Here is a 71,304-nt window from a genome sequence, read left to right as displayed (position 1 = left end):
GTCGAAGAGAGGAATCTTCCATTCTTCCTCCCAGAGGATGTAAGCTGATCTACCATCATTCTGGCTGCTGGGCAGGGAAAGTGGGTGAGGCGTTCGCCACCCGCCTCCAGCCGGGTAGATGAAAGGCTCTTGGTGCTACAGCCAGGAGTCAGTGCTGTGCCTCTGAAGTGGGAGAGCCAACTTCAGGACACGGGTCCACAAGAGACCTCCCAGCTCCACATAATATCAAGCAGTGAAAATCTCCCAGAGAGCTCCATCTCAACACCAGCACCCAGCTTCAGTCAACGACCAGCAAACTACAGTGCTGGACACCCTATGCCAAGCAACTAGCAAGGCAGGAACACAACCCCACCCATTAGCAGAGAGGCTGCCTAAAAACATAATAAGGCCACAGGCACCCCAAAACACACCACCAGACGTGGACCTGTCCACCAGAAAGACAAGATCGAGCCTCGACCACCAGAACACAGGCACTAGTCCCCCCCACCAGGAAGCCTACACAACCTACTGAAACAACCTTAGCCACTGGGGACAGACACCAAAAACAACGGGAACTACGAATCTGCAGCGTGCAAAAAGGAGACCCCAAACACAGTAACATAAGCAAAATGAGAAGACAGAAAAACACACAGCAGGAGAAGGAGCAAGATAAAAACCTACCAGACCTAACAAATGAAGAGGTAATAGGCAGTCTACCTGAAAAAGAATTCAGAATGATAGTAAAGATGATCCAAGATTCTATTTCCAAGATCCAAAATCTTGGAAATACACAAAATGCAAGAAACAGTTAACAAGGACCTAGAAGAACTAAAGATGAATCAAGCATCGATTAAAAACACAATAAATGAAATGAAAAATACTCTAGATGGGATCAATAGCAGAATAACTGAGGCAGAAGAACGGATAAGTGAGGTGGAAGATAAAATAGTGGAAATAACTGCTGCAGAGCAAAATAAAGAAAAAAGAATGAAAAGAACAGAGGACAGTCTCAGAGACCTCTGGGACAACATTAAACACACCAACATTCGAATTATAGGGGTACCAGAAGAAGAAGAGAAAAAGAAAGGGACTGAGAAAATATTTGAAGAGATTATAGTTGAAAACTTCCCTAATATGGGAAAGGAAATAGTTAATCAAGTCCAGGAGGCACAGAGAGTCCCATACAGAATTAATCCAAGGAGAAATACGCCAAGACACATATTAATCAAACTGTCAAAAATTAAACACAAAGAAATCATATTAAAAGCAGCAAGGGAGAAACAACAAATAACACACAAGGGAATCCCCATCAGGATAACAGCTAATCTCTCAGCAGAAACTCTACAAGCCAGAAGGGAGTGGCAGGACATAATTAAAGTGATGAAGGAGAGAAACCTGCAACCAAGATTACTCTACCCAGCAAGGATCTCATTCAGATTTGATGGAGAAATTAAAACGTTTACAGACAAGCAAAAGCTGAGAGAGTTCAGCACCACCAAACCAGCTTTACAACAAATGCTAAAGGAACTTCTCTAGGCAAGAAACACAACAGAAGGAATATAACTACAATAACGAACCCAAAGCAATTAAGGAAATGGGAATAGGAACATACATATCGATAATTACCTTAAATGTAAATGGACTAAATGCTCCCACTAAAAGACACAGATTGGCTGAATGGATACAAAAACAAGACCCATATATATGCTGTCTACAAGAGACCCACTTCAGACCTAGAGACACATACAGATTGAAAGTAAGGGGATGGAAAAAGATATTCCATGCAAATGGAAATCAAAAGAAAGCTGGAGTAGCAATTCTTATATCAGACAAAATAGACTTTAAAATAAAGACTATTAGAAGAGACAAAGAAGGACACTATATAATGATAAAGGGATCGATCCAAGAAGAAGACATAACAATTGTAAATATTTATGCACCCAACATAGGAGCACCTCAATACATAAGGCAAATACTAACAGCCATAAAAGGGGAAATCGACAGTAACACACTCATAGTAGGGGACTTTAACACCCCACTTTCACCAATGGACAGATCATCCAAAATGAAAATAAATAAGGAAACACAAGCTTTAAATGATACATTAAACAAGATGGACTTAATTGATATTTATAGGACATTCCATCCAAAAACAACAGAATACACATTTTTCTCAAGTGCTCATGGAACATTCTCCAGGATAGATCATATCTTGGGTCACAAATCAAGCCTTGGTAAATTTAAGAAAATTGAAATTGTATCAAGTATCTTTTCCGACCACAATGCTATGAGACTAGACATCAATTACAGGAAAAGATCTGTAAAAAATACAAACACATGGAGGCTAAACAATACACTACTCAATAACGAAGTGATCACTGAAGAAATCAAAGAGGAAATAAAAAAGTACCTAGAAACAAATGACAATGGAGACACTACGACCCAAAACCTATGGGACGCAGCAAAAGCAGTTCTAAGGGGGATGTTTATAGCAATACAATCCCACCTTAAGAAACAGGAAGCATTTCGAGTAAACAACCTGACCCTGCACCTAAAGCAATTAGAGAAAGAAGAACAAAAAACCCCCAAAGCTAGCAGAAGGAAAGAAATCATAAAGATCAGATCAGAAATAAATGAAAAAGAAATGAAGGAAAGGATAGCAAAGATCAATAAAACTAAAAGCTGGTTCTTTGAGAAGATAAACAAAATTGACAAACCATTAGCCAGACTCATCAAGAAAAAAAGGGAGAAGACTCAAATCAATAGAATTAGAAATGAAAAAGGAGAAGTAACAACTGACACTGCAGAAATACAAAAGATCATGAGAGATTACTACAAGCAACTCTATGCCAATAAAATGGACAACCTGGAAGAAATGGACAAATTCTTAGAAATGCACAACCTGCCAAGACTGAATCAGGAAGAAATAGAAAATATGAATAGACCAATCACAAGCACTGAAATTGAAACTGTGATTAAAAATCTTCCAACAAACAAAAGCCCAGGACCAGATGGCTTCACAGGCGAATTCTATCAAACATTTAGAGAAGAGCTAACACCCATCCTTCTCAAACTCTTCCAAACAATTTCAGAGGAAGGAACACTCCCAAATTCATTCTACGAGGCCACCATCACCTTGATACCAAAACCAGGCAAGGATGTCACAAAGAAAGAAAACTACAGGCCAATATCACTGATGAACATAGATGCAAAAATCCTCAACAAAATACTAGCAAACAGAATCCAACAGCACATTAAAAGGATCATACACCATGATCAAGTGGGGTTTATTCCAGGAATGCAAGGATTCTTCAATATACGCAAATCAATCAATGTGATACACCATATTAACAAGTTGAAGGAGAAAAACCATATGATCATCTCAATAGATGCAGAAAAAGCTTTCGACAAAATTCAACACCCATTTATGATAAAAACCCTCCAGAAAGTAGGCATAGAGGGAACTTTCCTCAACATAATAAAGGCCATATATGACAAACCCACAGCCAACATTGTCCTCAATGGTGAAAAACTGAAACCATTTCCACTAAGATCAGGAACAAGAGAAGGCTGCCCACTCTCACCACTCTTATTCAACCTAGTTTTGGAAGTTTTAGCCACAGCAATCAGAGAAGAAAAGGAAATAAAAGGAATCCAAATTGGAAAAGAAGAAGTAAAGCTGTCACTGTTTGCAGATGACATGATACTATACATAGAGAATCCTAAAGATGCTACCAGAAAACTACTAGAGCTAATCAATGAATGGTAAAGTAGCAGGATACAAAATTAATGCACAGAAATCTCTGGCATTCCTGTACACTAATGATGAAAAATCTGAAAATGAAATCAAGAAAACACTCCCATTTACCACTGCAACAAAAAGAATAAAATATCTAGGAATAAACCTACCTAAGGAGACAAAAGACCTGTATGCAGAAAATTATAAGACACTGATGAAAGAAATTAAAGATGATACAAATAGATGGAGAGATATACCATGCTCCTGGATCGGAAGAATCAATATTGTGAAAATGACTCTACTACCCAAAGCAATCTACAGATTCAATGCAATCCCTATCAAACTACCACTGGCATTTTTCACAGAACTAGAACAAAAAATTTCAAAATTTGTTTGGAAAAACAAAAGACCCCGAATAGCCAAAGCAATCTTGAGAACGAAAGACGGAGCTGGAGGAATCAGGCTCCCTGACTTCAGACTATACTACAAAGCCACAGTAATCAAGACAGTGTGGTACTGGCACAAAAACAGAAAGATAGATCAGTGGAACGGGATAGAAAGCCCAGAGATAAACCCACACACATATGGTCAACTTATCTTTGATAAAGGAGGCAGGAATGTACAGTGGAGAAAGGACAGCCTCTTCAATAAGTGGTGCTGGGAAAACTGGACAGGGACATGTAAAAGTATGAGATTAGATCATTCCCTAACACCATACACAAAAATAAGCTCAAAATGGATTAAGACCTAAATGTAAGGCCAGAAACTATCAAACTCTTAGAGGAAAACATAGGCAGAACACTCTATGACATAAATCACAGCAAGATCCTTTTGGACCCACCTCCTAGAGAAATGGAAATAAAAACAAAGATAAACAAATGGGACCTAATGAAACTTCAAAGCTTTTGCACAGCAAAGGAAACCATAAACAAGACCAAAAGACAACCCTCAGAATGGGAGAAAATATTTGCAAATGAAGCAACTGACAAAGGATTAATCTCCAAAATTTATAAACAGCTCATGCAGCTCAATAGCAAAAAAACAAACAACCCAATCCAAAAATGGGCAGAAGACTTAAATAGGCATTTCTCCAAAGAAGATATACAGACTGCCAACAAACACATGAAAGAATGCTCAACATCATTAATCATTAGAGAAATGCAAATCAAAACTACAATGAGATATCATCTCACACCAGTCAGAATGGCCATCATCAAGAAATCTAGAAACAATAAATGCTGGAGAGGGTGTGGAGAAAAGGGAACACTCTTGCACTTCTGGTAGGAATGTGAATTGGTACAGCCACTATGGAGAACAGTATGGAGGTTCTTTAAAAAACTAAAAATAGAACTACCATATGACCCAGCAGTCCCACTACTAGGCATATACCCTGAGAAAACCATAATTCAAAAAGAGACATGTACCAAAATGTTCATTGAGCTCTATTCACAATAGCCCAGAACTGGAAACAACCTAAGTGTCCATCATCGGATGAATGGATAAAGAAGATGTGGCACGTATATACAATGGAATATTACTCAGCCATAAAAAGAAACGAAATTGAGCTATTTGTAATGAGGTGGATAGACCTAGAGTCTGTCATACAGAGTGAAGTAAGTCAGAAAGAGAAAGACAAATACCGTATGCTAACACGTATATATGGAATTTTTAAAAAATGTCATGAAGAACCTAGGGGTAAAACGGGAATAAAGACACAGACCTACTTGAGAATGGACTTGAGGATATGGGGGGGGAAGGGTAAGCTGTGACAAAGCGAAAGAGAGGCATGGACATATATACACTACCAAACGTAAGGTAGATAGATAGTGGGAAGCAGCCGCATAGCACAGGGAGATCAGCTCGGTGCTTTGTGACCACCTGGAGGGGTGGGATGGGGAGGGTGGGCGGGAGGGAGATTCATGAGGGAAGGGATGTGGGAACAGATGTATATGTATGACTGATTCACTTTGTTATAAAGCAGAAACTAATAAAAAAAAAAATAGAACATGAGCACTGTGGCCACCAGGTAGCACCAGCACACACTCTTGCTGCCAATCAAAGGCTGAGGGAAGCCCAGAGGACTAGGGATCTTTGTTCTCTGGACCCGTCTCAGAGCCTATCTGAACCCTCAACACCTCCCTGACCAGGGGAGTGAAAAGCGGTTCTTGTTTGGATGAAAAGACCCATTGTGTTTAGTATTGTTATATCTTGGGTGGCATTATTCACTCTTTCATTCACTGATCAAAATCATACCCAGCCATTCCAGGAAGGAAATAGAGAATACAAAGAAGCAATAACCCTGTCCTCGGGAACTCTCAGTCTAATGGAGAAAACAGACGGTGTGCTAATAAGGAAACAGTTATTGAGCACCTATTGCATGCTTTCTTAAAGTCCTCTAGTGGCTCCCATTGCCTTCAAGGTAAATCCAAACTCCCCCTCCTCAGCCCACCCTACCTCTCTGCTCCAGTCATCCTGTACTACCTGCAGGTGTGTCCCCAAGCACACCCAGCCCCTTGGGCCTCATACCTGTGCATTTCTCTGAAACTAATTCCTATTTGTCCCTCAAGGTGTCACCTCTAAAAAAAGCCTTTCTGAACCTATCCTTGTCACTGCATTTACCACAATTTGTCAAACTGATCTTTCAGGGGACCAACAACTTTGGGGCCAGGAGGTCACAACCACTTACTTTTATTTGTATATCCAGTGCCTAGACAAGTATCTGGAACATGGTTGGCCCTCAGTGGGTGGTTGGGTTTACAGATGAATGAGACAAGGCCATTTCATGACCTGGCAGTGAAATCACGCACAGAATCCCACCTAGGGAGACAGGGCTCCCCATTACCGATGGCACTTGAGCTGAGTCATGAGGGAAATTCCAGGTCGTGAGAGTCACAAAAGTGACAGCACAGAAGTATGAAGCAGTACAAGGAATACAAGGATTTGCAGATTTGAAGGGTCTAAGTGAAAGGGCTGCAGAGGGACATAAAATCCAGAAGACAGGGGCCCTCCTATTCTGGATAAGGAGATGGAACTTTTTCCAGAGGGTGGTGGGGAGTCACTGAAAAGCTCTAGATTGGTGGAATAATGTGATCAGACTTGGGTGTTATATAGTGTATCAGTGAGCAATTGCTGTGTAACAAACCACCCCCAAACTGAAAACAACAACCATATATTTGGCTCCCGAGTCTGTGGGCTACCTAGGAAGTACTGCTGATTTGGACCAGCCTCTGCTGATCTTGACTGGGCTCACCCATGTGTCTGCATCTGTGGGTCAGCCAGAGGCTGGCTGGTCTTTGTTGCCTCCAGGTGCTGTCTCATTCTCCAGCAGGCTCAGCTGGGCTTGTTCACATGGCGGTCACAGGGGCGCAAGAGAGTAAGTGTTTGCATGCAAGGCCTCATATCCAGAGCTGAGAGCTGGCACACCATCATGTCTGCTGTGTTTTATTATCAAAGCGAGTCAAGCAGCTGGCCCAGACTCTTCATGAGTGCAGCTGCAAAATCACATGGCAAAGGACACGTACAGAGAGATGTGAAAACGACTGTGGCCATTGAGATGAATCTCTCTGGGTCTGCAGGGTGGAGAACAGCAGCAGGGAGAACTAGTTAGATTAACCCAGGTAAGAGGCAAAAGATAGATATTCTTCTGAGAAATGCTCTGTGAGTGAAGTCTCCTTAGCACTTCCAAGGTGCCAGGTACTGGATTAGTTCCATCTTGGAGGCTGGGGAGTCCACCTGACCAGAAGGCATTAAATCTCAGTTTGAAGAGGAGGAATAAGATTTGGGAAGCTCCCACCCAAGCAGTCGCTGCATGGTTGGGGCTCTAGAGGCTGCAAGAGCCAAGGGATCAGTCCGAATGGTATCCCTGGAAGTGTCAGCTCAGGCATAGTCACCATTATTAGGGAAAACTGCTGGGAGTCTGGCCCTGGGGTTGTCGTCCAGCTCCATCCCTGAAGGAGGTGTGGCTATATGGACAAGAGGACAGCAGAGAATCACCAGTCAAATGGGTGCCTTTCTCCAGAATCAGGCAATGATGTTAAAGATGAGAAGCCCAGGTAAAGACTTTTAAACCATGTTCTGTGTAGGAAGGAAGGATTACTTTGCACCTAAGGACTCAGGTTCTAGAGCCAAACTGGCAAGGGTCATATCCCGGCTCTGTCACCGGCTCTGTCATGGGTGTGACACCTGTGCTGTCACACAGTACCCACTCAGAAGCCTCCAGGCTCCGTGGTACTCGGCTGTTGCCATCTTGAAATTCTTAATAATTTTTAAATTATTGCATGTGCAGTCCAGTTCCTTTAATCTTCACAAAAGCCTTACTAAGTAGACATTAATATGCCCATTTTACAGATGAGGTAACTGATGAAATGGAGGCACCCAGTATGGGCTTTCTAAAGGTGGAACTGGCGTGGCCCTGCCAGGGGGTAAACAGCAGTAAGGGAATAATCTGCCCCTAATTTGGTTCTTACTCTGCTCTTACCCTCAGTTCCAGGCCTCTCACAGTGTCATAGGCCCAGGAGGAAGATAAAACCCAGTGGAGCCTGGGCTGTCAGTGCACTGACAGCCAGAGCACTGGCTCTGGACTCAGGAGATAGAGAATTCAGAGCGTGATTTTCCGGTTGACCTTGGGCATGTACATTTCCCTCTCTGAGTCTCAGTTTCTCCATCTATAAAATGGCACAGATGCATTCTGAGGTCCCTTGCCGCACCCTTGTATTAACCAGATCTTTTATGTTCTGTATTCTGATGCCTTGACATCTGGGGCCTTGCTGATTCTGGAGGGACTGCCCCTCCCAGAGCTCGCCCATCCCTAATGATAGGAATGAACTTCCCCTTCAAGCGTGCCAGAGCCTGTACCCCAACTACCTTCTTTACCAGGCCCTCCACATCTGGTCACTGTCATCCTGCCCTAATCACTCCAGGCCAAGTACCTGACAACTGTGGGAACTCCCTAAGCCCCGGAGCCCATTGCAATCGGCTGCCAATCCCAAACCTGCTTATTCTGCTTCACCTCTACCTTCCCCCCAGTAACCAAGATAAAGGTTCTTGCGCCCAATTCCTCCTTCCTTCCTCTGCCTCCTGATGCACCGGGTGCCTCACCTTGTGGCCCACCATGGTGGTGTCACGCCCCCTCCTCTGGGGAGCTGTGGGTAACAAACTATCTTTTCAGTGGCAGTTGGCTCCTGATCCGTGGCCTTACCACACCTCAGATTGTCTATTAATACACTATATCTTAAAACAACCCTTTTATTTATGAATTCCTTTTTTGCACTGTCTCCATTCCAGACACATTTTAGAAACAGCAACCCATTTCAACCTCACAGTAGCCCAATGAGGTAGATAACAGCTGTCACCCCCATTTTAGAAATACAAAACCAAGGCACAGAAAAGGGAAGGTTCTTGCCTCAGGACACACAGCTAGTAAGTGCTGAGCTGGGATGCAAGCACATGCACTATGGCTCCAGAGTCGGTATTAATATTCTGGTATGCCACTCTCCATGTTTTGGCCTCATCCATACTAATAATCAAGAGGAAAATAGTAGGCACTCTCCAAAGTTCTCAACAGCAAGGCGGGAGGTCAGCTGATTTCCCTCCTGCACGTGGCCCGTGCAGCTGTGTCTCTTGGTGTTTACCCTCCCCTGTGTCTCCTGCCACCAGATTGGCTGGGCTCAAAGCTCCAAGTCCAGAGGGTGAGCCATTGCTAGGGAACTTTGGCCCTGTATGCATCTCTGGCACCTCGTCCCAGACAGATTCCAAAATGTCACCCCGCTATTTGCATTTCAGGAGGATTCATGCCAAGCTGTGGAAGTGGAGAGGGAGGTCAGGACCAGAGCAAAGAGCCACAGTACAGAAGAGCAGCTCCCATGCCTACAGGTCTCTAGGAGTTTGGAGAGGCAGTACAGTCCCACCCCTCAGCTCTGTCCCCCTCCAGTCCTGCCCTCTCCAGCTCTGGCTGCAAGCTCTTACCCACCGAACCACCCCCCCCGGCCACCTCTAAGACACACCCTCCCCTCCCCAGAGTCTGCCCTCTTTTATACTGACAGCCAGGACTAAACCCTCCAATTACAGGTAGCCAGAGATTCTTCAAACAATTTGTTTCATAAGTGTTTCTGCCTTCCTGGACTCTAACCTTAGTGTGCTGTGGGCTACCCAAGGTAGACACCAGCACACAGAGGCCTTTGGACAAGGGGAGGCTGTGGTCTGGGGTCCTCAGAACAACTCGAAAACTTTCAGAGTGACTCCCAGCCCCACAGCTGCCCAGCTGGGGAATTAAGGGCAAATCTTTTCATTTCCCTGGGCTTCTATTTCAGAGTTCCATGCTCTTATTTTGGAAACATCTTAAATCTCATTCGGTCTCCCTTCTGATGCCTAAATTAACTTCACAGTATTCCTGCTAAGTGACTCAGCCTCCTGTTGCACACCTGCAGGGTCAGGGAACTCATTACCTCTCCAGGCAGGGATCTTTGGACAGAATGTTCTTACAATAAAGGGACTCCCTCTCTCCATAGTCTTTGGCTCTATTCATTCATCCATCCCTCCATCTTTCCTTCCATTTATTCATTATTTCATTTATTCATTCATTCTCCAAACATTTACCAAATACCTGGCACTATGCTAAGTGTAATGGATACAAAGATAAATCCAAGACATGTTGCTGTAAACTGGACTGGATCCTGAATTTTTCTAGTTTCCTCAAGTATCTGGCTATGACTCTCCAAACTAAAGTTTCAAGTTTTTTCCCACCCTTCTGATTTGGAATTACTAAGCACAAAGACTGTCCTTGAATCTCCTTGGAAGGGAACCCATTATAACAGGTCCTCCTGACTACCCAGATGACAGCCAAGTATCGGGGACTTATACCTTGGGTCCTCATTTCCTTTTTTTTTTAATTAATTAATTAATTTATTTAGTTTTGGCTGCGTTGGGTCTTTGTTGTTGTACACGGGCTTTCTCTAGTTGCCGCGAGCGGGGACTACCCTCCGTTGCAGTGCACAGGCTTCTCATTGCAGTGGCTTCTCTTGTTGTGGAGCACGGGGTCTACGCACACGGGATTCAGTAGTTGTGGCACGTAGGCTCAGTAGTTGTGGTACATGGGCTTAGTTGCTCCACGGCCTGTGGGATCTTCTCAGACCAGGGCTCAAACCCATGTCCCCTGCTTTGGCAGGCAGGTTCTTTTTTTAATATATAAATTTATTTGTTTTATTTATTTATTTTTGTCTGCGTTGGGTCTTCGTTGCTACGCGCGGGCTTTTCTCTAGTTGCAGAGAGCAGGGGCACCTCTTCGTTGCAGTGTGCAGCCTTCTCATTGCAGGAGCTTCTCTTGTTGTGGAGCACGGGCTCTAGGCACGCGAGCTTCAGTAGTTGTGGCACACAGGCTCGGTAGTTGTGGTGCATAGGCTTATTTGCTCCACGGCATGTGGGATCTTCCTGGACCAGGGCTCGAACCCATGTGCCCTGCATTAGCAGGCGGATTCTTAAGCACTGCGCCACCAGGGAAGTCTGGCAGGCGGATTCTTAACCACTGTGCCACCAGGATAGTCCTTTGGGTCCTCATTTCTCAACTTAAAAGGATTCCTCTAGACGCTAGGAACTGCACACCTGCTGGAGACCTCAAAATCAAATTGACTAGGAAAAGAAGTAGCCAACATTGAGGTAGACTACTTCCTACCAAGACATTGGATCCAGAAAGTTTCATTCCATTTCTCCTTTGCTATTTGACCATTCTTTTCCTAATTCTTACACCATGAAAATATTTTATGATTCTTTTGTCCACCTTTTGCCTTGCTCTGGCCTGGAAAGATAATGCCATTGCTCAAATACCATTGCAAATAATGGTAATCCAACCACCAAATGGCCATTAGATTTGCCACGATGGTGGTGATTCTGTAGTTTTTCCTGTCACAAACTTACCCTGATTTCCAGTGCCTCAGTTTCCCTGGAACAAACTCAGTCCCCTCTGTACTGTGTCAGACAGCGTGACCCTGGGGGTCCATTTCCCTGTCTCTGATTCCCTGCCTGTGATCCCAAACTGTGTACAAAAAGATGGACACAAGGCAAGGATAACTGGAATAAATACGCCTGTGTGGTCTATCAACCCTCAAATTTTATTGACCTCCATGGCTGATGCCTTTCCAGCCCTGAGACACAGACTCAAGTGGGAATTATCAGAAGGCATTCATTATTCAGAATTAGCTTCCTGGGCTTCTCTGGTGGTGCAGTGGTTGAGAGTCCGCGTGCCGATTCAGGGGACACGGGTTCGTGCCCCGGTCCGGGAAGATCCCACATGCAGCAGAGCGGCTGGGCCCGTGAGCCATGGCCGCTGAGCCTGCGCGTCCGGAGCCTGTGCTCCAAAATGGGAGAGGCCGCAACAGTGAGAGGCCCGCGTACCGCAAAAAAAAAAAAAAAAAATTAGCTTCCTTTGGCAGATTACTACTCTCCCGGGTAGGAGTAAGTGCAAATGAGGCTGTGATCTGAAACCTCTCCTCAACTGTTAAAAGTATTGCAGGATCTTCTGCTAACATAATGGTTGCCCAACAAAAATCCTTAGACTCTCTAGACAGGTTGTTTTTTGTTTGTTTGTTTTGTTTTTTTAACATCTTTATTGGAGTATAATTGCTTTACAATATTGTGTTAGTTTAACAAAGTGAATATATAACTGTATAACAAAGTGAATCAGCTATACGTATACATATATCCCCATATCTCTTCCCTCTTGCGTCTCCCTCCCTCCCACCCTCCCTATCCCGCCCCTCTAGGTGATCACAAAGCACCAAGCTGATCTCCCTGTGCTATGCGGCTGCTTCCCACTAGCTAACTGTTTTACATTTGGTAGTGTGTATATTGGACAGGTTGTTTTTGATAATAAAACTGCCATTGATTATCTTTTAGATGAGCAAGTAGGTGTCTTTGCTGTGGACCACGACACTTGAGGCACCTGGATTAACACTTCTGGGGAAGCTGAACATCAGTTGAGCATGAGATCACTGAGCAAGCCACATGCCTTAAGAAAGTGACTCTTTCAATGGGGTCTTTCCTTAACTTATTTGATTTTGATTGATTTTAGGTCTTGGGGACCACGGCTTTAAAGTACACTCTAGACATTGGGAATTATCCTGCTTCTAATAATCATAGTAATCTCCCTGGTGTGTTGTAGCCTCTCAAAATCTTAAATACATATTCGTAGCTAATCTCCCTAAGACTGGAACATCAGAAAAGGAACAAAGAGAATAACCAACAAAAAAAATGTGAATCGAAAATCATGACCTCTGAATACAACAGAGATTCAGCAAAGAACATCATGACCTGTGAAGACAACACAGAAGATCAGCAAAAACTTCAGAGTGGTAGCTGGGAGTGGCACTGATGCCTTAAATTTTTATCACGTCTCTCAGTTAAGCTGAGACTCTGACCAAAAGCAGAAAATTGTCAAGAGACAACAGCCCCAAAATGGAATCACTTGCACTAAGCACACATCACCAAACAGGTTTAATATCTAACTTAATTATAGTTCAACTTCTCCAAGGAATAAAATGTTAAACCAGTCAATCTGGAACTGCCTAGTCAGCACCAGTGAGGGCATTGGCCTGATAGACCCCTGCCATCCCCTCCTTTAAAAATTTTTTTTATTGTGGTAAAAGTCACATAATATAAAACATACTGTTTTAACCATATTTAACTATACAGTTCAGTGGCATATTGCTGTGCAACTCTCACCGTCATCCATCTACTGCATTTTTCACCTTCCTAAACTGAAACTGTCCCCGTCAAACACTAACTCCCCATTCCCCCTCCCCATCCCCCCAACCCCCTAGCACCTGGCATCTACAAATGTACTTTCGTACTCCATGAATTTGACTATTCAAGGTACCTTGTATAAGTGGAACCAAACAGTATTTGCCTGCACCTACTGTATATTGGAATGCATTTTTAAGGTTAACTTAATATATGTCCTACAAACAGATTGTACCTTCTTTTTTTTTCCTCTGTGCTAAACAATAGGTTCTCATTAGTTATCTATTTTATACATAGTAGGATATATATGCCAATCCCAATTTCCCAATTTATCCCACCCCCTTTTCACCCTTGGTGTCCTTTGTTCTCTATGTCTGTGTCTCTATTTCTGCTTTGCAAATAGGTTCATCTGTATTATTTTTCTAGATTGCACATATATGTGTTAATGTATGATATTTGTTTTTCTCTTTCTGACTTACTTCACTCTGTATGACAGTCTCTAGGTCCATCCACATCTCTGCAAATAGCACAATTTCATTCCTTTTTATGGCTGAGTAATGTTCCATTGTATATATGTACCTCATCTTCTTTATCCATTCATCTATTGACAGGCATTCCATGAACTGGCTATTGTAAATAGTGCTGCAGTGAACCTTGGGGTGCATGTATCTTTTCAAATTATGGTTTTCTCTGAGTATATGCCCAGGAGTGGGATTGATGGGTCATATGGTAATTCTATTTTAGTTTTTTAAGGAACCTCCATAGTGTTCTCCATAGTGGCTGTATTAATTTACATTCCCACCAACAGTGTAAGAGGGTTCCTTTTTCTCCACACCCTCTCCATCATTTATTGTTTGTAGATGTTTTGATGATGCCCATTCTGACGGGTGTGAGGTGGTACCTCACTGTAGTTTTGATTTGCATTTCTCTAATAATTAGTGATGTTGAGCATCTTTTCATGTGCCTCTTGGCCATCTGTATGTCTTCTTTGGAGAAATGTCTATTTAGGTCTTCCGCCCTTTTTCTGATTGGGTCGTTTGTTTTTTTGGTATTGAGCTTCATGAGCTGTTGTTATATTTTGGAGATTAATCCCTTGTCAGTTGCTTCATTTGCAAATATTTTCTCCTATTCTGAGAGTTGTCTTTTCGTCTTGTTTATGGTTTCCTTTGCTGTGCAAAAGCTTTTAAGTTTAATTAGGTCCCATTTGTTTATTTTTGTTTTTATTTCATTACTCTAGGAGATGGGTCAAAAAAGATCTTGCTGCAATTTATGTCAGTCCGGAATTGCCTGGTCAGAACCAGTGAGGTCATTGGCCTGATAGACCCCTGCCACCCCTTAATGTAAGGTGACCATGCCACAAAAAATCCACTCTTATTTAGTAACTTCCTTGTCCCACCTCCTTCTGCCTATAAGAGTCTTTCATTTTGTATAGCTCTCTGAGCATCTTTCTTTCTGCTATATGGGATACTGCCCGATTCATGAATTATTGAATAGAGCCAATAAGATCTTTAAATTTTACTCAGTTGAATTTTTACCTTTTTAACACCTTTAATTGATGACAATTTATAAACTTCCATTTATGGAAATGGGTAAAATTTTCTTTTTGAACAATTGCATTAAAACAAAAAGAATTAATTCATTTAAGAAAACTGCTCATAGGAACTTCCCTGGTGGCTCAGTGGTTAAGAATTCGCCTGCCAATGCAGGGGACATGGCTTCGAGCCCTGGTCCGGGAAGATCCCATATGCTGCGGAGCAACTGAGCCCATGCGCCACAACTACTGAACCTGCACTCTAGAGCTCATGAGCCACAACTACTGAGCCCATGGGCCACAACTACTGAGCCCATGAGCCACAACTACTGAACCCGTGTGCCACAATTACTGAAGCCCGCATGCCTAGAGCCCGTGCTCCGCAACAAGAGAAGCCACTGCAATGAGGAGCCCGCACACCGCAATGAAGAGTAGCCCCCGCTCATCACAACTAGAGAAAGCCTGCGTGCAGCAACAAAGACCCAACACAGCCAAAAATAAATAAATTAAAAAAAAAAAAGAAAACTGCTCATAATAGTACAGACAGTATGCTGATATGGCTAAAAATGTGATGTTAGCATGAGAGTAACAGATTCCAGAAACACTGTATATGTCTAGGCTGCATTGAAAAATTTCATAGAATGCCGGGTTCATAGAATGTTGATCCAAGGTGGATGGCGCATGAGGGATCCCCTCAGCCATCACCACCCCTGCCTCTCACCACTCCCTTTCCAAAAAGGACGTCCGAAGTCACCCTGTGGGTTTCCAGACCTCTGGTCCCCCAGTGCAGTGTTCTCCACCACAAAGACTCTGCCTGATTAATCCCATGATTAATGGACAGAGTCCAGCTGAATGGTCCTGGGCTCAGACTTGTCCAGTGCTTGTTCTAGTATGTGCTCGCCATGTATCTGCTGAGTGAATTGATGGAGACGGCAGGGGTCTGATTTGGAGCTTAGAGGTGTCTTCTTTCCCAAGACCTGCCCAGCTCCTTAGGCATTAAGGCCAGTATAGGATTTTCCTCTTCATACTAGTTCCATATGGCAGTTTCCCAAGTTAAAAGCTGTAATCTCTATCAAATGCCACTGAAACCAGAGCTGTATCACTTACAGCTGGTGCGACCCAGGGATGGGGCACAGGTTAAGCAAATTGAGGTCTGGCTTGATGCCTCACCCATTTCTGCAGAGTCATCATGAGCCAGGAGTGGGCATGCAGGCTGCAGACACTTCAAGGTCTGGGCGTAGCTGCGCGTGTTTGCGGAACTGTGGGTGTCACAAGAGGGCATGTGATGGAACAGTGGGCCTGGGAGAATAATTCATCCTTAGCTTTTATATTTTGCTAAGACAGCATCCTGCAGTCTTCATAGTCTAAGAGCCAGGTGTGTCTCAAGTTGCAAAGGCCAGCTGGCCAGGGCAAAAGGCAGGATGTTTTTGCCTTAACAGCTGTGTGTGTGTGTGTGGGTGGGTGGGTGCACACACATGTGTGTGAGTGTATGAGTGCAAAGTGATTAGAAACAGCTTTGTTTTCTGCTTGGGAAGACAGCCTGGGTTGTTCATTGTGGACAGAGATAGGGGTGTTCTTTATTAGGGTGTTCTTTAGGACCCATGTTTCTTTCCTGGTAAAAGGGAGGAGCCCAGCCCAGGTCAGTCTTTGTAGAAGCAGTCACCTCTGGGGCCTGACTCTACTGCTGTCCCAAACTCAGCCCTCACCAGCCTGCCACAGTGGCTAGAATGGGTGCAAATGAGCATCACTCTTAGAATGTGGGTCTCCAAAAGCTCCATTTCAGCTACAACCTATGACGTTGGCCAAGAACCCGTGAGCTTTTCTAAGATTGTCATGTGCTTTATGGTTGCCCAATTCTTCCTAATGTTAATATTGGTCTGGCCTGGACAAGGTCAGTTTTGACAGATGACAGTTGGAAAACAGTGCAAGCATGGAGAAGGCACAGCTGCCTCTTCAGTCTGCTGCCCTAGAGACAACCCCTTCACATCTGCTCCCTCTCCATGGACAAGAACAAATTTCACATCTCACAACTCCGGTTAACACAATGTTTAGAGTAAGGTCTATAACACTGTGCAGCTTTTGTTCAAGTCTCAGCTCTTCCTCTTACTTGCTTTGTGACTGTGGGCCATTTCCTTGTCCTCACTGGGCACTGGGAGATCACAGTATCAATTCACAGGTTTATTTTGAGAACTAAGTGAGATCCTACATACAAAGCCCTCAGCACGGTCATTCCCACACTGTGAGTGCTCCGTAAATATTTGTCAAATGAATGTCTGAGTGAATACAAGTGGAAAATACTAATAAAAACACTCGCAGTATTATAGCCAGGAAATGGCTGTTGCAACACAAATTAGAGGTATAACCTTCCAAAATTTTTCCTCCCCAAAGAAAGATATTTTTTATATTATAATGGGATATTGTACATGACTAGATTTTTTATTTTAATTTATTTTTAAAATTTTTTAAATAAATTTATTGATTTATTTATTTTTGGCTGCGTTGGGTCTTTGTTGCTGCACGTGGGCTTTCTCTAGTTGAGGTGAGTGGGGGCTACTCTTCGTTGAGGTGCGTGGGCTTCTCATTGCGGTGGCATCTCTTGTTGCGGAGCATGGGCTCTAGGCTCGCAGGCTTCAGTAGTTGTGGCGTGCAGGCTCAGTAGTTGTGGCACACAGGCCCAGTTGCTCTGCGGCATGTGGGATCTTCCCAGACCAGGGCTCGAACCCATGTCCCCTGCATTGGCAGGCGGACTCCCAACCACTGCGCCACCAGGGAAGCCCTAGATTTTTAAAAATATTTATTTATTGAAAGATTATCCACACACCATAAAATTTCACCTTTCTAAGGCATACACTTCAGTGGTTTTCGGTATATTCACAGAGTTGTGCAACCATCACCACTATGTAATCCCAGAACATTTTCATCACCTCAAAGAGAAGCCTCTATGCATTAGCAGCCACACATCATTCCCCTACCCCAGGCCTGCAGCAGCGACTAAACTACTTTCTGCCTCTATGGATTTGCTTAATCTGGACATTTCATACAAATAGAATCATACAATATATGTCCTTTCATGTCTGGCTTCTTTCATTAGCATAATATTTTCAAGGTTCATCCATGTTTAGCGTGTACCAGTACGTCATTTCTTTTTATGGCTGAATAATATTCCGTTGTATAGATAGATATTATTTTATTTGTCCATTCATCAGTTCCTGGATATTTGGGTTCTTTCCACTTCAGGCCATTGTGACTAATGCAGCTATTTGTGTACAAGTTTTTGTATAGATATATTTTCAGCTGTTGTGGGTATATACCTAGGAGTGGAACTGCTGGGAAAACTGGTAACTTTGTGTTTGATTTTTTTTAATTTTTAAATTTTTTTAGCCTCATCACATGGCATGCAGGATCCTCAGGGATCGAACCCGCGCCCCCTGCAGCGGAAGCATGGTGTCTTAATCGCTGGACTGCCAGGGAAGTCCCTGTGTTTGATTTTTGAGGAATTGCCAAACTGTTTCCTAAAGCAGTCATAACTATATTATAATCTGTTTTTTTCCCCTTCACAATAGATCATGACTGCCTTTCCTTGTCAATAAATAGAGGTGTGTATGACTTCCCTGGTGGCTCAGTGGTTAAGAATCCACCTGCCAATGCAGGGGACACGGATTCGAGCCCTGGTCAGAGAAGATCCCACATGCCACAGAGCAACTAAGCACATGTGCTACAACTACTGAGCCCGCGTGCCACAACTACTGAAGCCCCCACACCTAGAGCCCGTGCTCTGCAACAAGAGAAGCCACCCCCGTGAGAAGCTCGCGCACTGCAACAAAGAGCAGCCCCTGCTTGCCTCAACTAGAGAAAGCCCGCACGCAACAACAAAGACCTAATGCAGCCATAAATAAATAAATAAATAAATAAATAAATAAATAGAGGTGTGCATCACTAGTTTGAGTGAAAGCATAGTATTTCCTTAGCCAGCTGTACCAGAATGTATTTAGAGAATGTCCTATTGTTCAACATTTAATAATTCTGTAAAACAGGCTTTGAGCATTTTCCTTGTGTCCCTGGTGAGTAAGTGGCACTTTCACAGGTGTACTCAGAGCACTTTGTATCCCTCTACTTTGGTGCTTTCAGACTGCACTGCAATCTACCTATCACCTCTCCCTGCATCTGTCTTATTTATTACATGGTGAGTTCCTCCAGGAGATGGAACATGTCTTGAATTTATCTTTGTATCCATTGCACTTAGCATAGTGCCAAGTATTTGGTAAATGTTTGGAGAATGAATGAATGCGTAAAATAATGAATAAATGGAAGGAAATATGGAGGGATGGATGAATGAATAGAGCCAAAGACTATGGAGAGAGGGAGTCCCTTTATTGTAAGAACATTCTGTCCAAAGATCCCTGCCTGGAGAGGTAATGAGTTCCCTGACCCTGCAGGTGTGCAACAGGAGGCTGAGTCACTTAGCAGGAATACTGTGAAGTTAATTTAGGCATCAGAAGGGAGACTGAATGAGATTTAAGATGTTTCCAAAATAAGGGCATGGAACTCTATGAAATAGAAGCCCAGGGAAATGAAAAGATTTGCCCTTAATTCCCCAGCTGGGCAGCTGTGGGGCTGGGAGTTGCTCTGAAAGTTTTCGAGTTGTTCTGAGGACCCCAGACCACAGCCTCCCCTTGTCCAAAGGCCTCTGTGTGCTGGTGTCTACCTTGGGTAGCCCACAGCACACTAAGGTTAGAGTCCAGGAAGGGAAAAACACTTATGAAACAAATCGTTGAACCTGTAGGTGACTACCTGTAACTGGAGAGTAAAGTCTGGGCTCTTGATTTAAAAGAAGGTAAATTCTGGGTGGGCATGGCTTACAGCCCTAAACAGCAGCCCACAGGGAAGGGTGGGAGAGCTTTTCTGTTATTTCCAGATTAGGCTACTGAGCAACTGGGGCGGGAGCCTGTGCAGAGAGCTGGGGGCGGGGACTGGGGGCGGGGACTGGAACAGCCCCTCTGAGCAGGGCCGAGACCTGCGGGCACAGGAGCTGCTGTCCTTCCACGATGTGGCTCTTCGCTCTGGTCTTGTCCTCCCTCACCACTTTCACGGCTTGGGGTGAGTCCCCCTAAATTCAAATAGTGGGGGACCTTTGGAAATCCTTGTGTGGGACAAGGGGAAGGAGTGACAGGCGTGGTTCTGCAGCAGTGTGCGCTCTGTGGACTTGGACCCTCTAGCCCAGCCGGTTTCGCGCAGCAGGAGACACAGTGGACTATAAACACCCTAGACTCGGCTGCACGCCGCCACACCAGAGGAGGACAACCAGCTAACCTCCTGGTTGGACAACCAGCTAACCTCACCCTCCAGTTGAGGACTTCGGAGAGTTCCGTATCTTTTCCTCTTGATTAGTAATATGGACGTGGCCAAATCCTGGAGGTTAGCTTTACCAGAATATTAATACCGCCTCTGGAGGCAGAGTGTGTGGGTTTGCATCCCAGCTCAGCACCTACTAGCACTGTGAGCTTAGGCAAAGGACTTCCTTTTTCTGTGCCTCAGTTTCCCCCTCTGTAAAATGGGGATGAAAGCTGTATCTACATCATTAGGCTGTTGTCAGGTTGAAATGGGCTGTTGTTTCTGAGAGAGTGCCTGGAATGGAGAGAGTGCAAAAAAGGGATAAAGAAGTTGTTTTAAAAGACAGTGTTGGGCTTCCCTGGTGGCGCAGTGGTTGAGAGTCCGCCTGCTGATGCAGGGGACACGGGTTCGTGCCCCGGTCCGGGAAGATCCCACATGCCGCGGAGCAGCTGGGCCCGTGAGCTGAGGCCACTGAGCCTGCGCATCCGGAGCCTGTGCTCCGCAACGGGAGAGGCCACAACAGTGAGAGGCCCGCATACAGCAAAAAAATTAATTAATTAATTAATTAAATAAAGACAGTGTACTGGAACTTCCCTGGCGGTCCAGTGGTTAAAGACTCTGCACTTCTACTGCAGGGGGCGCAGGTTTGATTCCTGGTCGGGGAACTAAGATCCCGCATGCCTCGCAGGGCAGCCAGAAAAAAATGACAATTTGGGGTATTCTAAGGCCCACAGATCAGGAACCAACTGTCATTGAAAAGGTGGTTTATGAGTCAACTTCCCCACAGGAAGGAGTACAGAACTACCATGGTGGGCCTGGAGGTGAAGCCCTGGGTGGGTCATAAGACACAGGGAAGAAGGAGGAACTGGGGGTGAGGGGCTTTATCTTGGTTGCTGGGGGGAAGGTAGAGGTGAGGCAGGATAAGCAGGTTTGGGATTGGCAAAGTAGCCAATTTCAACAGGTTCTGGGGCTTAGGGACTGCACAGTTGTCAGGTACTTGGCGTGGAGTGATTAGGGCAGGATGATAGTGGCCAGATGTGGAGGGCCTGGTAAAGAAGGTAGTTGGGGTACAGGCTCTGGCACGCTTGAAGGGGAAGTTCATTCCTATCATTAGAGATGGGCGAACTCTGAGAGGGGCAATCCCTCCAGAATCAGCAAGGCCCCAGATGTCAAGGCATCAGAATACAGAACATAAAAGACCTGGTTAATACAAAGGTGCGGCAAGGGACCTCAGAATGCATCTGTGCCATTTTATAGATGGAGAAACTGAGACTCACAGAGGGAAATGTACATGCCCAAGGTCAACCGGAAAATCACGCTCTGAATTCTATCTCTAACTCCTGAGTCCAGAGCCAGTTCTCTGGCTGTCAGTGCACTGACAGCCCAGGCTCCACTGGGCTTTATCTTCTTCCTGGTGCTATGATACTGTGAGAGGCCTGGAACAAGAGCAGAGTAAGAACCAAATTAGGGGCAGATTATTCCCTTACTGCTGTTTACCCCCTGGCAGGGCCACGCCAGTTCCACCTTTAGAAAGTCCATACTGGGAACTTCCGTGGTGGCCCACTGGTTAATAATACACCTGCCAATGCAGGGGACACGGGTTCGAGCCCTGGTCCGGGAAGATCCCACATGCTGTGGAAACTAAGCCCGTGCGCCCCAACTGCTGAGCCTGCGCTCTAGAGCCCGCATGCCACAACTACTGAGCCCACACACTGCAACTACTGAAGCCACATGCCTTGAGCCCATGCTCTGCAACAAGAGAAGTCACCCAATGAGAAGCCCACGCACCGCAATGAAGAGTAGCCCCCACTTGCCACAACTAGAGAAAGCCCGCGCACAGAAACCAAGACCCAACACAGCCAAAAATAAATAAAATTAGAAAAAAAAAGAAAGTCCATACTGGCTGCCTCCATCTTCTCAGTTACTTATTCTGAAAAATGGGCATATTGATGTCTACCTAGCAAGGCTTTTGTGAAGATTAGTTTAAAGGAAATGGAATGCCCATGTAGCACATAGTAAGTGCTCAATATACAAACATTACATATAACACAAGTGGTAACTGCTGCCGTTACCAGGATTGCCTATACCTCTCAGCCAATCGCCCACTTTTTCACCCTTGCCATTTGGACATCTGTCCACTTCATCTCTCTTGAAGGTGATCATCGGATTTGTCTGTAAGACCAAATCTGGGTTATTCTCTTCTGTTCTGGCCACATACTTTGAGAGAGAGGTTGACCTTGTGTCTATATCTAAAAGGGAACAATTGGGAGGATGAGAGGCTGGAAATCGTTTCCTGTTAGGATGCTTAAACAAACTGAAGCTGTTGAGGACAGACAAGAGAAGACTTGAGGGATGGGTATGAACATGGGTCACTAAGGCTGCCTGTCACATGAAGGTGCAGGATGTCCCAGAGCAGGTAGGACCAGGACTGATGTGGCAGCTGCAGGGAGATGCATTTCAGCTCAGTGAGGAAGAACTGTCTGCTCCACGAGAAGGGACAGATGGAATCTGAGCCCCAGTGTCGCTCCCTCTGGATGACCGTGCTCAGAGCCAGCAGAAGGAGCCTCTTCAAGCTGATTGTGTCACTCTCTTTTACTCCAGGACGGTTCACTGCTGCTCATTTACCCACTAGATAAAGCCCGAATCACTGGCCTGGCGTTTGAGACCCTCCCAGACATGAACCTGTCTCATCCGGGATTATGTTCCTCCCCCATTACTCTTCCTGACCCAAATGGGCCAATCGCTCTTCCTCAAGCAGGTCTTGCACTTTGCTGTCACAGAGCCTCACCTCTGCACAGTCTCATCTCTGTTTATACCTTTAAGCACCCTCTTCCACCTCCCCTTGTCACTCCTTCCACTACTGCAAGTCCCAGCTCCAAGGTCACTGCCTCCATGAAGCCACCAGGCAGAAGGCCTCGCTCCCTCTTCTGTCTCCTATGGCACCTTACTTGGTACCTCTCTCAGGACATGGACCACTTTCTTCCCAGCAGTAGGGTCAGCTATGTATGTGGCTCATCCTCCACATAAGGCCAGATTTCTGAGAAGAGCAGCCTGCTCTTGTTCATCCTCTCATCCAGCGTACAGCTCGGCACCAGCGTCCAGTGATTGTTTCTACATGCTGCTAAGTGTGGAAACTGAATGCCTTCTTCATTCCCAGTGGCTCTTCGTTTTGCATTTATGTCTTATTGGATGCTGTTATACCTCCAATTCCAATTCGCTCCTTCAGAGAGCGCTGTGAGTTAAGAAGGACAGTTAGCTTCACTCTCTCTTACATAAGAAGAAACTGAGGCTTAGAGAGTTGAGGGGACATTCAAGATCACGTGGCAAAAGTAACAAAATTCACCCAGAATCCAGTTCACACCTTCACCACTGACATGTCCTCATTTCCTCTCAATGTCCAGCAGGGCAACCACCCTCACCGCCTGTTGTGGACACCGCGCAGGGCAGAGTCCTGGGGAAATATGTCAGCTTAGAAGGTTTTGCACAGCCTGTGGCCGTTTTCCTGGGAGTCCCTTTTGCCAAGCCCCCTCTTGGATCCTTGAGGTTTGCTCCGCCACAGCCTGCAGAACCATGGATCTTCGTGAAGAATACCACCTCTTACCCTCCCATGTAAGTCAAGGTGTGACTCTGGAATCTTCCAGTGGGGATGTTAGCCTCAAAGGGACGCAGGAAGGAGCCAAGGCAGTCCTCTGAGTGGCTCATACTTCATCCTGGAATCCTCAAGATACTGTAGATCGTTAAAAACATCCCAGGGGCTTCCCTGGTGGCGCAGTGGTTGGGAGTCTGCCTGCCGATGCAGGGGACGCGGGTTCGTGCCCTGGTCCGGGAGGATCCCACATGCTGCAAAGCGGCTGGGCCCGTGAGCCATGGCCGCTGGGCCTGCGCATCCGGAGCCTGTGCCCCGTGGCGGGAGGGGCCACAGCGGTGAGGGGCCCGCGTACCGAAAAAAAAAAAAATTCCAGAACTCTCATAGCATTCTAGAGCCCTTTATTCAACTACTATTTATTGAGCAACTTTGCCAGGTATTTTCTAGTTTCCTGTAATCTATTAGTGAACAGAACAAAGATCCCACCTTCATGGAGCTTGCATTCTAGCAGGGGCAGATAGATAGTAAACAATATGCAAATTAATAAATAGACTATACAGTATGTTAGAATATGATAAGTGCTGTGGAAAAAAATGGAAAGTTGAGCAGGTGAGGGGTTTCGAAAGTAATGATTCTGTTAACCTAAAACAGTAAAACAACCAGATATTTTACCAGCAAAACCAGAGATTTATTTGGGAGCAGCAAAGAATTGCAGTTGGGGACATACAACTATGGCAAACCACATGCAATTCTGGTAAAAGGAAAGGAAACTCTTTTATAGAGGCAAAGAGGAAATTAGGAGGCACTGTTATAAACAAAAAGTCCATTGGAGGAAACTGGGAGTTTGTTATGTAGTGGCTTTTAATTGGCTGAGTAATGGTAGTCTCTGATTGGCTGAGCTGTTGCCAGGCGAGAAGGAAATCTTTCCTGTAGTAAAGTCGTGTCACTTCTGGTCAGAGGTACACAGTATGTCTCTTCCTAGGGGGATCTGTATTGAGGTGGAGTGATATCTTCCTGAGATCTCCCCCTCCTGACCTCCAGATTCCATTTTAGTGAGGGTTCTTTTTATTAATTTTCACAGTTCTATTCATTTTCCTTCTTGAACTTTACCATAGTGGGAAGTGAGGTGGGCCAGGAGATGTGTGGATGGGTAGTGCTTTGGGGTGTTGACTGGGCAAGTTCTCAACTCCCAAATGTGTCTAGGTACCTAATCACAAGCAGAACAATGGTTGAGGTGTTCTAGTTAGCTGGTCAAGTTGGGCAAGAAGACTCACAACTCTCCCCCAAGGCACCTTAGCTGTCTACAAGCATTGATTCAGACCTTATTTATCTCAGCAAGAGATTTCTAATAATTTCCAGGGTCCTGCCTCTTGCTGAATTTTCTTTTCTTCTCTTCTCTCCTTACTCCCTTCCTTCCTTACTTCTTCCGTTCTTTTAAAATAATATTCATTCTTTTTATTTCCTGATTGCAATTAATGTTTTATTTATTTTTATTGCAAGTATACATTTTATTTCCTGATTGCAAGTAATAAGTAATACATACTTATTACATAAAAGTGAGAAAATATAGGTAAGTAAAGGTAAGAAAATGAAAATCATACACCACCTAGCAAGAACTGTTGTTCATATTTTAGATTCTATTTTTCCAGTCCTTTATCTGTTGCATAATTTCTCCCTTAAAATGTAATCACATAATTTTCTGTACCCAATTCTAATGTGTGTGTTTTTTCCCCCGCACCAAAAAGCAATTCTCACACACCATATGTGTGTACAACAATTTAGCTAATTCTGACGCTCTCTTCCTAGAGATAGCATCAGATTCCACAGATTAAGGGCTCAGCTCCACAATAACTCCCTCTGCTTCAGATGCCAGTTCCATGTCCAAGTTGTCACCTATGCTTCTGACCAACTGGCTATAAATTAGAGGTTCCTGTGACCCCCTCCTTAGGTTCTATTAATTTGCTGTAGCAGCTCACAGAACTCAGGAAATTAGTTTTTTCACTAGATTACCAGTTTATTATGAAGGATATTAAAGGATACAAGCCACTAGCCAGATGAAGATATCCATAAGGTGAGGTCCCTAACAAAGGAGCATCCATCCATCCTTCTGGAGTTTGGGACCCAGCACGGTGGCAATTAGAAGAGTTCTGGTTCACCTACCAGGATGCCCTCTGAACCCTGTCCTTTGGATTTCATGGAGCCTTCATTACATGGGCAGGATGATTGAAAGCATTAGTCACTGGTGATTGATTCCTCTCCAGCCCATCTCCCCTTTCCAGAGGTCAGGCCTGTGGCGCAAAGTTCCAACCCTCTAATCACATGATTGTTCCTCTGGCAACCAGTTCCTGCTCTTAGATGAGGTCCAAAAGTGACCTCATTAACCCAACAGTATACACCACTCAGGAGATTTCAAGGGTTTTAAGAGCTCTTCAGCAGAAACTGGACAAAGATCATATACATATTTCTTCTTATATCACAATATCATATTACACGATACAGATACTTTATTTTTTTAATTTATTTATTTTAATTTATTTATTTTTGGTTGCACTGGGTCTTCGTTGCTGCATGCAGGCTTTCTCTAATTGCGGCCAGCGGGGGCTACTCTTCGTTGTGGTGTGTGGGCTTCTCATTGTGGTGGCTTCTCCTGTTGTGGAGCACAGGCTCTAGGCACGCGGTCTTCAGTAGTTGTGGTTCACAGGCTCTAGAGCGCCGGCTCAGTAGTTGTGGCGCACAGGATTAGGTGCTCCATGGCATGTGGGATCTTCCCGGACCAGGGCTGGAGCCCATGTCCCCTGCATTGGCAGGCAGATTCTTAACCACTGCACCACCAGGGAAACCCCAAGACAGATACTTTAGATGCCTGTTTTGCTCATGAAAGTATATCATGAACATCATTCTATGTCATTAAATATCACACCCCGACATTTAATAGCTGCATTACATTGCATATTGAATCATAATTATCGCACCTCTTATTTGGGATTATTAACTGTTCTTGATGATTTTGATAATATAAGTAGCACTATGATGAATATCCTGTAGCTAAATCTTCATGCATGTTCATAAATATTTTTGGATAAGTTCTAAGAAATAACATTTCCGAGTAAGAGTATTTTTAAAATTTCCCTTCAGAAATATTCCAACTGCACCCCTTTAATTAATATATGAAAACCTCCATTAACTGAATTTTTAACAATGTTTTGGGTTATTAAAAATGATTTTGGGCTATTGAATAGGCAAAATAACAGTAATTTTTATTATCATTGTCATTATATATATATTATTCTCTTCTACATTTATCTGAATACTAGTGACATTGACTTATTTTTCTCTTTTTAAACTTTTGATTGTCTTCTTTTATGAATATTATGCCCCTTGCCTTGGTGATCTGGGGAAAGCACAGTGGGGAGTGGTGGTGGTGGTGGGATGAATTGGGAGATTGGGATTGACATATATGTACTAATATGTATAAAATAGATAACTAATTAGAACCTGCTGTATAAAAAAATAAATAAAATTAAATTAGGGCTTCCCTGGTGGCGCAGTGGTTGAGAGTCTGCCTGCCGATGCAGGAGACACGGGTTCGTGCCCCGGTCTGGGAAGATCCCACATGCCGCGGAGCAGCTGGGCCCGTGAGCCATGGCCGCTGAGCCTGCGCGTCCTGAGCCTGTGCTCCGCAACGGGAGAAGCCAACAGTGGGAGGCCACGTACCGCAAAAAAAACCCCCCAAAAAAAAAAAAAAAAAATTAAATTAAAATGATAAAAAGAAAATCTCCAATAGGGCAACCAGTAGTTCTTGCCTGTGATGGGTTGATGATAGAATTTTAGCATGTCAGTGCTGCAGGACCGTTATGGAAATTACTCCCCTCATTTACACAGAGGAGCAGACTGGGGCCCAGAGCAGGCAAAGAATTCACCCAAGGAAACCCAGCAAATTAGGCTGAGGCAGGACTAGAACGTAGTTCTCCTAAAGCTGCCCCACAAATATTTCACCCCTGACCTGTTGTAGGCCGTAAATAACTGCCATTTGAGTGATTTCTCCTGGTTTATGGAAGTGTCCCATGGACTAGAACATGTTTCCCTGTTGGCAGAATATGGTCACCCTATAGCGGGCATCATACAGCGCCCCGCGGAAAGCTGGTCTGGACCCAGGGCATGCAGGAAATGGTCCTTTCCCCGGCCCATCAGCATATAAGCAGCCTCCTTCCTTGACTCAGGGCATCCCAAAGGCCCCAGGAAGGGAAGAGGGTCAGGCCTCACCATACCTGGTCCGGGGAGACCTTGGTGAGCCTGAGAAGCCCCCATCAGATGCCCCTGGTAGCCTCCTACCTAACCCAGTGTCTTGAGTCTGGTGAGAACAACTCTATTTACTGCCCTAAACCTGCCAGTCCAAGACCTGGCCTGACCTCAGGAGACATCTCCTTGGTCAGCTCTGATTGAACTTCAAGAATTCTTCTCTCTCCTTGCCCCTCCCAGGTGCTCCCAAGACCCAGCGGCGGGGCAGAGGATCTCAGAGCTCTTTACCAACAGAAAGGAGAATATTAACCTCACGTTTTCCGAAGACTGTCTTTACCTAAATATTTACACTCCTGCTGACTTGAGGAAGAGAAGCAGGCTGCCGGTAAGCAGTGGGAACAAATGGTCAAGGCTGGTGTAGACCGGAAGGGGATGAAGGCAGTGTTGGGTTGGGGCGTCTTGGACCAAGGCTGTTCCAGCGTCCCCAGGCTGTTCCCCAGGGGCCCCAGGGCTTTCTTTACCACCACAGCCAAACCTGACATCAGGGAACACAGGTTTTCCGCACCTCGGTTTCCCATAGTGACGGACATAGGGCCTCTGGGGGAGTTTGCTGTACATCTGTAATGAACATTTTAATTTGTCTAAGGTCTCTCATGCTAATAGATGGACAAGAGGATTACTCTTAATTGTTAGATTAGGAATCTGATACCCTGGGTGGCTAAGACACAATTTCCAATAAAGTCAGAGGTGGAAGGAATCTTGGAGATAAGCCAACAACCCAACCCTTGTGTTACAGATAGAGAAACTGAAGCCCAGTGAGGGGAAGGCGAGGTCATAGAGTAGGGTTGGCAGGACTAGAGCACCAGTCTCCTGATCTTCAAGTCACGCTCTTTGACACACACACACTAGCAAGTGGAGCCTGTGTGTGGCCTTTCCTCAGCACACAAAGACCTTCTCTGACAAACTTTCAGTGTCTCAGTGTCACAGGTGGAGGGTGCTGAGCCTGGAGCAACAGAGAAGCACTTTCCTTTGCCTTTGCCAACTATCAAGATTTTATTGTAGATAATTTCACTTCCTAATTTACTTTGACACAAGCTGATGACCCAGTGAGTCAGCATTTCCAGAATAAATGGAAGCCCAGAGATGGGGCAGCCTTCCAGACTCAGGCTGGAGGGTGGGGCTGGTCTGCTGGGAAAGGAGGGGTCAGTGGGGTAGAGACAGGAGGGGTGTGAGCACCCAGCCATCTCCCAGGAACACTCCTGGCATGGTGCCCAGATGTGGAGGAGGGCATCTGCGAACTTGTGACTAGAAGGTGGCCCTGCACATGCTGGGCTCAAAGAGGTGGGGACAATTGTTAATTCATTCATTCATGCATTCATTCATTCCCCTAGTACATACTCAGCGCCCCCATATGCATAGCTAGAATTGGGGGTTAAGAGAAAGGAAGAACATAAAACCATGACCACACAGCCCCTGCCTTCGAGGATCTTAGCATCTGGGTTGCACAGAGCTGGACTAGCTGCTTCAGCAAATCACTGCTGGCCAGCCACTGGCTCAGCCTGGACTCAGAGGTGACTGCACACTCAGTCCCTCTGCCCGGAGGTGGGCAGGGATCAGAGATGTAGGACGAGCAGGGGCTCCAGGAACCTGAAGCTGGAGAACCTCTACTGTGGACACAGGCTCTGGAACCGCAGGGTCTGGGTGTAAGTCCTGGTTCCGCCTTTTACTAGCTGAGAGACCTGGCTCTGTTTCCTCAAATCAGGGATAATCACACACAAGTGTTCAATGATGAATATCAAGATTTATGTCAGTATGTGACACAGCACACAAGGCAAGTCTTGCTGATGCATTAGTTAGAGTTGAAGGGAAGAAACTCCTCCTGCCCCAACAGCCAGCCTACTGCACTGTGGCCATTGGCTGCCGTGTGCTGGGCAGCTCAACATGTGGACTCTGGAGCCAGACTGCCTGGGTTCAAGTCCTGCCTCCACCGCCTATTAGCTGCATGACCTCAGGGTGGTTAAGTGCCTCAACTTTCCTGTCTGTGAAATGGGACAATAGTAGTCCCTATCTCGTGGATGGTTTATTTTTAAATGCTTAGAGCAGTACTTGACACATAGTTCATGTATGAGTTCTTTGATTTTTTTATTAACAAAATCATTATACTATTATTTTAGCCATTCTCACTTTCTTGCTATGTGAACTCTTTAAATTCAGGACCATGCATTATGAATTGTCATGTCCACTCTCATCCTCAATTCTTACCACAGTCCCTGGCACCTAGTAGGTTTTCAGATCATATTCATCAGATGACTGAAGACTTCTTAGAGGAGGTGGCTTTTAGGCTGGGCTTTGGAGGATGGGTGAGATTTGGGGAACAGAGGAGGCAGCGGAAAGGCCTATTAAGAAGAGGTACCACCCGGGGCGTGTGCTTCTTGACATGGTCACCATTCACGTGAGAAGTTTATTTCACCACACAAAAGGTAACTAAGGTGAGGCTGAAATAAGCTTCTAACCAAGGGCTGTTGCATGCAGAGTGTGCTGAGCTGCGTGAGGGGTCCAGGAGTGAGGACGGTGGGAGTGTTGGAGAGAAGATGATGCTCTTAGCCTTGGCTGTTCCCATGATGATGTTCTCAGCATGAAGAGCACTGGCAGGAGGTGGCACTGAGGCAGGGGAGACCGGCAGGGGCAGCCAGGGTGCACTGAGTGGGGTGGTGGCCTGGGCCACAGCTGGGAGAACGGGTAGATGACCAAACCAGACAGCCTCTTGAGGTCTTTCCCAGCTCTGCTTCCTATGCCCTGAACGGTTGCTTCCTCCCCATCCAGGTGATGGTGTGGATCCACGGAGGAGGTCTGATGTTGGGCGGGGCATCAACCTATGATGGGCTGGCCCTCTCTGCCCACGAAAACGTGGTGGTGGTGACCATTCAGTACCGCCTGGGCATCTGGGGATTCTTCAGGTAAGACACTGGACTCTCCTCATGGCCCATTGACCCTCAGTGTGGGAGTGCTAGGACCCCACTCTGGTCCTGCAAGCCCTCAAAGGGATCTTTGCTAGGTTCCCTACTAAGACATGCAAGTCCCCTCGTAATTGGGCTCTACCTACCTTCTCCTTCCCCGGCCACCCTGGTCCACTTACTTGCATGTAAAATGCCTAATCTGCCTGACAAACTCCTATTATTCCTGCAAAGCCCAACCCAAATGTTACCTCGTCTGAAATGCTCATCTCTTTTTCACCTGTGCTGCCCAGCATGTTGCATACCTGTAAGATGACAGTTAACATGCGGCGCAGCAGTTAGAGGCTTATACGTCTTACCTCACGGGGAAGTAAAGAAGGAGCGGACTCACGTGGGAGCTCCGTAAAGTCTTGTAGGTGGAGGAACGGGCGGCTGGAACTTGGAGGCTGTAACGAGCACCTGAATCCAGTGGACACATCTACGGGGAGGAGCGTAGGGCCCACTCACCCCATTTCCTTCGTGGAGTTTGGCACATGCGTGAGCGAAGCCTCGAGTCTCCTCCATGGAGTCTCCGTGGGGACAGGAACCGGACTTCCTGCAGGCACAGTTACTGAGCCTTTTCTGAATATACCAGCCCCAGGACCTCTTACCCTCAGATGGCTGGTGGGTGGGCTGGGGGAGGGGTGGTCATCTCACTGGAAAGACCTATGGGCTGGAGGAGGGTTGTCCCAGGCGAGTCATGTCCCGGGATGTGTCACCTTCACTGAGACTCCTCATCTCCTTCCCCCACGGCCCACGGCTGCTCCCAGTTACAGTATAACTGCATACACTCCCCCTTCCCCTCCCCCAGGCTCTCCTCTACCATGTCAGGGTTTCACCCCAACCAGACACCACACTGCTCTGGTCCAGGTCACCAGCGGCCCAGCCTTGGCAGCAACCGCACATCACCCCTCAAATCTTTTTGAAAAATGTCCTTCTCTTGGCTCCTGGCCACCTCCTCCCTCATGGCTGCTCCTTCTCGGCCCTTCCCGGACCCTCCCCCTCCCCGTCTCAGCCTCTGTGTGCATCTTCTTCTCTGTCCCACTGGTTCCCTAAGTGACCTCAGGGGGCACTTCCAAGCTCCCTATTTTTAGCCCATTTCTCCTTTGAAACCCACAGGTACATCATTAACTACCTCCTGCCATCCCCATGGGACACCTGAGGGCGCCTCTCCCTTCCACTGACAAACTTAACCCTTGACTCCCGATGCCCCTCCCCCCAGACCCTCCTCCTTTCTCCACAGGGCCTCCTGCTCAGCTGCAGGCAGCTCCGCCCTTCCAGTTACTCAGGATAAAACCCTGTGGGCACTTGGATTCTTTTCTTTTCCTCACACCCCACATCCAGTCACCAGCAAGTCCTCTTGGCTCCACTTTTACAATATATTCAGAATCCAGCCACTTCTCACCTCCTCCCTTGTAGTCACCCTGTTCAAAGCACTCTGTGTGTCTCCCCTGGATTGTTGTAATAACACCTACTTTTATAACCCTGCTATTTTACACCATGTCTGATCCACACAGTAGCCAAAGTGATCATTTAAGACATAAATGGAATCATGTCATCCCTGCAATGGCTTCCTAACTTACTCAAGATGACATTGACATCTTTACTAAGGCCCTCAGGGCCCTCTGTAGGTGTATGTCCTAGACTCACACTTTTGTTCACTGGACGCTGGGGCCTTTGCATGTGCTCTTTCTTCTGCCTGGAATTCCCTTTGGAACTGTAGAATAGTAGATACTCAATAAATAGATGTGGGATGGATGTATAGAACGCTACAGTGGAACAATGCTGCAGGATGGGAGGCAGGTGAAGACCCCAGTGTCAGGGCTGTGGAAGCCCAGCCTTTTCCAGAAGCCTCACCCAGACCCCCCAGCCCCATCTGTGGTCCTGAGGGCCCTGCTGTGACATCTCTGCTCTCAACCCCACCCTGTCCTCTTACTCACAGCACGGGGGATGAACACAGCCGGGGGAACTGGGGTCACTTGGACCAGTTGGCTGCACTGCACTGGGTCCAGGAGAACATTGCCAACTTCGGAGGGGATCCAGGCTCTGTGACCATCTTTGGAGAGTCAGCAGGAGGGGAAAGTGTCTCTATTCTTGTAAGTGTTCCTGGCCCTGATGTGGCTACCAATGGGACCCCTTGCAGACCAGCCAGTCTAGTCATGGGACCTGGATTCAAGGCTGACCCTACTATGTGCAGCGTCAGATGGTGAAAAGTTATGGCCAAACTTTCCTTGGTCCCCAGGGAGCTCAGAGCTCAGCTTAGCATCCTGGGACCATATCTCCAGCCACGGCTGCAACGGAGACATTCCTCCTGTCCTGTGTTGGTTGAGCTCTTACTCTCCTTCCTAATCATTTTACCATTAGTACCCACCTCGCTCCTCTTGGGAAGTAGGGGTGGGTGTAAATTCTGAATAAAAAGAGGCAACCATGCAGTTGGGTGCCATGTCATTATTTGGCTTGAAGCCAGATCTACAATTCAAGGGGACACGAACACTAAGAACAGGTCAGAGGCCTCCTCTGAGGAGGTCTGATGGCTTGTTCATGCTCAGGAAGGAGGGCAGCAGCCTCTGGGACTGAGGATGGAGCTGGGCTGGGGGAGGAGGGGTAGAGAGAGGAAGGAGGATGGAAGGGGGGATGGGACCCGGGAAATGGAACACAGACACGACCTGGGAGGCTGATGTGGGAATGGGAGTTGGGAGACACCAAGGGAAGCAAAGGTGGAAAACCAGATTAGAGGTGCTGGGAGCTGTTAGAAACCCTCCAGCTGCCTCACAGTTGAGCAGAAGGTTAACACTATTACTGTATTTTTAAAACATATGTTGGGTTCATAGTTGAATATTCAGAGGAAAATGTTTTTAGTTTATAAAATGGAGAAAAAGAAAAGCATAGATAACTCCCCCAAAATAAAAAGTCATCCACAATCCCATTAGCCAGGGATTGTCACCATGGACAGTTTTATTTTTCTAGTCTTTTTTCCATGAATCTATCTATCTATCTATCTATCATCTATTATCTATCTACCTATCTATCTGTATCTATGAATTTTTAAACAAAAAAACTTCCTTAATATTATAACACAAATATTTCCCTAACCATTAGTTATTCTTTCATATTTTTTGTGTGTATAGTCGAGTATAGTATAGTATTTCATTGTAAGAATGAAAAATACCTTATTTACCCAATGTCATATATTAGAACCTTGCATTATTTCCAATTTTTACTGTTATAAATAACACAAACATTTTAGAGATTTTTATGTGCCTCCATGATCATTTTCCTTAAAATAAATCCTAAGTAATGGAAATGGGGAATCAGAACTGTGCCTTTAAAGTGTTGCTAGGAATTGCTGAGCTGCCTTTCAGATACTTTGATTGTTATAATCAGTGTGTGCCACACGCTTCCTGTTTTGTCCTTCACTCTGCTCCTGGCTCCTTCCAGCTGAGGTTTTCTTGCAGAAGCCAGGCCCCATGGTCTCCAGGGGAACAGCCCAGGATAGGGATGTGGATGGGGGTAGCTCTTGAAGACCCCTCCCCGTGAGCATAAACTCCCTTTCTCGCCACCCTCCTCCCAGGTGTTATCTCCCCTGGCCAAGAATCTCTTCCACCGGGCCATCTCTGAGAGTGGTGTGGCCCTCACTTCTATCCTGGTCAAGAAGGACATGAAGGCTGCAGCTAAGGTAGGTCTCACACTGGACTGTCCCCACACCCTTTGCTGTGCTCTCCTGGAGTTGTCAGGGTCTTTCTTGCTGTGGGAGCCAGCTGACATCCTCAAAGAATCACAGAAGTGAGGGTGGCTGAGCAGGGAGGGCAAGGACACACCTCATCCCACCTCCATCTTCTACTGCTGAGCAAACTGGGGCAGAGAGCAGAAGCACTTGCCAAGGTCTGCGAGTGATCAGAGCAGAGCCGGACTCAGTCTCATGACTCTGGACTGCCAGCCCCATGCACTTTCCACTGAACACACTTCCCAAAGTGTTCCAGGTGGGGTGCTGGCCTGGACAGTGGTCAGTGAACTGTCATCCTATCTTGCCTCGCTCAGGGTCTGAAATCTGATGAACTCATTGGCACCATGTGGGCCTGGAGTGGATTCTCCTTGGGGGCTTGTGACTGGGGTGGGTTCCTGAAGAATTCATTCATTGATTCATTCATTCACTCAACAAATAGTTTTGATATAATCTGAAATCTCGCAACCTCATGAAGCTTCTGTTATAATTGAGGAGACAGATTAATAATTATATAATTGCACAACTTACAAAATGTCAACTGTGACTAGAGCAATAGAGGAGAGATACCTGATGTTATAACAGAATCCAAAAGGAGCACTTAGTCCAGTGAATAGGGGGAGGTTTCCAGGAAAGGCTTCAGGAAAAAAAGTGATCAATGAGTTGAGATGAGAAGGATGAGCAGTAAATTACTTGATAAGAAAAGAATATCCAGGGAGAGGAACAGCCTGTGCAAATGTCCTGTGGCAGGAGCAGGTATCTCAAGTGAGAGAGAGTGAGAAAGGCTGCTGTGGCCAGAGCAGAAAGAGCAGACGGAACCTGGAGTGAAGTGAGGATGGAGCCATGGGCAGGGCCATGCTGCATAGGACCTGGTGAGGACTTTGTCTTTATTTGGAGAGTGTTAGGAAGCCAAGGAAGGGTGAGCAACAAGGAGGCTCTGCTGAGGAGTGTGCACTGGAGTCATTGATGTGGAGCATTTTCGTCGGGCTGTGAGAGCTGGTTAGGTGGACGGGTGGGGGCAGCAGCCACTGGTAAGCAGGATGGGAGGAGATAAGACACCAAGAATTTTAAAAATTGTTGAGACTGTTTTTCAGAATTCTTTGGCTATTAACAGCAGAAGCCCATTGATCAGACTTAAGTCAAGAAGGGGGAGTTTATTTAAAGGAAACAAAGGTGGCAGAAATGGTGCTGGATTTTGCTATCAAACAGGACCAGAAATTGGCAGAATGAAGAATCCAAGACTCATATTCTTGTTCTCTCTCTCTCTCTCTCTCTCTCTCTCTCTCTCTCTCTCTCTCTCTCTCCCTGCTCTACTTCTTCATGTGCCTTTTTATTTAATTTTTCACCAAAAACATACTGAGCATTGATTGTATGTCAGACACTGGACCAGGCTCTGGGCAGCCCATGTGCACTCTTCATGGTCCCGCCATCATGGAGCCTGACTTCTCTCCTTCTGCATCTTCCCCTCTGGCTGCACTTTGCAAGTGTCTAGCCTGAGGCCAGACTCACCCATTAATTGGGTGAGCCGAGATTTGAAATTAGACAGTGGATTCTGGATTCCATGCTCTTAAGCCCCACTCCATGCTGCCTCTCTTTAGATGTTCAGCTTTGAGATCATTATGTCCACTTGAACAGAGATAAGGCAGCAGAGGCTGAGGAGTATAATTGGCACGTCTGGGATCCAGGACGTACTGGTCTAGAGTTTCTTCTGCTGCCATGTGTTGACTTAAGAAATTGAGGTTGGAACAGAACACCTCTTTATTGATGGAGGGAAGAGACAGGGCTCTTGAATTCTGCTGTCACCTGTGATCTCTGCAGAAAATTGCTGTCTTTGCTGGGTGTAAAACCACCACCTCGGCTGTCCTCGTTCACTGCCTGCGCCAGAAGACAGAGGACGAGCTCTTGGAGATAACGCTGAAGATGGTGAGTACATCCACTCTCATGGCCACACAAGCTCCCCGCCCTGTAAATATGGCCCCAGGCTTCATCATCTCAGCTGTCCCCTTGCCCTGGAAAAACTACCTAGGACAGTTTCTCACCTCTCAAGAGCAGTGTCAGACTGGATCTGAATGGGGAATTTCCTTCTTTCTTTTTTATTATGGGATATCTCAGATGTTAGCAAAGATAAAAAATAACATAATGAACAACTGTGTAATAACTCCTCATATCTGTCAAAACTTACTTTTTCCAATCTTGTTTTTCTGATAGATTTTTTATATGTGACTATTTTCTTTATTGTAAATATATATATGTCACATATAATTTACCATTTTAATCATTTTAAGTGTACAATTCAATGGCATTAATTACACTCATAGTACTGTGCAACCATCACCACTATTTCCAAAACTTTTCATCATCCCAGACAAAAAATCCCTACCTCTTTAAACAGTTACTCTGCCTTCTCCCCTTCCCCCCAGTCTCTGGAAACCTCTAATCTACTTTCTGTCTATGAATTTGCCCATCCTAGATTCATTCACATAAGTGGAATCTGATTGGTTTTTAAGAAGTTAAACATTACACATTCTCAGAGGTGATTACCATCCTGAATTTTAGGAATGGGGTTATTTAGAACAAAGCTTTTCAGAAAGGTTGCCACAATTGTCTTGGTTAATTTAGAAACCACCTCAATTATAATCCAGTGGTGGCCCAGTTTTCTAGATTTTCTGCATGTCTGCCTCAATAGTGATTCTCACATAATCGTATATCTACCCATTCATCCATCCAACCATCCATCCATCTATTCATCCATCCATTCATTCATCATCTTATTATACATCTGTCCATCCACCAATGAATCCAGTTCATCAGTATCTTTTCATCAATCTAATATCAATTCATCTATAACATTCATTCATCTGTTATCAATCATTCATATATCTGTATTTCATCATCCATCTCTCTAAAATCAATGATCCATACATCACCTAATGTACTAGCTATCATCCATCTATCCACTTATCCCCCCAATTCAATACTCCAAATATTGACTAATTCCATCCACCCATCCATCTGTCTTTGCTAAGTGTATGGGGGGAGGTAACAGTGTGGGTGATGCAGACATAACTGGATATAGTCCCTGCTCATAAGGAACTATTCCAGGAGAAACACGCCCATATCCGTATTGGGTTAAGTGTGGTGGGAATACAGAGAGGGGACGCGTTCATTATAGTAAGCAGGGATGCTTCACAGAGAAGGTGACATTTCAGGATTGGTGGATGGCTATGGTAGTGGGTCATCACAGGAAGCTACAGCACAAAAGATACCCAGAGATCAACACTTACAAGATCCACTTATAAGGGGAGAGTCTGGACCCTGGACCCCTGAGGATGCTCCTGGACCCCCAGCGGCCAGCCTCCAGCACTGGACTCTGCTCTATTTCCATGGGTTAAGTCCAGTGCAGCCTTGGATCCTGGTTTCTCAGGCTCAAATAAGGTGACCAATGTGTTCAAAGATAAAAACACATCTGTTTTCTGATGCCTGGAAAGAGGTAAATTTATTTCAGCAATTCTCCATGTGGCACAAGAGATCCGCTTATAAGGGGAGAGTCGGTGACTTTGGGAGAATCCAGAGAACCCAAGAGCCCATGTTATCCTTCTGAGATCTTCTGAGATCACGTGGAAGTGTTTCCATGATTATCCTCTCTCCCCAATAACACACGCGGGTGCACACGCGCACACACACACACACCTGGATTGTGGGGTACAACCCATAACGGAGGGACCCTTACTGGGACTTCCTGCATACTGGTCAGGCCTGTTAGCTGCAGTGTCACAATAAAATCAGCACAATCTTGGTGAACTCACAACAAAGGGAAGCGTGGGGTGGGGTGAATTTCAGTGAGCTTGTATGGGTCAGGATTTTCTAATGCAAGACGAGAAAACTAGAAAGGGGTATGTTGTAACAGAATCTTCAGGTAACTAACTGAAAAGTCCAGGAGTTGATGGCTTCAGGCATGTCCGGATCCAGATGCACATATGATATCATTAAGGCTCTGTCTCTGTCCCTCAGCTTTTTACCTCTCTGTGTTGGCTTCACTCTCAGGCAGATTTGTCCCCTGGGGAGGTTAGACAACAACAGTATTCTAGACTTACATCCTATCTGCTTAGAAACCCTCTTTCCCAATAATTCCAGCAAAAGTTTGGGGTAAACTCTATTGAACTGCCATGGGCACATGTCCATCCCTGAAGTAATCCCTGTCTTCAGGGAGATGGTGCACCTCAGGTCACATATAGATGCCTGGAATCATGGAGTGAGGCTGGGGAAGAGGGAGTCCCCCAAAGGAAAATTGGGGTGTTTTTGCCTGGAGGAACAAGAAGAGGAAATGGGTGGAGGGCAGGGCAGGCACAAGCAACAGTCCTCTCCAGAGCTCCCCTCCCCCGTCCCATACCTCCACCCTGTGCCCATGCCCAGGGGAGCTGGTGCCCTGCCCGCTTCCTTTCAGCCCAGCCAGGGTGTCACCAGGAGGGAGAACTTGTACCTTTGACGCACAGCTCACCAGGATCAGCTTTTCTCTCAGGAAGCCTTCTCACCCACAACCTCTGCCTTTGTCTTCACAGAAATTTTTCGCTCTTGATTTACATGGAGACCCCAGAGAGGTAAGATGCTTACAAGAACTGACTATAGATCGAGAGTTGCATATAGATATACATACCCTTCAAATTAAATACACATTATGTTATATAGTTTATACCAACTTGAGTGAAGATTTGCCCGCATCACCTAACCACTGCTGGCCCTCGTCAGAGTTCTGCCCTCTGGGGTCCACAGACTTAGCCCCCTTTGTTAGGACCTTGAGTGTGTGGCCACCGCCCATGGGCACACAGGTCTGCGATGCCGGCCGTGAGCTCAGGCAGGTGGAGAGTGGGACGCGGGTGTGACCTCGAAGGGGAGGCACAGACACGACGCTGTACTCTTCCCCAGAGCTTTCCTTTCCTGCCCACCGTGCTTGACGGAGCGCTGCTGCCAAAGACGCCCGAAGAGATTCTGGCTGAAAAGAATTTCCACCCCGTTCCCTACATCGTGGGAATCAACAAGCAGGAGTGTGGCTGGCTTCTGCCGATGGTGAGAAAGTGCAGGCCTCTTAGACCCGCCTCCCCTGCCCGTCACATCACCCCTCCCATCTCTGGTCACAGGACCCCTCCTTCTACGCACCCCCCTCTGGGACCTTCATACACCTTGACGTTTCTGTGGAAAACTTCTCCACGATGGCCCAGCTGTCACATGGGTGGTGCGGCCCTGGGGACCCACATCCCCACACACTCTCTGCTTGTCCTCCCATCCAAGAATCCTGAAATGTCAGTGCCAGGAGGGCTGGTAGAGATAGGGATTGGGCAGATGAGAAACCCAAGGCCTGGAAAGGGGATGGGGCTTGGGAGTTAAGGAGAGTGAGGCCTCAGACCTGCGGCCTCTCCCCTGGGCTTGGCGCTTTCATAGTTTCTCCATAAATTCCACCCGCCCACACCTCATGCTCTCATTCATCTAACTGGAAAGATTCAAAGGAGCCTGCTTCCTTCTGAGTTAAAATTGACTTCTAAAAGTTATGAAGAGCTTTCCCTTCAGTCAAAAATAAACAAAGCCGGACACTAGTTGAATTGGTAATAAGTTTGATTCAGTGACACTCTTGCTATAGGGAAAAGATCAATTGTAAACTGAACCCAAATCCCTGAAACAAAAGGCTGGAGCCTATCTAAGGCTGCGGGCGTGGGGAGGGGGGATTTGTCCATGAAACTGGGCCACCTGGATTTGTTAGCTGGCATTTATCTGGAGAAGAAACAAACTTCTGTCTTTTTTTTTTTTTTTTTTTTTTTTTTTTTTTTTTTTTTTTTTTTTTTGCTGTACGCGGGCCTCTCACTGCTGTGGCCTCTCCCGTTGCGGAGCACAGGCTCCGGACACACAGGCTCCACGGCCATGGCTCGCGGGCCCAGCCGCTGCGCGGCATGTGGGATCTTCCGGGATAGGGGCACGAACCCGTGTTCCCTGCATCGGCAGGCGGACTCTCAACCACTGCGCCACCAGGGAAGCCCAAACTTCTGTCTTTATGACAGGAGACTGTGGTGTAAGTAGAAGCAAGGCTCCCACTGAAGTTAGGCATTATCTTTCCACAGGGACTGGGGGAGAGAGCAAGAATTATCCCCTGAATGTTTGCTTTTCATAAAAGTTGGCTCTCAGGTCCTTGAGAAAACAGGTTGGAGCAGTGGTTTTACATCCCAAAGGGCAGAAAAAGGATTTATAATGACAAGCTTTCCAAAGTAACTGCACTAAGAAAGGGTCAGGGACATACCTGCCTATCACCAGGTTTTGGCTAGAACAAACAGTAAAATCTCCTGGCAGCACAGAGCTTTATAAGGGGGCCTGGGGTCATCCTGGGGACATGGCCTTAAGCTGCTTGTAGCCGTGCTAGAGTTTGGTCAAGTCACTTAATGCAGAATTTTGATGGAGTCATTATGTGCAGAGTTCTGCAGTTCTTCATAATGATTTCAGAGGTTATACCAAAGGACCAAAACCATAATGGCAGAATTTGGGGCTTTCTCTGCTATCTAACACAGGTTGGGTATTTGTGAGGTCTGTGTCATCTGCCCCAGAGCCCTCTACTTGAACACTTGGCTGGTTGAAACCTTCCCTCTCTGTCTTGATGACCACTCTGGAGACTCTAGCCTAAATATATATATATATGCACGCATATATATACACAGACACACACACACACACATATATATACATATATATACATACACACACACAAAGACTGGGACAGCTTCCCTTAACAATTACTTTATCTTCTTTGCATTCCTTGATTTCTAGATATAAAAGTCCATTTGATTCATTGATTTTGCCCAACTCATCAAAGACCCATGCCTTACAGAGTGAAGTAAGTCAGAAAGAGAAAAACAAATACCGTATGCTAACACATATGTATGGAATCTAAAAAACAAACAAAAAAATGGTCATGAAGAACCTAGGGGCAAGATGGGAATAAAGACACAGACGTAGAGAATGGACTTGAGGATATGGGGAGGGGGAAGGGTAAGCTGGGACAAAGTGAGAGAGTGGCATGGACATATATACACGACCAAATGTAAAATAGCTAGTGGGAAGCAGCCGCATAGCACAGGGAGATCAGCTCCGTCCTTTGTGACCACCTAGAGGGGTGGGATGGGGAGGGGGGAAGGGAGGGAGACACAAGTGGGAAGAGATATGGGGATATACGTATGTGTATAACTGATTCACTTTGTTATAAAGCAGAAACTAACACACCATTGTAAAGCAATTATACTCCAATAAAGATGTTAAATAAATAAATAAACAATAAAAGACTCAAAAAGAAAAAAAAATAGACCCATGCCCATCAAGATATGACAGTGACCTTCAGCCTGCATTGATTTGGTTTGCTGGTAACTTTGGTTTTTCCTGTCATTACCTGATGATTCACAATTGCTTAACCTTTGTTTTAACAGTTCATGGGCTACTCATTCTCTGAAGGCAAGCTGGACCAGAAGACGGCCACATCACTCATGTGGAAGTCCTACTCCATCCTTGTAAGAGTCTAGGAATCACAGGATCTGGCTGAGCCCTCAAGAGGGGAAGAGGCTTGTCCCCAATTGCAAAGCAACTAATGGCAGAATGAAGACTGGGGCTGGGGGTTCTGCCCCACTTTTTCTGCTTTTCTTATCACTACCCATGGTTGGGGGAGGGGGAAAGTTTGCACTGGGCTCAAAAAGTTCACCATTAACACAAGAAGAGAAACTGTGTCACTCACCAGGGGTGGTGAAGTCAAAAATCCAGAAATAGCTAAATTAAAACCACCGAATGAATGAAGAGTATTTAGTAAGAGTTTTGGTACATAAAAAATAGTTCACGCCCTGGGGGCTTCCAACTTCAAAGACTGGTAGGAAGCTCAGGGGCCTGAAGTTACAGGATGGCTTATAAAGTAAAAATGAGGAAGTTGTTAACATTTTCAGTGATTGCTTATTACAATAGAGGTTTTCAGGTGGCAAGGGATTGGTTAAAAGTGATTATCTCATACTATTTTAGGGAGATGACTTAGTTTATTTTGTGAATGTTAGAGGGATTTACAAAAAATAACCTAAGTTAGATTTTGCTTATGTTCATGAAATAAGCTAGAGTTAGTTTTGCTTACATGGCTTAAATGGTTTTGTCTGCACAGATAATTCATAAGTCTGGTCTCCATTTTATATTTACCTTTAACAGTGGTCACTTTCACTCGATCTATTTCAGAGCATCCCTGAGGAACTGACCGCAGTGGCCACTGACAAGTATTTAGGAGGGACGGACGACCCTGCCAGAAAGAAAGACCTGTTCCTGGACTTGATTGCAGATGGGATGTTTGGTGTCCCATCTGTGAATGTGGCCCGTCACCACAGAGGTGAGTCCCAGACATTGGACGGGAGAGGGACACTGACCGCTCCAGCTTCACTGACTGTCCTGCCCAGCCCTCAGCACAAACACATGTGCAAATTGCTGAGGGTCGTACATCCAAGGCTGATTGCATTTGGCCTGGGGTGGGGCACTGTCCTATTTTGGTTTCCACCAGAAGCAGACTCCGAGAAAAGGATCCAAATGCAAAGAGTTTCTTTGGGGGGTGATCCCAGAAAACACCAGTAGAAGAGTGGAGAAGTGACATGAATGGAGAGGAAGCCAGTCCACACTGCACTGTCAAGAAAGCATCCACTGTGGACACCAGGACCTGGGGAGCTCTGGGAAACCAGCAGAACACATGTCTCAGGGTTATCCGTAGTGAGTGGCAAGAGAGCTGGGGTATTTATCCTCCAACTTTGACGAGTCATTGGTTGAAGGCTGTTCCCAAGGGCAGTTAATTCCCTGGTGCTTCGACCTGTTGCACACATGGGCAGAGTGGTCTCTGGCTGCCGAAGACCTCAGGCAAAGAGCTATGGATGCAGGAGGTGGAACTCAGGCTGGCGTGCCCGGAAGCAGGGGATATGGGGAGGCACCAACAGCATCTGCCACAGGGCTCCTCACCTGAATTGCGGTGGTCTGTGGGGCTAGAGGGGAAATCTTGGAAGATAGGTCTTGGGAGGTTTCCAAGGTCAGAGCTATCTGCAAACTAGTTTGTTAAGCAGTGGAGCTGGGAGTAGAGTGAGGCCAAGCATAGGATCAGGATGTTGTCTGGGACCAAGAAAGCTGAAAGGAGTGAGTATTGGAAGAGTGGGGCCACGTGGGCTAGAGAATGTCAATGTCTGTGGCCGGCTGTTGTTTCTCCCAGTGTGTGCTGTGTCTACCACAGGACCTTCCAACATTGACCCAAGACTGTGTGTAGGGTGTGAGGTCAGGGATGGATGAGCTCACCTGGAGAGGAGGTGTCCCTTTTGGGTACCTTTTGAGTTACTCACAGGACCCTTCATTTCTTGGAGACCTCATTCACCTAGTCTGCAAGCCAGGAGATGGTTCTGGGGTCCAGACCTCTCTGCCTAACAGTGCTAGAAGGGTTGTAAACCTTGAGACTTTATAAGCATGATAAAACGTAGCTGTGGCTGACTTACTGTGTCCCCGAGCACTCAGTACAGTAATTTGGAGGTACTAGTTACCATTTCTTCCTCCCTAGGGTCCTGATGACCAGCCAGGGACTGCCTGGGGTCAGATCTGTTCTTTCATAAATTTGGTCTTGCCTCTTGCTACGTGTCTTGATTTGTAGTATCCCCTTCAGCATCCATGCTGCTTCCAGCCATACTGGACTTGAGTTTTTTATCTGACATCCCATGACTTTGAATTCAGGGTCTTATTGCCAGCACTTCCCAGAGTTTATCAATGTTATTTTTTCATCGTCGTATTTCTCTCAATCTCTTTTTGATAAAGTATTTTTCTGAGTATAAAATTAATCTTACCATTGTAGAAAGTTTTGAAAATATGGGAATATGTTAAAGAAGCAACTATATATCACTCATAATTCCTTCACCTAGAAGTATCAGCTATAAAGTTTTGTTTTTTTGTTTTTTTGGGTTTTTTTGCGGTACACAGGCCTCTCACTGTTGTGGCCTCTCCCGTTGCGGAGCACAGGGTCCGGACGCGCAGGCTCAGCGGCCACAGGCCCAGCCGCTCCGCGGCATGTGGGATCTTCCCAGACCGGGGCACGAACCCATGTCCCCTGCATCGGCAGGTGGACTCTCAACCACTGCACCACCAGGGAAGCCCCAGCTATAAAGTTTTGACATTTTTTTTTCTATTAGCCTTTCCATGTCTTACACGTAATTTTAAAATTAATTTTATGTTCATAGACAACTATATTGTAGGCATTTCCTCAATGTCAATAAAAATTCATGGAAAATATCAATTATTTCATGGTATGATGGATTAAAATTTACTTTAGTATTCCTGTCCTATTGGGTATTTAGCCTGGCTGCTAATTTTTTTTTTTTTAATTTATTTTATTTTATTTATTTATTTGCGCCAGGTCTTAGTTGCGGCATGCTTGTGGGATCTAGTTCCCTGACCAGGGATTGAACCCAGGCCCCCTGCATTGGGAGCTCAAAGCCTTAAGCCCTGTGCCACCAGGGAAGTCCCTGGCTGCTAATTTTGATGCTACAGAAAACATCATACTCAGCCTTATGTGCTTAAATCTTTAACCAAGTCTCAAATAATTTTCTTAGAGTTGGTTTCTAGAAGTGAAATTATTAAGCTTGGCTGTAGTAGAATTTTAAAGTTCTTGATACATTTTGTGAAATTGCTTTCTAGTGTATGAGAGTGTGGATTTCTTAGCTCTCTCACTTGGGATAGTCAGATTAAAAGAATAAAAATAATGCTGCCAATTTTATATAAGTCCTACCTCACCAAAAAAAGAACATCCACTGTTTTAATTCGCATACTTTTATTACTAGCTCTCTCCTTCCCCCTGCTTCTCTTGTTGCTCCTAATTGTTATTATTGAAATATTTGCCCTACTTTCCTTTGAAGACGTATGTTGTGATTGTAGGAATTTTTTTAAAAAATTTATTTATTTGGCTAAGCCGGGTCTTAGTTGTGGCCCACAGGATCTTCAGTTATGGTATGCGGGATCTTTAGTTACAGCATGTGGGATCTTTAGTTGCGGCATGTGGGATCTAGTTCCCCGATCAGGGATTGAACCCGGGCCGCCTGCACTGGGAGCATGGAGTCTTAACTACCGGACCACCAGAAAAGTCCCCCCGTAGGAATTTTTTTTATAAATCTCAGTGGTTTAAGGCAAAACGCTGAAAAAAAAGAAAAGAAGAGGAATGAAAAGAAGAATATCTTTTGGGCAGCATGCTGCCATAATTAAGTTCTCTCATTCACACTAGGTCTTTCTTTGTATGGTTGTGTTCTGAGTTCCTTTCTAACACTTCTGAGTAGCAGAGGCAAGGGTAAACACCCTCCTTCAGTGAGTTCTGCTTGACCCTGAAGCAGCTGTTTAGCAAGTGGATTATGGAACCACAAACGGATTGCTTCTTCCAAACAATAACCACAGACGGATTGCTTCTTCCAAACAATGCCTCTTGCTAAACCAAGAGTGCAGTGGCGGGGGGGAGGCAATTAAATAAATTATTCTACATCCTCCTGTCAGGATGGCATATATTGTTACACTAGGTAGTGGACAAACATTTAACGATATGAAGAAATTATTATAGTCATTACAAAACTACACATCCAATAGTATCCTTATTTTATATACATAAGTGAGATAAGTGCTAAAATATTAACAGAGGTTTCTCTGAGCGGTGGGATTAGATGTGATCTTTTTGTTCTTATTCCTTTTTTCTGCATTTTCCAAATGTGATTCTGTCCCCAAGAAGGGAAAAAGTGTGATATTTCCCCACCAGTCTGACTTGGGGCCTGACCCTTCCCGGGTAGAGTCACTCGCTCTGGGCATAATGATCAGTGCAAAGCACAGAGCTCCGCAGGCGGGTGGCCCGTGAGTTAGCCCTGAAGGAGCAAGATGGGCAACGCTGCTGAAGCATCAGCAGGAAAACTGACATCTTCCTGGGGCTTAGAGAGGGGGTGGTGAGCGTAGGGGCAGGGGAGAGGAGGAGGGAGGAGCTGTACCCTCCCTCGGCCCCTTCTTCCTTCTGCCACTACCTTAACACTCCCTGGGCCAAGCAGGAAGCAAGACCTGTGAGATGACAGAGGAAAAGGAAATGCTGAATTGTGGTTTCCTGAGACACAAAGAATAGACTGTTCCCTTTCTGCATAGGCTTGTATTTAAATATCTGCACTTTCAGACTAGCAACTTGGATTTACTTCACTCTTCTTGGAATACGTGTGAAAAACACCAGAAACGCTCAAAAATGGGCATAATAGAAGACACCTGTCAGGCTGCAGGTATTCTCCAAGGGAATGAAGACTAACCTGTTAGCAATGAAATGTCGTGGTATTTCTGTGTACATAAACTATGTATCTAGATGTTCTGGTGTGTGAATGCGTCAATAGGCAAAGAGGTTTATATGTATCGACCCAATGCCTCTATAAGGATAGTTATTTTGAATCAATTTCCCCGAAGTTTCAACATTCATTCATTCAATAACTGGCTCAAATCCAGTTCCACCTCCACCACCAGTACATCCTTAAGCAAGTCATAGAACTTTTCCCAAACTGTTTTTCTCTGTTACGCTGATAACCAGAGGCCTCCTGCGGGGACACACAGGGTCTGGCACACAGTTGCTTCTCACAACGGGCAACTTCTGTTAATATTGTTGTTCACTCAGGACCAGGCATGCCCCCAATTTCCTGATTGCTCACAGCGCCCCTCCCACCCACCTCTGGAGCCCTTGATACCATCGAGGTGTGCGTCTGCTGAAGTGAACTGTGCATGAATCCATGTCTTCCAGATGCCGGAGCCCCCACTTACATGTATGAGTTCCAGTATCGCCCAAGCTTCTCATCAGCGATGAAACCCAAGACGGTGATAGGGGACCATGGGGATGAGCTCTTCTCGGTCTTCGGGGCTCCATTTTTGAAAGGTGATGGCCCTTTGGTGACTACAGACTTGGAGTTAGGGGATCTGGGTTCAAGTCTTGGTTTGGTGGCCTTGGGAAAGTTCCTCCTTCTCTCCAGGTCTTAGTTTCCTGAATTCACCATAACACAGTTGAAGGACAAAGAGTCCCAACCTTTCTCTTGCTCTAATGTGCATGATGGAGAATGTGTATCCTTGCGCCCTCATCCATGGTCACTCTAAGAATCCAGACCTGGGCATCAGTAAGACAGGAGGTGGGTCACCTGCAGGGCCCTGCTCAGGGCTAGAATGCCACCACTCACTTCGCACTCACAAGAGCATATCAGAAGGTACGTGAGAGTAAGGTTAGAATTGCTCTTAACCTTGAATCAGGACTAATATGTGTCTGTCTATCCAACCATCTATCTCTCTATCTATCTAAAACTCATATCTTTTAAAATTAAATATGTTTAGGATTATAATATTTTAAAGAATACCTCTCACAGATGTCTTTAATGTCTTAACCCTCAGCAGTTACAGACAACTTGTGTTTGACACCCCCCAGGGCTGTTCATGACACCCAGTGCCTCTGGGCATTTTCTGGTTAGGTGACTCTTTGGGGGCCTTGCAGCTTGGTTATTTTTCAGATTCTATGAAATGTGTGTGGGTGTAGGAGATTGAAAAAAGACCCAAAGGAGAGTATCCTGGGAGGTGGGGTTACTGTAGCAGAAACCCTGAGGTGTGGCCCTGTGACCCAGCCAGTTTATGGATTGACTACAGCCCTTCACTGAGCCCGACCTAGGTCGGTAACTGTCAAGCTTAAAGTGTACTTGAATTACCCAAGATCTTCTTAAAATGCGGTTTTGACTCAGTAGGTCTGGAGTAAGGGCTCCGTTTCTGAATTTCTAACAAGTTCTCAAGGGCTGCTGCTGCCCCTGAACTACACTTTGAGTAGCAATGGCTTTGTCTCCTCCCCACAGATGGTGCCTCAGAAGAGGAGACCAATCTCAGCAAGATGGTGATGAAATTTTGGGCCAACTTTGCTCGGAACGGGTGAGCTGGTGGCACAGACGGAGCAAGGTTGGGAAGGGGCAGGGCGTGTCTGCTGGGTGGGAGGAGCTTCAACGTGTGCTGGGCAAACTCCCTGCCCTGTGACCCCTGACGTGAGAGCTCCCTCAGTGGACAGGCTGCCCAGGAGATAGTCAGCCTCCTGTCTCTGGAGGCGTATGAGCCTTTGGCAGAGATGAAGCCAGAGGATCCCTGACAATCTCTGGGGGTTGTTGGGGCCACACAGTAGCTTTGGGGAATTTATGTGATTCTGTTCCCAGGAATCCCAACGGGGAGGGGCTTCCCCCTTGGCCACTGTATGACCAGAAAGAAGGGTACCTTCAGATTGGCGTCACCACCCAGGCAGCCGAGAAGCTGAAAGACAAGGAGGTGGCTTTCTGGAACGAGCTCCTGTCCAAGGAGGCGGCAAAGAAGCCACCCCAGTTAAAACATGCTGAGCTGTGAACGGGAGGCTCAGCTGGCCTTGGGGGCTTGTGGGACCCCAGACAGGGGTATTCTATAGAAGGTGTTTGTGGGCCAAAGAGGCATCTTATTGTGGAGGCTGGGGAATTATCTGATGGGAGTAGCAGAGGTCAGGGAGGGGAACTTTCTGTTTCTGTGGCCTCAATTTTGGAAATAAATGTTCTTTTGGAGACCAAGTCAGTGTCTTTGTCTTGGGCTGGAATTAAGTCATCCTCATTAGCGAGAGAAGGATGAGAGAGGGCACCACTGGCAGGAAGGTGACTCGGGCAGCTGTGGCTTGGCCTCTGGACAGGAAGAGTCCAGTAGGCTGGGCCCTGGGAGGGGCTGAGGGGGACACTGCATCTGCTCCATGTCTCTGGGCCGTCAACAACTCCAGTAAGTGGATGTGAGGGAACCAGAGTGCAATGTCCCTCTCCTCCATGTGGAGCCTCCTGTAGACATGGAGGGGGCACAGACCGAGGATGTACCTGGAGTGGGAAAGAGGGGGACTTGCCATGGTGACACTGTGGCACTGTTGTGTGGCCCTTACTGACCCTCCCACAGGTCTTCAATTCTTTAACTTACACAGTATCCTCCCAGGCCCCTCCCTGAGGCCGTCTCTTCCAGCAATTCCTCTGAACCCTTTCTGCAGCCTGGACCACATCAGGTCCAAGCAGGGACCACCTTGAAGTGAGTCCCTGAAGTGTCACCTGAAAACTGACTCTTTCAGAATCCCTGGGGTGACTTCTGCCTCCGGGGATATAGAAAGCTCTAAGGAATGCCACTCCCACCTTAACAGAAAGAAAACAATGGATTATCCTCAAAATCCTGACTTTCTCTGACTCATTCAAAGAGGTTGCAGGGCAGACAATGACCCTGAAATCTCAGGGAAGATGGAGGAGGAGAGATGGGAAGTGAACACTGGCTTCCCGTCTGGCGACAGATGGAAGATGGAGCCACCACATGTGTGAGTACAATGACTCTAAAAACTCGAATCAAGGGCTAGAGGCCAAATGTGGGTGAGTATGAGAGTGTGAAATCCTAAAACCACACACCCACAGGGAATTCACACTTGTTACAGGCCCTTCTCATGGACCTCTATCAGGGACCCGTGAGAAATACTGGGAACAGGTAGTAAGATGAGAGAAAACCTGCCTCAAGGGTGCAGGCTTCAAGCTCTGCTCAGACACTTCTCCATTAAAAAATAAAATCCCAGGCTCCCCTGGTGGCGCAGTGGTTGAGAGTCCGCCTGCCGATGCAGGGGACACGGGTTCGTGCCCCGGTCTGGGAGAATCCCACATGCCACGGGGCGGCTGAGCCTGCGCGTCCGGAGCCTGTGCTCCGCAACGGGAGAGGCCACAACAGTGAGAGGCCCATGTACCACACAAAAAATAATAATAATAAAAAATAAAAAAATCCCCAAACCACTGACGAAAGGTCAGCAAACCCACTTCCCTTGGAGCCCTGGGAAAGACCTATTGTGGCTGAGGAAAAGGAAAATTTTAGAACTTTATATACATATAAAAAATCTTGGGCTTCCCTGGTGGCGCAGTGGTTAAGAATCTGCCTGCCAATGCAGGCAAAATGGGTTCGAGCCCTGGTCCAGGAAGATCCCACATGCTGCAGAGCAACTAAGCCTGTGCGCCACAACTGAGCCCACATGCCACAACTACTGAAGGCCAAATGCCTAGAGGCCGTGTTCCTCAACTAGAGAAGTCACCGCAATGAGAAGCCCGTGCACCACAACGAAGAGTAGCCTCCACTCACCACAACCAAAGAAAGCCCGCGTGCAGCAACGAAGAACCATTGCACTCAAAAATAAATAAAAATAAATAAATTTATTTAAAAACAAAAACAAAATGTTAAGTATAATCCTAGTGCAGGTGACAGCAGAAATGCTAGGCATCCTCCTGCAACGTTTTGAAGGACAGGGACAGTCTAGATCATGGCTTTATATCTAAAGTGCCAACTCCTCTTTTCTGGGAAAGATGATAACCCTTTCTGGGAGTTCGCACATGCTCACATGATTGATGAGGACGACACAGGACACACAGCTATGCACAGCAGCCCTGTCTTACTGGTTTGTAAGTAGGAAAAAATCGCCTAAAATATGACGGATAATAAGTAATAGCTAATGTTTTGGTAACTTACTGTGTGCCAGGCTTAAACTTAATATTGTTGCATCAATTAAATTCTTAAATCTTATTAAATTCAGATATCATAATTTGTTGCATAGATAAATTCTTAAATAACCAGGCATTATTATTTTACACTTTTGCAGCAGAGGAGAATGACCACACAGGTTATGAAACCTGGAAGTAACAGACACGTGTGGTACTGGCCCTCCTGCAGGCTGACTGCAGGCCCCAACACAACCGGACACCATGTCATCCCATGAAAGGTGAGAACACGGAACACCTGGCAGAGGCAGCAATGGGAAAGCCCTGAGCTGGCAGTCAGAGCCCTCTGCACAGCTCTGTGACCTCTCTGGGCTTCAGCCTCCCACCTCTGCAGCCAGGAGCACAGCTGAACTGTCTCCGAAGACCCTTGCAGCCGTGAAAAAGGAGAGGCCGGATTCAGCCTCCGATGATGTCATAAACGGCACCCTGTGGCCGGGAGGTGAGACAGCTGTAGTGTAGGCGCAGTCCTCTGAGTATAGGCTGTGTGCCCTTGGGTAAGTTGCTTAACCTCTCTGCAATTGGCACAATCGCTCCAGAGCTTGCAGGTTCACTGCATGGTGCTGGGGGCTGGCTTTCTCTTGTCCCCAGAGGCCCTGTTCATGGTCTCTCCAAGGCTCTGTACCCTATCCTGGGCACAGATGGGGCAGGAAACCTGAACCTAGTGACTGAAAGCAATTATCTCAAGACAGAGGACACCATCCTAAACTCAGGCTCTTGGCCTGAGGGCAGCTGGAGCCAGGCCTGTTGTTGGGAAGGGTGGAGACTGTCCAAATGCTGTGGCGGGGACTCGTTCCATGGGGTTTGTTGGAGGACATCCCCACGTCCTCTGGCACTGCATAAGCAAGTTTCCTATCCATCTCTGCCCTCACCATGAGCTTGCTTGCAAAGCAGGGAGCCTTTCTCCAGGAGCTTGTTGGGAGCTCAAGGATTCTCTGTGCACAAATGTCAGTGTGGAGAGAGCGATCATAAAGGACACCGTTCGGGAAGCCCGAGCTAGGAGCCAGGCCACTATCTGGCTTTTTCCCCCTCATTGAAATTAATCTTTTTTATCGAAAGGAGGAAATGAAATCTCCGAGAGTATCAGTGACTTGACAGGTCAGGAAGTGGCATGGTGGCTGTGAACCCGAGTGCCTGACACCAACACCCACCCATTCAGCACAGGCCGGCTCCCGAAATGCCCTCTTCACGCGGGGCACATGTGGCCAATCTTGCTCCTGACTTTTGAGCCACGTGTCTCCTCTTTCTCTCCCAGTGCCCATCAACTAGGAATTCCCTCCCCAGACCGCCAGGGGGCCCAACACCTGAAATATATTACCTGTTCCCTCAGCAAACACTTCTTGCTAGTAAACACCACCAGGCCCTCCGCACTGCAGCACCACCAACACTCTGCAGAGGAACACATGAAGTCCTTCTTCTGAAACCAAGTCTCAGGGAAACAGCTGGGAAATTCCCACCAAATCCAAATCACTTTCGGGGTTTCAAGTAGCCATGGGCTGCATTTGAGGGAAGGGAAGATGTCAGCCTGATCTAGGGAGGAACTTGCGAAGATTCAGAGCCAAGGCCCTGCAGGGAGCTGTCACGGGTGGCGAGTGTCCTGTCAGTAGCCCTGGGCAAGCCAAGACTGATGTTCCCTGTGGGGAGGCAGGGGGCAGAGCTGCTCCAGGCGTGTGTGGTCCGCACAGTGGGGCGTCTGTGAAGCGTTCCCAGGACTCGGGCACACCTTCAATGTAAGCGCAGCATATGAAAGCGTCCAGCTTTCAGAATTGCTCCTCCACGTATGAAGGTGATTTGACGTGTTGAAGGGAAAAATGGGTGTCACATATAGTGTCCTTTTACATTTTATCTTAGCGATTCTTTTTACTCACCAGGGTTAAAACTGTGGCAGAAAATACAAACGGGTCTTTCCAGGGTGTTTTAGACGCCAGTCCCGTGTAGAACTCAAACAAGAGGGGTGTGGGATTCCATCCCCTTTGGGTACTTTTCCAGGCTCTCATCACCAAGGACTGAGTTTGGCAGAGGCCCCCAGAGAAGGAAAATGAGAAATGGACAACGTTCTCTGCAACCCATACTCGTAAGGGGAATAGAGGGAGTGTGTCCTCTGTGTGTCCAGTGCCCTATGTCGTCTGGCGAGGCTTTCATTTGGAGCTGAGAACCTGAAGCTCAAATTAACCTAAGCAGCTAAGACGCTCTGACTGTGTGTGTTTTGCGGGTTGTGGGGGGGGGTACTCTTTGGTCCAGAGCCGAGGTCTCTGCACGTCCAGTCCAGTTCCCCACGCCAGCCCTGATGGGCACGGCGTCTCTTTGTTCAAGACAGAAGAAGGAAGACAGAGCCAGAATAAAGTCAACAACTTTTATTACAACTCACATATTTCATAGAAAAAGGAATGTAGCGTCAGGTCCGCTTGTATGAAAAACGGTAAAATGCAGGTTTGTCCTGGTTGCTCTGTTGACACCTGGGGCAGGCTCTCCGCGACATCAGGCACAGCAGCTGCACTTGTCCGAGGCCCCTTTGCAGACGCAGCCCTGGGCACACTTGGCGCAGCCCACGGGGCAGCAGGAGCAGCAGCCTGGGGAGGCAAGGGCAGCGTGCAGTCGGACCACGCGTTGTCCACAACCAACCTTCCCAACACCAGGCCTGGCCCCAGCCGCCCTCAGGCCCAGACCCTGAGTTTACGACGGTGTCCTCTGTCCTGAGCGAATTGCTCTCAGACACTAGGTTCAGGTCGCCTGCCCCATCTGTGCCCAGGACAGGGCACAGCGCCTTGGACAGACAGTGAGCAGGGCCTCTGGGGACAAGACAAAGCCGGCCCCCAGCACCACCAGTGATGTGAGCCACGTCCTCAGGATCAAAGTGGAGGCAAACCCCTCACAGAGTAGCTCCCGCTCGGGATAGGGAGGCTCTGGGCTGCTTCGACAGGAAGGGGCTGCACCAGGTCCGAGAAGCCACACACGGTCGCTCGCTCATGTCCCTACAGTGCTTCAGTCCCTGGGAGGATTCAGAAGCGTGCCTCAGGAGGCAGGAGGACTAGTTCTAGTGACAGGTCTGAGGTCGTTGGTTGGTGACCCGTCTGGGCCTCAGTCTCCCTGTTCTCTAGTGCGCGCCTGGGTCTCGGTCATGTCGAAGGTGATTCCAGCTCTGATTGGGAATCCCTTCCTGGTGAGGGGGGTGCCGGGAAGTTTGGTCTCTCTCCTGCTCCTGCCTGCTGAGCTCTGGGCTCCCTCCTCGCACTCAGCCCACACCCCGCATTGCCAGAGAAGGCCCCGCACACTCACTCTTCTTGCAGGAGGTGCATCTGCAGGCCTTGCAGGTGCAGGAGCCAGCGCAGCTGCAGGAGCCGCCTGCCAGGAAGGGTAAGGCCAGCAGTGAGCAGGGAGAGGGATGCAGGAGCTACAGCAGACGGTCAGCAATGCCTCCCTGAGCCCTCCTCCTCCGTCAGGACCCAGTCCTGGGAGCTCGTGTCCACTCAGGCGGATAGAGAAGCCCCAGCTCGTCTCTTCTGGTCCAAGGAGAGTAGGTCCCCTCCTGATGGGACTCCACAGGGAAGGTCCCAGGCTCCAGACCCAGCCCAGGCTGACTGGGGCTGGGGGCCAGGGCCCATGGCCTGAACCCCAAAGAGGCAGTGTCCCCTCCTCCCATCCAGTCCTGGCAGCTCCGAGGCCTCCTCCAAACACTGGGTCCCGGTCTAGCAATCCCCTGACCAGCTGGGTGACCTCAAGAAGGACAGCCTGGAGCCTCCGTGCCCTCAGTGTCAACAGAGAGGCAAAGGGAGACTGACATGCTCCCAGGGGCCTGGCTACCAAGAAAGCCCCGGACCCGTGACAGGAGTCCTCCTGAGCTCAAACTCAAAACCCTCCCTTGTCGTCCTGTGCCTGGGAAGGGGGCATCCTAAGGCTCAAAGCCAGGGCTCCCTTACCAGTGGGGCAGGAGCACTTGGGGTCCATCTGGAGGAGAAGTGAGGCCCGAGGTCCAAAGCAAGGGGCGAAGCGGCTGCACGGGTCCGGTGGGGGCCGTGTGGGAGCGAGGAGCCCGGGGGCTCAGTTATAGGCCGAGGAGGCGGCCCGGGCGCAGAGGCCCCGCCCCCGCCTTGCACGCGCCCCGCGGATCCGCGCCCGCGCCCACGCCCGCGGCCGCGCCCGCGCCCGCGCCGTCCGCAGCGCCCTCAGCGCCCTGGGCCGGGCTGTGAGCAACAGGCGGGGCCGAGCGCACGATTCCACTTCGGTGCCGGCTGGAGCGGAGGAACCGGGTGCCGTGCGGTAAGCGGTGTCCCAGCCCCCTGGCCGCCCCTTCCCAATGTGCCCGACGGGAGCAGCCACCCTGTTGGCGGGTTGTGCAGGAATCCAGCTCCCGCGTCCTGCGGTCTTCCCCGCCCCGGGCCCCGCGCCGCCGGCCTGCGGGTCGCCGTTTCCTGCAGCCTGAGAACAGCCCCCGCCTCCCGCTCGTGTCCCTGGCTTGGCTGGAGCCGGGGAGCGGTGTCAGAGACGGCAGGCGGATGTGACCCTCAGCACCGTTTCGCCCAGCCCACGTGTCCCCAGGCGTTGCCAGCCCCGGTCCCCACCACGGTCCTTTGGAAGCATGTTTCCGGTACCGTCTCCTGGAACCGCAGCGCGCTGAACATTGCCTTCAGCCGCTAGTCGTCCTCACTTGTGTCTTCCTTTCCTGGAGGGATCCTGGCTCATTTCCGCGGGGGCTTCTTTGCCTCAACTTTCCAGGGGGGCTCCTCACTGTAGCCGGTCCACCCCACGCCAGGGTGGAGGTTCCCCAATCATGGGATGCTCCCCAGGGACGGCGTCATTGTAGGTGATAGGCAGACCTGGCGTTAAATAACAAAGCAGCGAGACAAGTGGATAGTTCCCTTTGAGTAGTCCCGACAGTTACTCACCGTGGAGTCCAGGCCAAGCCTTGTTCATCACTCTTGCTCTTTGAACTGTCACACCAACCGGGAAGGGAGATCCTAGTCAGGAGCCCGTTTCCCAAAGGCCAAACTACCTACAGTACAAGGAGGCTCCGGAGGCAGGCCCACGGTGCTGGGGAGTGGTGCCCTGCTTCTGTGCTTTTGTCGCTTCGCGGCTGAGAGAGGGAGTCAGTGAGAAAGCTCCCCTTTGGCCCAGAGCTGTGTCCTCAGCCCGTCTCTGCCATGTCCAGCTCAATCCTGGGGGCGACCAGAGTGACGGAATAGGAATGGATTTATGACTTTGTGGCTGCCTTCTGACTCTCTCCTTCAGTAGTGTTCAAGAGGTTTCTTTTGGCATAACATATTTCGGAAAATCGCTGAAAAGAAAATGGTAAGGAAATCCGGATGCAGGTGACAGCAGAAATGGCAGGATCCTTCTGTATGTGTTAGGAGGACGGCGACTGTGTGACTCACGGCTTTCTACCTGTAGTGTCAACGGCTCTTTGCGGGAAGGCCGGATAACCCTCTCAGGGGAACTGGTCCCAGGCTCACAGGGTTGATGAGGACGGCCCAGAGCACAGAGCTAAACACACCATCCTTGCTTGCGTGTCTGGAAGGAGGACAATGTCTCCTAGGCTAATGATAACAAATAAATAAAGAGATAAATAAGTGAATCGGTGATCCGATGGATTACTCACTGAGTGCCCAGTAGGTTCTGATCTTCTTTGCGTGTATTCAATTCTGTACTCCCGAGAGCCAGACACTATTATTTTGCCCTTTAGAGCAGAGGAGACTGAGCCAGAGAGAGGTTATGTCACAGGGCTACATGTGACACAGATGGGACTGGCCCTCCTGCAGGCTGACTGCAGCCCCCCGCCCAACCGGACACCATGTCATCCCATGAAAGGTGAGAACACGGAACACCTGGCACAGAGGCAGCGGTGGGAAAGCCCTGAGCTGGCAGTCAGAGCCCTCTGCACAGCTCTGTGACCTCTCTGGGCTTCAGCCTCCCACCTCTGCAGCCAGGAGCACAGCTGGACTGTCTCCGAAGACCCTTGCAGCCCTGAAAAAGGAGAGGCCGGATTCAGCCTCCAGTGATGTCATAACCGGCACCCTGTGGCCGGGAGGTGAGACAGCTGTAGTGTAGGCGTAGTCCTCTGAGTATAGGCTGTGTGCCCTTGGGTAAGTTGCTTAACCTCTCTGCAATTGGCACCCTCACTCCAGACCTTGCAGGTTCACTGAGTCTGTGCAAATGCTGTGGCGGTGCCTCGTTCCATGGGGCTTGTTGGAGAACATCCCCACGCCCTCTGGCACTGGATAAGCAAGGTTCCTATCCATCTGTGCCCTCACCATGAGCTTGCTTGCAAACCAGGGAGCCTTTCTCCAGGAGCTTGTTGGGAGCTCAAGGATTCTCTGTGCACAAATGTCAGTGTGGAGAGAGCGATCATAAAGGACACCGTTCGGGAAGCCCGAGCTAGGAGCCAGGCCACTATCTGGCTTATTCCCCCTCATTGAAATTAATCTTTTTTAGCGAAAGGAGGAAATGAAATCTCCGAGAGTATCAGTGACTTGCCAGGTCAGGAAGTGGCATGCTGGCTGTGAACCCGAGTGCCTGACACCAACACCCACGCACGCAGAACGGGCCGGCTCCTGAAATGCCCCCCTTGACACAGGGCACCTGTGGGCAATCTTGCTCCTGACTTCTGAGCCACGTGTCTCCTCTTTCTCTCCGAGTGCCCATCAACTAGGAGTTCCCTCCCCAGACCGCCAGGGGGCGCAACACCTGAACTATATTACCTGTTCCCTCAGCACACGCTTCTTGCTAATAAACAGCACCAGGCCCTCCGCACTGCAGCACCACCATCACTCTGCAGAGGAACACATGAGGTCCTTCTTCTGAAAGCAAGTCTCAGGGAAACAGCTGGGAAATTCCCACCAAATTCAAATCACTATCGGGGTGTCAAGTAGCCACGGGCTGCATTTGAGGGAAGGGAAGATGTCAGCCTGATCTAGGGAGGAACTTGCGAAGATTCAGAGCCAAGGCCCTGCAGGGAGCTGTCACGGGTGGCGAGTGTCCTGTCAGTAGCCCTGGGCAAGCCAAGACTGATGTTCCCTGTGGGGAGGCAGGGGGCAGAGCTGCTCCAGGCGTGTGTGGTCCGCACAGTGGGGCGTCTGTGAAGCGTTCCCAGGACTCGGGCACACCTTCAATGTAAGTGCAGCATATGAAAGCGTCCAGCTTTCAGAATTGCTCCTCCACGTATGAAGGTGATTTGACGTGTTGAAGGGAAAAATGGGTGTCACATATAGTGTCCTTTTCTATTTTATCTCAGCGATTCTTTTTACTGACCAGGGTTAAAACTGTGGCAGAAAATACAAATAGGTCTTTCCAGGGTGTTTTAGACGCCAGTCGCGTGTAGAAGTCAAACAAGAGGGGTGTGGGATTCCATCCCCTCTGGGTACTTTTCCAGGCTCTCATCACCGAGGACTGAGTTTGGCAGGGGCCCCCAGAGAAGGACAATGAGAAATGGACAACGTTCTCTGCAATCCCTACTCGTAAGGGGAATAGAGGGAGCGTGTCCTCTGTGTGTCCAGTGCCCTATGTCATCGGGCGAGGCTTTCATTTGGAGCTGAGAAACTGAAGCTCAACTTAACCTAAGGGGCTAAGAGGCTCCGTGTGCGTGGGTTTTGGCGGGTGGGGGGGTACTCTTTGGTCCAGAGCCGAGGTCTCTGCACGTCCAGTCCAGTTCCCCACGCCAGCCCTGATGGGCACGGCGTCTCTTTGTTCAAGACAGAAGAAGGAAGACAGCGCCAGAATAAAGTCAACAACTTTTATTACAACTCACATATTTCATAGAAAAAGGAATGTAGCGTCAGGTCCGCTTGTATGAAAAACGGTAAAATGCAGGTTTGTCCTGGTTGCCCTGTTGACACCTGGGGCAGGCTCTCCGCGACATCAGGCACAGCAGCTGCACTTGTCCGAGGCCCCTTTGCAGACGCAGCCCTGGGCACACTTGGCGCAGCCCACGGGGCAGCAGGAGCAGCAGCCTGGGGAGGCAAGGGCAGCGTGCAGTCGGACCACGCGTTGTCCGCAACCACCCTTCCCAACAGCAGGCCTGGCCCAGCCGCCCTCAGGCCCAGACCCTGAGTTTACGACGGTGTCCTCTGTCCTGAGAGAATTGCTCTCAGGCACTAGGTTCAGGTTGCCTGCCCCATCTGTGCCCAGGACAGGGCACAGCGCCTTGGAGAGACACTGAGCAGGGCCTCTGGGGACAAGACAAAGCCAGCCCCCAGCACCACCAGTGATGTGAGCCAACTCCTCAGGATCAAAGTGGAGGCAAACCCCTCACAGAGCAGCTCCCGCTCGGGATAGGGAGGCTCTGGGCTGCTTCGACAGGAAGGGGCTGCACCAGGTCCGAGAAGCCACACAGGGTCACTCGTTCATGTCCCTACAGTGCTTCAGTCCCTGGGAGGATTCAGAAGCGTGACTCAGGAGGGAGGAGGACTAGTTCTAGTGACAGGTCTGAGGTCGTTGGTTGGTGACCCGTCTGGGCCTCAGTCTCCCTGTTCTCTAGTGCGCGCCTGGGTCTCGGTCATGTCGAAGGTGATTCCAGCTCTGATTGGGAGTCCCTTCCTGGTGAGGGGGGTGCCGGGAAGTTTGGTCTCTCTCCTGCTCCTGCCTGCTGAGCTCTGGGCTCCCTCCTCGCACTCAGCCCACACCCCGCATTGCCAGAGAAGGCCCCGCACACTCACTCTTCTTGCAGGAGGTGCATCTGCAGGCCTTGCAGGTGCAGGAGCCAGCGCAGCTGCAGGAGCCGCCTGCCAGGAAGGGAAAGGCCAGCAGTGAGCAGGGAGAGGGATGCAGGAGCTACAGCAGACGGTCAGCAATGCCTCCCTGAGCCCTCCTCCGTCAGGACCCAGTCCTGGGAGCTCGTGTCCACTCAGGCGGATAGAGAAGCCCCAGCTCGTCTCTTCTGGTCCAAGGAGAGTAGGTCCCCTCCTGATGGGACTCCACAGGGAAGGTCCCAGGCTCCAGACCCAGCCCAGGCTGACTGGGGCTGGGGGCCAGGGCCCATGGCCTGAACCCCAAAGAGGCAGTGTCCCCTCCTCCCATCCAGTCCCGGCAAGTCCGAGGCCTCCTCCAAACCCTGGGTCTAGCAATTCCGTGACCTGCTGGGTGACCTCAACAAAGGCAGTCTTGAGCCTCTGTACTCCCCTTTCAAAAATAGAGGCTGGAAATCTCTGGCGATCTAGTGGTTAGGGGACAGCGCTCTCACTTCCTAGTGTCTGGGTTCCGTCCCTGGTCAGGGAACTAAGCTCCCACAAGCTGAGTGGTACAGCCAAACAACAAAACAAAAAATAGATTAAAAAAATGCTGTCGCTGCCCTGGCTGGGAAGAAAGCACTGGGTGAACCGCGGCCGTCCACTTGTGCTCAAATTGAAACTTCTTCCTCATCTAACCCCAGGGACAGTGTGTCCTGGGCTGAGAAGCGGGCATCCAAGGCCCAGAGCCAGGGGTTCCTTACCAGTGGGGCAGGAGCAGTTGGGGTCCATTTGGAGCCAAGGCGAGGCCGGGGGTCGAAAGCAAGCGGCCAAGAGGCCCGTGAGCTGGTGGGAGGCGTGTGGAGCCTAGGAGCCTGCTTGCAGTGTTTGTACCCAGAGGAGGCGGCCCGGGCGCAGAGGTCCCACCCCCTCCTTGCGCCCGCCCCGCGGATCTGCGCCCGCCCCGCCCGCAGCGCCCGGGGCCCCGGCTGTGAGCAACCCTTGGGGCCGAGACAGGATTCTCCCAGTGTACGTGGGTCCGCTCTGCGCACGGAGAGCCGTCTTTGGTGCCTGCTGGCCGGTAGGGACTGTTTGCCAGGAGGTGCGCGGTGTCCTAGCCTCCCTGTCCGCCCCTCCCGATTTTCCCGAGGGCGGCAGCCACCTTGTTCCGGGATTTTCCAGCAACCCAGCCTCTGTATCCTCGCTGTCTTCCCCACCACCGGCCCCCGCGCTGTTGTCTTCAGGTTCCCCCTTTCCGGAGCCCGTGTGCAACCCTAGTCTCGCGCTCCCGTCCCAGGCATGGCTGGATCCTGGGAGTTGTGTGCAGAGAGCGGCGGTGGATGTGACCTTCACCACCAATCCTCCGACTCCCTCTTCCCCCACCATTTCCTGTCCTGGTCCCCACGATGGTCCTTAGGCAGCGCTTCTCTAACGTTTCTCCGTAAGAGCACCGCGACCAACTCAGGCCTCTGCCTCCCATCCTTCCTTCTTTTCTGCACTACTGAATGGATGGATGGGCACACTTGTCCCTGTGCTCCTGGCCTAAACTTGGCAGGGGATTTCCTGACCCTAGCCAGTCCACCCTGCACCAGGATGGAGGTTCCCAAAGGATGAGATCCCACCCCGTGGAAGGGATCATTGTAAGTGATGGGCAGACCTGGCATTAAAGAGCAAAGCATGAAAAGTGGTTATTTCCCTTTCAGTATTCAGCAGTGGGAAGGGCACTGAGCAGGCAGTCACATCCCTCTGCATAGCTCTGTGACCTCTCTGGACTTTAGTCTCCCATCTCTGCAGCCAGAAGCACAACTAGACTGTCTGAAAGGACACTTCCAGCTCTGAATAATGATAGGCAGGACTCAGCCTTCAGTGACCTCCTAATCGGCCACCTTTGGCAAGGAGGTGAGACAGCCTTGCTCTAGCTTCAGACCTCTGAATATGATCTGTGTGCCCTTAGGCAGGTTGCTGAAACTCTGGGTAGCTGGCGCAATCATTCCCGCCCCTGCAGGTTCACTGTGTTACTGGTTCAATATAGATCAAGTGATAGGAAGGGTGGGCATTGATTTTGTGTTTCTCCAAATGGTGTGGCAGCATTTTATCCTAGGGGGGCTATTGCAGGGCATCCGCACTCCCCCTGCCAGTGGATCAGTAAACTTGCAATCAAACCTGAACCTCCAGCCTGGAGTCATGCTTGCAACACCATGAGCCTTTCCCCAAGAGCTTGTTGGAATTCAGCAAGATTGTGTCCCAGTAAAGTCACTGTGAACAGAAGCATCCTAGTAGACAGAGTTTATTAAGCCCTAGTGAGGAGCTAGGCCACTCTCAATACCACACAGGGATATCATCTCCTTTTTATAGGACATGGAGACTTAGAGAGGTCGAGCGACTCATTTAGGATACGCGGCTGGTAAGTGCCACTGTGGTCTGTGAACCAAGACTGCCTGACACCAGCACCCATGCACCCAGCACAGGCTGGCTCCTGAAATCCCCTCTTCACACAGGACACCTGTGGGTGAGTGCGGTCCTGACACTTGGGCCACGTGACTCGTCTTTCTCTTTGACTTTCCATCAAATAGCAAATCCCTCCAGAAGTTGTCAGGAGGACCAGCTCTCGCCATTATTTACAGGTCACTCAGCGCCTCACTCCTTCCTAATAAATACCACCACCACGTTGTAAATGCAGAATCTGACACTACCCTGCACAGGCAGACATGAAGTCCTTCATGTGGAACCAGTTTCCAGGTACTCTGCCTCTTGTTGGGAAATGGCTGGGCATTACCTACAAATTCCTAGTCACTTTGCTGGTTTCCAGTAGCCAAGGGCTGGATTTTGAAGGCAGCGTTCAGCCTGACCTAAAGGAACTTCCAAAGATTCAGAGCCAACTCACCGCAGGGAGCTCTCAGGGGTAGCAGGTGTCCTCTCACTGGCACTGGGCCAGCCGAGACGGATGTTCCCCGTGGGGATGGTGGGAAGAGCTACTTCAGGTGTGGGTGATCCACACAGTGGGGCGTTTGAAAGTGTTTTCCGTGTTCAACATACTCCTTTGATGAACTCATGGTTTTTTTCTAATAATTGAAGTATGGCTGATTTACAATATTGTGTTAGTTTCAGGTGAACAAACATGTTTTTACTTTTTAAATTTTTCCTGTATTACTCTGATCCTCATACATTTATTCAAATTTACTGAATCAAAAATTGGGTTTTGTATTTTGTGTCCTTTGAAATTCTTCTTAGTAGTTCACTTAATTTTATTTTACCAAAGTTTAGGTTTGTGAAGTTAGAAAATAAAAACCACAGCTAGAAAATTCACACATCTTTCAGTGCAGGGAGTTTGAGACTTCCAGGTAGGGATTCAGGTAACTGGAGGTGTGATTCCAACTTCTTTCGAGTCTATGAAGCCTAAAATCTATGAGGACGTGAAGTTAGCCAGGGAAATCAGAGGATGGGAAATGAGGCATTGAGAAGTCACCAACCCTTGCCATGCCACGAACCCTTGCCATGAGAATGGAGGGGACCTTGTATCTGCTCAACACCCTTAGAGCATCTGGTCTAATGCTCTTCCATTTTACGGAAGATGAACCCAGTGAGGGAGTGTGGCTTGTCTTAGGCACTCAGTTTGTTAGGGACTCACATTTTGTTCCAGTACCCAAGTCTCTGCACTTCTCATCCAGTCTCCTACACCAGCCCTGGATGGCACAAAAGCCCTTATTCCCAATGCACAGAAAAAAGAGCCGAGTCGGAAGAGTGTCAACAACTTTTATTACAACTCACATATTTCATAGGAAAGGGAATGTAGCAATCAAGTCAGAGTTGTATAAGAACACAGGTCGGCCCGTGGTCCTCCACTGACACCTGGGGCAGGCTCTCCGCGACATCAGGCACAGCAGCTGCACTTGTCCGAGGCCCCTTTGCAGACGCAGCCCTGGGCACACTTGGCGCAGCCCACGGGGCAGCAGGAGCAGCAGCCTGGGGAGGCAAGGGCAGCGTGCAGTCGGACCACGCGTTGTCCACAACCACCCTTCCCAACACCAGGCCTGGCCCCAGCCGCCCTCAGGCCCAGACCCTGAGTTTACGACGGTGTCCTCTGTCCTGAGAGAATTGCTCTCAGACACTAGGTTCAGGTCGCCTGCCCCATCTGTGCCCAGGACAGGGCACAGCGCCTTGGACAGACAGTGAGCAGGGCCTCTGGGGCAAGAGAAAGCCGGCCCCCAGCACCACCAGTGATGTGAGCCACGTCCTCAGGATCAAAGTGGAGGCAAACCCCTCACAGAGTAGCTCCCGCTCGGGATAGGGAGGCTCTGGGCTGCTTCGACAGGAAGGGGCTGCACCAGGTCCGAGAAGCCACACACGGTCGCTCGCTCATGTCCCTACAGTGCTTCAGTCCCTGGGAGGATTCAGAAGCGTGCCTCAGGAGGCAGGAGGACTAGTTCTAGTGACAGGTCTGAGGTCGTTGGTTGGTGACCCGTCTGGGCCTCAGTCTCCCTGTTCTCTAGTGCGCGCCTGGGTCTCGGTCATGTCGAAGGTGATTCCAGCTCTGATTGGGAATCCCTTCCTGGTGAGGGGGGTGCCGGGAAGTTTGGTCTCTCTCCTGCTCCTGCCTGCTGAGCTCTGGGCTCCCTCCTCGCACTCAGCCCACACCCCGCATTGCCAGAGAAGGCCCCGCACACTCACTCTTCTTGCAGGAGGTGCATCTGCAGGCCTTGCAGGTGCAGGAGCCAGCGCAGCTGCAGGAGCCGCCTGCCAGGAAGGGAAAGGCCAGCAGTGAGCAGGGAGAGGGATGCAGGAGCTACAGCAGACGGTCAGCAATGCCTCCCTGAGCCCTCCTCCTCCGTCAGGACCCAGTCCTGGGAGCTCGTGTCCACTCAGGCGGATAGAGAAGCCCCAGCTCGTCTCTTCTGGTCCAAGGAGAGTGGGTCCCCTCCTGATGGGACTCCACAGGGAAGGTCCCAGGCTCCAGACCCAGCCCAGGCTGACTGGGGCTGGGGGCCAGGGCCCATGGCCTGAACCCCAAAGAGGCAGTGTCCCCTCCTCCCATCCAGTCCTGGCAGCTCCGAGGCCTCCTCCAAACACTGGGTCCCGGTCTAGCAATCCCCTGACCAGCTGGGTGACCTCAAGAAGGACAGCCTGGAGCCTCCGTGCCCTCAGTGTCAACAGAGAGGCAAAGGGAGACTGACATGCTCCCAGGGGCCTGGCTACCAAGAAAGCCCCGGACCCGTGACAGGAGTCCTCCTGAGCTCAAACTCAAAACCCTCCCTTGTCGTCCTGTGCCTGGGAAGGGGGCATCCTAAGGCTCAAAGCCAGGGCTCCCTTACCAGTGGGGCAGGAGCACTTGGGGTCCATCTGGAGGAGAAGTGAGGCCCGAGGTCCAAAGCAAGGGGCGAAGCGGCTGCACGGGTCCGGTGGGGGCCGTGTGGGAGCGAGGAGCCCGGGGGCTCAGTTATAGGCCGAGGAGGCGGCCCGGGCGCAGAGGCCCCGCCCCCGCCTTGCACGCGCCCCGCGGATCCGCGCCCGCGCCCACGCCCGCGCCCGCGCCCGCGCCCGCGCCGTCCGCAGCGCCCTCAGCGCCCTGGGCCGGGCTGTGAGCAACAGGCGGGGCCGAGCGCACGACTCCACTTCGGTGCCGGCTGGAGCGGAGGAACCGGGTGCCGTGCGGTAAGCGGTGTCCCAGCCCCCTGGCCGCCCCTTCCCCATGTGCCCGACGGGAGCAGCCACCCTGTTGGCGGGTTGTGCAGGAATCCAGCTCCCGCGTCCTGCGGTCTTCCCCGCCCCGGGCCCCGCGCCGCCGGCCTGCGGGTCGCCGTTTCCTGCAGCCTGAGAACAGCCCCCGCCTCCCGCTCGTGTCCCTGGCTTGGCTGGAGCCGGGGAGCGGTGTCAGAGACGGCAGGCGGATGTGACCCTCAGCACCGTTTCGCCCAGCCCACGTGTCCCCAGGCGTTGCCAGCCCCGGTCCCCACCACGGTCCTTTGGAAGCATGTTTCCGGTACCGTCTCCTGGAACCGCAGCGCGCTGAACATTGCCTTCAGCCGCTAGTCGTCCTCACTTGTGTCTTCCTTTCCTGGAGGGATCCTGGCTCATTTCCGCGGGGGCTTCTTTGCCTCAACTTTCCAGGGGGGCTCCTCACTGTAGCCGGTCCACCCCACGCCAGGGTGGAGGTTCCCCAATCATGGGATGCTCCCCAGGGACGGCGTCATTGTAGGTGATAGGCAGACCTGGCGTTAAATAACAAAGCAGCGAGACAAGTGGATAGTTCCCTTTGAGTAGTCCCGACAGTTACTCACCGTGGAGTCCAGGCCAAGCCTTGTTCATCACTCTTGCTCTTTGAACTGTCACACCAACCGGGAAGGGAGATCCTAGTCAGGAGCCCGTTTCCCAAAGGCCAAACTACCTACAGTACAAGGAGGCTCCGGAGGCAGGCCCACGGTGCTGGGGAGTGGTGCCCTGCTTCTGTGCTTTTGTCGCTTCGCGGCTGAGAGAGGGAGTCAGTGAGAAAGCTCCCCTTTGGCCCAGAGCTGTGTCCTCAGCCCGTCTCTGCCATGTCCAGCTCAATCCTGGGGGCGACCAGAGTGACGGAATAGGAATGGATTTATGACTTTGTGGCTGCCTTCTGACTCTCTCCTTCAGTAGTGTTCAAGAGGTTTCTTTTGGCATAACATATTTCGGAAAATCGCTGAAAAGAAAATGGTAAGGAAATCCGGATGCAGGTGACAGCAGAAATGGCAGGATCCTTCTGTATGTGTTAGGAGGACGGCGACTGTGTGACTCACGGCTTTCTACCTGTAGTGTCAACGGCTCTTTGCGGGAAGGCCGGATAACTCTCTCAGGGGAACTGGTCCCAGGCTCACAGGGTTGATGAGGACGGCCCAGAGCACAGAGCTAAACACACCATCCTTGCTTGCGTGTCTGGAAGGAGGACAATGTCTCCTAGGCTAATGATAACAAATAAATAAAGAGATAAATAAGTGAATCGGTGATCCGATGGATTACTCACTGAGTGCCCGGTAGGTTCTGACCTTCTTTGCGTGTATTCAATTCTGTAGTCCCGAGAGCCAGACACTATTATTTTGCCCTTTAGAGCAGAGGAGACTGAGCCAGAGAGAGGTTATGTCACAGGGCTACATGTGACACAGATGGGACTGGCCCTCCTGCAGGCTGACTGCAGCCCCCCGCCCAACCGGACACCGTGTCATCCCATGAAAGGTGAGAACACGGAACACCTGGCACAGAGGCAGCGGTGGGAAAGCCCTGAGCTGGCAGTCAGAGCCCTCTGCACAGCTCTGTGACCTCTCTGGGCTTCAGCCTCCCACCTCTGCAGCCAGGAGCACAGCTGGACTGTCTCCGAAGACCCTTGCAGCCCTGAAAAAGGAGAGGCCGGATTCAGCCTCCAGTGATGTCATAACCGGCACCCTGTGGCCGGGAGGTGAGACAGCTGTAGTGTAGGCGTAGTCCTCTGAGTATAGGCTGTGTGCCCTTGGGTAAGTTGCTTAACCTCTCTGCAATTGGCACCCTCACTCCAGACCTTGCAGGTTCACTGAGTCTGTGCAAATGCTGTGGCGGTGCCTCGTTCCATGGGGCTTGTTGGAGAACATCCCCACGCCCTCTGGCACTGGATAAGCAAGGTTCCTATCCATCTGTGCCCTCACCATGAGCTTGCTTGCAAACCAGGGAGCCTTTCTCCAGGAGCTTGTTGGGAGCTCAAGGATTCTCTGTGCACAAATGTCAGTGTGGAGAGAGCGATCATAAAGGACACCGTTCGGGAAGCCCGAGCTAGGAGCCAGGCCACTATCTGGCTTATTCCCCCTCATTGAAATTAATCTTTTTTAGCGAAAGGAGGAAATGAAATCTCCGAGAGTATCAGTGACTTGCCAGGTCAGGAAGTGGCATGCTGGCTGTGAACCCGAGTGCCTGACACCAACACCCACGCACGCAGAACGGGCCGGCTCCTGAAATGCCCCCCTTGACACAGGGCACCTGTGGGCAATCTTGCTCCTGACTTCTGAGCCACGTGTCTCCTCTTTCTCTCCGAGTGCCCATCAACTAGGAGTTCCCTCCCCAGACCGCCAGGGGGCGCAACACCTGAACTATATTACCTGTTCCCTCAGCACACGCTTCTTGCTAATAAACAGCACCAGGCCCTCCGCACTGCAGCACCACCATCACTCTGCAGAGGAACACATGAGGTCCTTCTTCTGAAAGCAAGTCTCAGGGAAACAGCTGGGAAATTCCCACCAAATTCAAATCACTATCGGGGTGTCAAGTAGCCACGGGCTGCATTTGAGGGAAGGGAAGATGTCAGCCTGATCTAGGGAGGAACTTGCGAAGATTCAGAGCCAAGGCCCTGCAGGGAGCTGTCACGGGTGGCGAGTGTCCTGTCAGTAGCCCTGGGCAAGCCAAGACTGATGTTCCCTGTGGGGAGGCAGGGGGCAGAGCTGCTCCAGGCGTGTGTGGTCCGCACAGTGGGGCGTCTGTGAAGCGTTCCCAGGACTCGGGCACACCTTCAATGTAAGTGCAGCATATGAAAGCGTCCAGCTTTCAGAATTGCTCCTCCACGTATGAAGGTGATTTGACGTGTTGAAGGGAAAAATGGGTGTCACATATAGTGTCCTTTTCTATTTTATCTCAGCGATTCTTTTTACTGACCAGGGTTAAAACTGTGGCAGAAAATACAAATAGGTCTTTCCAGGGTGTTTTAGACGCCAGTCGCGTGTAGAAGTCAAACAAGAGGGGTGTGGGATTCCATCCCCTCTGGGTACTTTTCCAGGCTCTCATCACCGAGGACTGAGTTTGGCAGGGGCCCCCAGAGAAGGACAATGAGAAATGGACAACGTTCTCTGCAATCCCTACTCGTAAGGGGAATAGAGGGAGCGTGTCCTCTGTGTGTCCAGTGCCCTATGTCATCGGGCGAGGCTTTCATTTGGAGCTGAGAAACTGAAGCTCAACTTAACCTAAGGGGCTAAGAGGCTCCGTGTGCGTGGGTTTTGGCGGGTGGGGGGGTACTCTTTGGTCCAGAGCCGAGGTCTCTGCACGTCCAGTCCAGTTCCCCACGCCAGCCCTGATGGGCACGGCGTCTCTTTGTTCAAGACAGAAGAAGGAAGACAGCGCCAGAATAAAGTCAACAACTTTTATTACAACTCACATATTTCATAGAAAAAGGAATGTAGCGTCAGGTCCGCTTGTATGAAAAACGGTAAAATGCAGGTTTGTCCTGGTTGCCCTGTTGACACCTGGGGCAGGCTCTCCGCGACATCAGGCACAGCAGCTGCACTTGTCCGAGGCCCCTTTGCAGACGCAGCCCTGGGCACACTTGGCGCAGCCCACGGGGCAGCAGGAGCAGCAGCCTGGGGAGGCAAGGGCAGCGTGCAGTCGGACCACGCGTTGTCCGCAACCACCCTTCCCAACAGCAGGCCTGGCCCAGCCGCCCTCAGGCCCAGACCCTGAGTTTACGACGGTGTCCTCTGTCCTGAGAGAATTGCTCTCAGGCACTAGGTTCAGGTTGCCTGCCCCATCTGTGCCCAGGACAGGGCACAGCGCCTTGGAGAGACACTGAGCAGGGCCTCTGGGGACAAGACAAAGCCAGCCCCCAGCACCACCAGTGATGTGAGCCAAGTCCTCAGGATCAAAGTGGAGGCAAACCCCTCACAGAGCAGCTCCCGCTCGGGATAGGGAGGCTCTGGGCTGCTTCGACAGGAAGGGGCTGCACCAGGTCCGAGAAGCCACACAGGGTCACTCGTTCATGTCCCTACAGTGCTTCAGTCCCTGGGAGGATTCAGAAGCGTGACTCAGGAGGGAGGAGGACTAGTTCTAGTGACAGGTCTGAGGTCGTTGGTTGGTGACCCGTCTGGGCCTCAGTCTCCCTGTTCTCTAGTGCGCGCCTGGGTCTCGGTCATGTCGAAGGTGATTCCAGCTCTGATTGGGAGTCCCTTCCTGGTGAGGGGGGTGCCGGGAAGTTTGGTCACTGTCCTGCTCCTGCCTGCTGAGCTCTGGGCTCCCTCCTCGCACTCAGCCCACACCCCGCATTGCCAGAGAAGGCCCCGCACACTCACTCTTCTTGCAGGAGGTGCATCTGCAGGCCTTGCAGGTGCAGGAGCCAGCGCAGCTGCAGGAGCCGCCTGCCAGGAAGGGAAAGGCCAGCAGTGAGCAGGGAGAGGGATGCAGGAGCTACAGCAGACGGTCAGCAATGCCTCCCTGAGCCCTCCTCCGTCAGGACCCAGTCCTGGGAGCTCGTGTCCACTCAGGCGGATAGAGAAGCCCCAGCTCGTCTCTTCTGGTCCAAGGAGAGTAGGTCCCCTCCTGATGGGACTCCACAGGGAAGGTCCCAGGCTCCAGACCCAGCCCAGGCTGACTGGGGCTGGGGGCCAGGGCCCATGGCCTGAACCCCAAAGAGGCAGTGTCCCCTCCTCCCATCCAGTCCTGGCAGCTCCGAGGCCTCCTCCAAACACTGGGTCCCGGTCTAGCAATCCCCTGACCTGCTGGGTGACCTCAACAAAGGCAGTCTTGAGCCTCTGTACTCCCCTTTCAAAAATAGAGGCTGGAAATCTCTGGCGATCTAGTGGTTAGGGGACAGCGCTCTCACTTCCTAGTGTCTGGGTTCCGTCCCTGGTCAGGGAACTAAGCTCCCACAAGCTGAGTGGTAACAGCCAAACAACAAAACAAAAAATAGATTAAAAAAATGCTGTCGCTGCCCTGGCTGGGAAGAAAGCACTGGGTGAACCGCGGCCGTCCACTTGTGCTCAAATTGAAACTTCTTCCTCATCTAACCCCAGGGACAGTGTGTCCTGGGCTGAGAAGCGGGCATCCAAGGCCCAGAGCCAGGGGTTCCTTACCAGTGGGGCAGGAGCAGTTGGGGTCCATTTGGAGCCAAGGCGAGGCCGGGGGTCGAAAGCAAGCGGCCAAGAGGCCCGTGAGCTGGTGGGAGGCGTGTGGAGCCTAGGAGCCTGCTTGCAGTGTTTGTACCCAGAGGAGGCGGCCCGGGCGCAGAGGTCCCACCCCCTCCTTGCGCCCGCCCCGCGGATCTGCGCCCGCCCCGCCCGCAGCGCCCGGGGCCCCGGCTGTGAGCAACCCTTGGGGCCGAGACAGGATTCTCCCAGTGTACGTGGGTCCGCTCTGCGCACGGAGAGCCGTCTTTGGTGCCTGCTGGCCGGTAGGGACTGTTTGCCAGGAGGTGCGCGGTGTCCTAGCCTCCCTGTCCGCCCCTCCCGATTTTC

General features: G+C 49.2%; 1 protein-coding gene across 2 annotated transcripts; it reads left to right on the top strand.

The window, feature by feature from the left end:
- Positions 1-19,982: 19,982 nt before the first annotated feature.
- LOC308605445 (liver carboxylesterase-like) lies at positions 19,983-49,488 on the top strand. 2 transcript variants are annotated; one of them, XM_081215481.1, is made up of 14 exons: positions 19,983-20,075; positions 23,714-23,918; positions 28,375-28,519; positions 30,958-31,091; positions 33,070-33,223; positions 34,699-34,803; positions 36,667-36,771; positions 39,408-39,446; positions 39,772-39,912; positions 42,306-42,386; positions 43,087-43,234; positions 47,663-47,794; positions 48,747-48,819; positions 49,095-49,488. In XM_081215481.1, the coding sequence occupies exons 1-14, from the start codon at positions 20,024-20,026 to the stop codon at positions 49,276-49,278; spliced, it is 1,698 nt and encodes a 565-aa protein (XP_081071607.1). In that variant the 5' UTR covers positions 19,983-20,023; the 3' UTR covers positions 49,279-49,488. The 2 variants fall into 2 exon arrangements, with proteins under 2 accessions (XP_081071607.1, XP_081071606.1); XM_081215480.1 differs by having other exon boundaries at positions 23,711-23,918.
- Positions 49,489-71,304: the final 21,816 nt, after the last annotated feature.

Source organism: Mesoplodon bidens (assembly GCF_964165515.1).
Source record: "Mesoplodon bidens genome assembly, chromosome: 18".
NCBI lineage: Eukaryota > Metazoa > Chordata > Mammalia > Artiodactyla > Ziphiidae > Mesoplodon > Mesoplodon bidens.
The sequence above is the reverse complement of the archived record's forward strand: the minus strand, read 5'-3'. Positions and strand labels throughout refer to the sequence as shown.

Excerpts from the sequence above, each read along its gene's own strand:
- LOC308605445 (XM_081215480.1), top strand. The coding sequence starts at position 20,024 with ATGTGGCTCTTCGCTCTGGTCTTGTCCTCCCTCACCACTTTCACGGCT. Across the intron at positions 28,520-30,957 it reads GGAAGAGAAGCAGGCTGCCG|GTGATGGTGTGGATCCACGG; the intron begins GTAAGCAGTGGG and ends CTCCCCATCCAG. Across the intron at positions 33,224-34,698 it reads GGGAAAGTGTCTCTATTCTT|GTGTTATCTCCCCTGGCCAA; the intron begins GTAAGTGTTCCT and ends CCCTCCTCCCAG.